The sequence below is a fragment of the Pogona vitticeps genome, chromosome 1 (assembly GCF_051106095.1).
Source record: "Pogona vitticeps strain Pit_001003342236 chromosome 1, PviZW2.1, whole genome shotgun sequence".
Classification (NCBI taxonomy): domain Eukaryota; kingdom Metazoa; phylum Chordata; class Lepidosauria; order Squamata; family Agamidae; genus Pogona; species Pogona vitticeps.
In genome coordinates, this window is record NC_135783.1 from 57208294 (window position 1) to 57280382 (window position 72089).

At 41.1% G+C, this 72089-nt stretch overlaps 1 long non-coding RNA gene across 1 annotated transcript; it reads right to left on the reverse strand.

Moving 5' to 3' along the window:
* Positions 1 to 2945: 2945 nt before the first annotated feature.
* Positions 2946 to 51014, reverse strand: LOC144585878 (uncharacterized). Its single transcript, XR_013540475.1, has 2 exons — positions 30353 to 51014; positions 2946 to 22387 (listed from the first exon to the last, which is right to left on the reverse strand). It is a non-coding gene; the product is annotated as an uncharacterized LOC144585878 (long non-coding RNA).
* Positions 51015 to 72089: the final 21075 nt, after the last annotated feature.

A 72089-nucleotide genomic window follows, 5' to 3' on the forward strand; every position in this document is an offset into this window, starting at 1 on the left:
TTCAGAGAAGCTATGGGCTATGCCGTGTAGGGACACCCAAGACGGACAGGTCATAATGGAAAGTTCTGACTAAACACGATCCACTTGGAGCAGGAACTGGCAAGCCACTCCAGTATCTTTGCCAAGAAAACCCCATGAACAGAAACAAAAGGCTAAAAGATACGACACTGGAAGATCAGCCCCTCAGGTTGGAAGGCATCCAACATGCTATTGAGGAAGAGTGGAGGACAAGGACAAGTAGCTCCAGAGCTAATGAAGTGGTTGGGCCAAAGCTCAGTTGTGGACGTACATGGAAGTGAAAGGAAAGTCCAATGCCGCAAAGAAAAATACTGCATAAGAACCCGGAATGCAAGATCTATGAACCTTGTTAAGCTGGATGTGGTCAAACAGGAGAGGGCAAGAATAAACATTGATGGTTGTTGTGGGTTTTTCAGGCTCTTTCGCCTTGTTCTGAAGATTGTTCTTCCTGACATTTCGCCAGTCTCTGTGGCCGGCATCTTCAGAGGAACAGGAGTAGGAACTCTGTCCATGTTCTGTTGCTGTTTGTTGGGTGGTTGAGTATTTTCAGGAGATAGGGTGATTAGGGTGACTGCTTCCCTGTGCAGTCTAGCATAATGATTGCTGGTGTTGTCCAGTACTTCAGTATTTTGAAATAGAATTTCATGCCCAGCTTGTTTTAGGGCATGTTCAGCTACTGCTGATATTTCCAGTTGTTTTAGTCTGCAGCATCTCTCATGTTCTTTGATTCTGATGTGAATGCTGCATTTTGTAGTTCCAATATATATCTGGCCACAATTGCAAGGTATCCAGTATACTCCTGCAGTGGTGAGGCAGTCCCTTTTGTCCTTTGCTGACTGTAACATTTGTTATATTTTTGTGGTGGGTCTGAATACTGTTTGTAGGTTGTGTTTTTTTCAAAAGTTTCCCCATGTGGTCCATGACCCCTTTGATGTATGGCAGAAATACTTTATTTATTTTTCCTCTATATACTTCAACTGCAGCTACAGTGCTATTTCTGTAGAGCAGGGTGGTGGAAGGAGCGGGACCTAACTCCCTCCTGTTGCCACTGCCACTTCCACTGCCTTCCTATATAGAGAGGGTTCACTGTAAATGCTAAACAATCTGCAAGCTGTCATGGATCAGGACTATCTACTTCATCAGGTATGTAACAATGTAAGAACTTAAAATTTAAAAGTTCTTGGCAAGATGGATTTTGCCAAGCACGTTTTTCTTAGATGTAAGTCAGGAAAGATGCAGGCTCCATTAGAGCTGTTGTTTTAAAGTTACACCTGTGGCAGCTGTGGACTGGATATCACACCCCAGTTCTTCAGACAAAGAGGCACAGGCCATGCACCCATACACACACCCATTTGGCTTTTCTTTGAAACGGACATGCTTCTGTGCTTGGCTAAGGAGAGGCAGTGACACAGAAAACCCCAATTATCACCCCAGTTCCTCTGTCTTGGGAATTGGGGTGATAATTTACTAAACTCATTAGGTATAGCCAATTAGGGTCAGATTAAAGTCATTACAAAATCCAAATACAAGAGTAGGTGACACTTTTGTAGACCACTAAAAAAACCCATCATACAATCTATGAGATTTTGTGGATCAGGTCCATCCATTTCGTCAGGTGTGTACTAGTATGAAGAACTTAAAGTCCAAAATTTGACATTGAAGGGGACTGTTTTGGAGGGTGGCAGACTCTTCATCTCTGGAGGTTTTTAAATAGGTTAGATACATTAGATAGCAATTTGCCATAGATGTTTTAACTGTGGATTTCAAGTTTTGACAGGGAGTTAGACATAATGACTCTCAGGGTCGATTCTAGCCCTACAATTTTATGGTCCCTGCCAATCATTTTCTTTCCCATAAATTGCTGTTTGATCTTCAGAGCTCATCTGCTCCTAACAGAACCTATTGGACACCTAGACAGTGTCAAGTGTGGCAACTATGGTTAGTAATATTGCTTCACATTAAGTCATCTAGTACAACACTGGCATTACTGGATAGCTGCTACTCCCTATATTCCTTCATAGGATTAACTGCTGACGCATGGGATTTAGTGGCACCTTCCTATACCGTACAATCACTGCTTGCACACCTGTCTTCTCTCAGCATGGAATTAGCAACAAAAGAGACAGGTGGATCAGCATCCTTGTATCACCAAGCTCATCCTGTAATGCAAAAGCACTCTTCCTGAGGGGAAACTTATGTTATCTTGCTCTTCTTGATACTTTAGACAACACACATATTCATATCTAAAATTCCAACATGAATTTAAAATCTAGCTTTCCAAAAGCAAGCATGAATACCGAAATTAAATTGCAGCTGAATTTAGCCTAAATGAAATCAAAAGAAAACATGATTCTCTGCCCTAGGTATTATTAGTGCTCTCATAATTCAAATACATGTTTACATTATTGGCATGGGGGGGAGTTTAAAAGCAACATTAACCCCCCCACTCAGCTTTCAACACTAAAATAGCAATTGTGTTTTGACTAAATAAAGCTGCCTTTACCTTGAACTGAACTTGAACTGAATCCTTTTCTTTCAACACATGAATCACTGCATCCGTTCAACAAAACTCGAGTCATTTTCTGTGCTATAATTGAATCACAGGGACCCTCAGATCTCATATCAAACATGCAGATCCCTCAGGAACAATAAGGAAACAATCAGAACTGTAGCTTTAGGTTAAAGCCACCATGATAATCTAAGTAGCAAAGATGCCTATTTACTGGCTTAATTAGACCACACATTTCCTCCCTCTACTTTTAAAGCAGCCATGATGTACTATGAAACAACTTGACAACCACAATGCAGATTGTCTGCTAGATTTGATCAATGCACCATGATTTTCTTGACTATGAAGTATCATAGTCCTATCAAGGATTTTTGCACAACTCATTGGCTGAAATCGTGTTGCTTGTGTAGTATGTTGCTCTATAAATATTGTGTGTATATATACTACCCATCTGGTCAAAGGCCACTCTGGATGGTTCACAGCATAAAATAGCAATAAACCAACAAAACATAAAATCGTAACAATAACTCAACTATAAAAATAAACCCACTATTTAAAAAACATTACAACAATAATCAAACAATCTAGAGTGGTCTTAATTGACTAGATAGGCGGGATGTAAATAAAATAAAATAAAATAAAATAAAATAAAATAAATAAATAAATAAATAAAAATCATCATCATCATCATCATCAAACAATCTAAAACAACTAGAGTTCGCCCACTGAATCACTGAGTGTTGGTGAGTCAGTTCCTCCCAATGGTCCTACTTTAGTTGTGATTTACTACACTTAAGCCAGTCAGAAACCAGAGAAGGCCCGTTTGAATCAATAGAATTTACAGAGAAGCTGACTCATCAACTCCCCGCTGATTCAGTGGGTCTGAATGTCACTTAGTACACTAGACAACAATAGCTCTGCCACTGGTTAAATTTAATGGAATACATATGTCACAGGGTGGGGGATGGTTACATATAGACCCTTGAAAATAAAGCATAATCCTGTAAATAAATAAATCTTGAAATCTTGTAAATAAATAAATACATTTAAATAAATAAATCTGAAACCTTCAAATTTTTTGAACTCCCAGTCCCAGAATTTGTCCAGAATCTCACAGCCATAATTCTAGGAGGAAAAATCCAAAACAGCTGACTTCACAGCGGTTCTCCTGTTCACATGCTTTGGGGTTCCTTTGAAAAAGAAGGAAAGTGCCTTGGAGAACCTAAGAGATGCAATGTGGATGGAAACACCATGGAAAGTCCCATCCTTACATGCATTTCACTTATGTGGAAATAAGAGCTAATTCAAATAATCAGTAAAGCGGCTGCTATAATCCATATCATCTCAGATGGGATTACTTCAGGGTTGATAAAAAGCAATGATTTTTTAAAAAATCAAATTGATTTAAATCACAATATAAATAAATATGATTCTTAAAATTTAACTCATAAAATTCAATTTTTAAAATTTAAATTGTGATTTTATTCCATTTGATTTACATTAAATCCACCCTAGGCTACTTATTTAAAAGGTCTTCACCATCTGACTCTCTATGTATATACAAAATTATCATGGGAAGGAGCAGCCAAACCTGTCTGCCAGTGATGAGTCATAGTTGGTATTGAAAGCTGCAGGGTCACTGAAAAGCAAAGTAATATAGAGGTCTTTCACATGAGTCATACCACACAAATCCCATTTCAGTGTGTTATGTGTGATCTTTGTCATCCTCACCTGCTGGTCAAGCAAACAGATGAAAAGAGAGTTTCTTGTCCTCAGCAAGGTAATTGAGATGGTGGTGGCCGATCCGCTGCAGGCTCTTCTGGATTAAACCAATGCCCTGGATCCATTCCAGTCAGGCTTCAGGCCGTGCCACAGCATGGAAATAGCATTGGTTGCTCTGTTTGATGACCTACTGAGGGGGGCTGACAGGGGCAAAATGTCTCTGCTGGTCCTCCTCGATATCTCAGCTGCCTTTGATACCATCAACCATGGTATTCTCCTGGGGAGGCTCTCCGAGCTGGGAATTGGTGGCCTGGCTCTGGCCTGGCTCCATTCCTTCTTGGAGGACCGTCCCCAGAGAGTGCAGATTGGAGAGAGTTTCTTGGACCCATGGAGCCTCAATTTTGGGGTTCTGCAGGGCTCGATTATCTCTCCAATGCTATTTAACATCTATATGAGGCCACTGGGAGGGGTCATCAGGGGATGTGGGACTTTGTGTCATCAGTACACTGATGATACTCAGCTCTACATCTCCCTTTTTCCAACAACAGTGGGTGCTGTTACATCCCTTGAGCGCTGCCTGGGGGCTGTTCAGCAATGGTTGCAGGTGAATGGACTGAGACTCAATCCGGGCAAGACGGAGGTCCTTCAGGTGGGTGTCCCAGACATCAGTGGTCTGGGAAACTCCCTCTCCTTTGGGTGGTGACTATTACCAAGAGTGAGGTTCGCAGTTTAGGTATACATCTGGACCCAGTGGCTTTCCCTCCTGCCATATCTTAATTTCTTATACTTTCGCACCTTGGATCTCTATATTTTTGGTTTTATTGTTTTTAAATCATAAACTGCCCAGAGTAGACCTTTGGTCTAGAAGGGCGGGATAGAAATCCAATAAATAAATAAATAAATAAATAAATAAATAAATAAATAAATAAATAAATAAATAAATAAATAAATAAATTGTCTATTGGTCTAGTAGAACCAGAGTTGCAGTGTTCTAGTAACAGGACTTTTTCATTTGCAGTGACAGCAACTTCATAACATTAGGCTGTCCTAGAGCTATAATAATGCGCTAGCATTATAACTTGTTATAGATTATAACTTGTGAATGTCATCCCCCAAGAGTCCTCCTTCTGGTGCTTCGAGCTTATTGGAAGAGCTGCCTATGTGCCATACTGTTTGTATCTGAGTTTAAGATGCAATTCTGCTGTTAGCTATCCTTGATATTCTGCAAATTATATGGTGGTTGTTCTTAAACTGAAGACTTATCAGTTTTTCACTTTTTGTGGAAATGAAAATTGTATCAAGTAATAAATACAGTTGCCTGCATTATTTTGATTTGGGTACATAGCTGTGGAGGCTATCATGATGAGCAGCTATGGCTAAAATCTATCATTAAACCATTGTTTTGACTTCTCCACCAAAAAATCTTTTTGGATGCTCGGAGAGAAAACAGGACAGACTGACTGCAGATATCAACAATTTTTGAAATATTCTTAGAATTCGCGAAGGCTTTCACGGCCGGGATCTAATGGTTGTTGTGGGTTTTTTGGACTCTTTGGCCATGTTCTGAAGGTTCTTCCTAACATTTCGCCAGCCATAAGTACTCATCTATACAAAAAAACTGCACCAGAGCACAGAGTGCTACTCCTGTCCTCTGAAGATGCTGGCCACAGAGACTGGCGAAACGTTAGGAAGAACCTTCAGAACACGGCCGAAGAGCCCGAAAAACCCACAACAACCATTCTTAGAATTATTCATCCACATAGAATAGAAAATACTATTCTACATCAGGCAATTAAAATTCCTCTTCTTTTCTTCTGACAGGATTCATTGTCAGATGGGCCCATTTTACAAGACTTGATGAGAGCTGAAGTGTGAAAAGGGCATCAGTTATCAGTATTAAAGATTCTCAGTCAAGGCCATGAGAATTAATTTCAAACGTCAGAACAACAGACAGTGAAACACTATGAAGAATGAAAGAAAAGAATTGATTAATCTATGGCTGGCATTCTAAAGTGAACATAAAAGATTTTTAGGTAGATTTGCCATCTGCTAGGACTATGTCCTGAACCTTCATGCTGTTTTTGTTTGCATTTTTCCCCAAATCAATGCATGGGGGATAAATATTAATTCCTTTCCAGTACAACTTGCTTCAAACTGATTGACAGTTAGTACGTGGAATGGTTGTCTCAAGTGATTCAGAGTGGTAGCTCGAAATCACTTGTCCAATGTGTTTACATGGAAGAAGAAATCATTGGTCTTCCACATCTGTTTGGTACGTAAATAAAAGAAATGATGTTAATTAAAAGTGATCACTCCTATGATACTTAACAGGGATCATAAGTGAGACTGCTTTGAGATGCAGTGAAAGCACATGCCAGTGACTGAAAAGTTGAGCGACATGGTCAAATAAGGGTAGGCATGCCTTCTAACAGAAAGGAGTGAATTTTAATATGTTTCTTTCCAAAATAGGCAGCAGTTTTATCTCTTGAAGAGACAGAGAATACAAGAGGGAGACAGAAACTTCTGAGCCCGTAGCCATTTTGCTTCCAGACCCAGAAGCCAATTTCTTGAGCCCAAATATCAGAGGGCTTTTGTAAGGACTTCACAGTGAAGGACAGGCATTCAGTTCAGGAGTCAATTTTCCTCCTGGAATGATTAATTGAAATTCAAGCTAAAACACTATGCAGCAATACAAGTTTCTAAATCAGATTCTGGTGACAGCTGCTGACAAGCCCATATTCAAAGTAGAGCCTGCTTTATTGTCTGAGAATAGTTACCAAGCAACATGGATTTACATCAATATGGAGAGTAAAAATAAAACACTTGGAATTAGTTAATTTATCCATTCACTCAGGGTTGAAGGACAGATATTATAATGGAAAGGCATTCCATTTTTCTTCTACTGAAGCCCAGAGGTCCAATAGCCCAGGCCAAGTGAGATGACAATTAATAATAATTGTGTGCTGTCAAGGCGATTCCAATTTACGGTGACCATTTCAAGGGTTTTCTAGGTATACAATACTCAGAAATGGTTGACCATTCCCTTCTTCTGGGGGTGCCCTTGGACTGTGCAGCTTGCCCATGGCTACACAGGCTGAGTCTTCTTCTAGAAGGCACAGTGGGGAATCAGATTTCCTACCTCTGGTTCTGCAGCCAGGTGGATAGGGTGGATAGATGCTAAGAATTAAGCAACAAGGTACATTTGACCATGTGTTCAGCCAATTAGTTTATAATCAGAATTAGAACAAAGCTCACTTACAAATCTACTCCTGATATCTCCCAATAAGCATTTTGTTTTCAGCATCCCAAGAGAAGCAGCTTAGTTGCACTGTTACACAGCGTGGAGTCAGAAAAACTTGCTCATGCAAATGGTAGAGAAATCTACCAGTAAATCTTTACCTGCTGCCTGTCTATTTCTTTGCTAAGCTGTGAAGTAGGGATGTAAAACATTGGTTACTGGTAAGAAGAAAATTTCAACATTTCTTTTCACTGGGCAAGATTATAAAAACTTTTGTGCATGGCCTTTGTTGTTATTAGTGCTGGCATTTTGGTACATGGGAGGGGGGAATTAGTACACATATTTTTGCACTAAAAGAAAAAAGATATTTTGTGGAGAAAACACTGTAGTCGCTCCCCGCCCTCCAGAAAAGCTATGGTGAAAGGCCTTTAGCATAGCAACATGGAAGTGTGCCACTTACACAAGCATTGGAATTGTATCACACAAGCACAGCAAGTGGAGGACAGGTTTTCTTTGTAGAGATTATGGCAGCAACAACAACAACGCTGCCTTACTATGCTGTTAGGAACCTCTACTCATTAGAAAGTCAGTGTATATTGGTCACTTTTCCCCCACATCAACCATTGTAAATTGCAAAATAAAGTTTTGATGCAAAACGTCTCTTTTAAAAATGCAAATTGTGAGGGTTTTTGCTACACCTGCTGCTTGCAGAAAAAGAATTCAGCTTTTCATTTATGCAGCAACAAAAAATTTTTTTGCATTGGCTGACAGTTTTTGTTATGTTATTGTTTAGTCATTAAGTCATGTCCGACTCATCATGACCCCATGGACCAGAGTGTGCCAGGCCCTCCTGTCCTCCATTGCCTCCTGGAGTTTGGTCAAATTCATGTTGGTAGCTTCGATGACACTGTCCAACCATCTCGTCCTCTATCATTCCCTTCTTCTCTTGCCTTCACACTTTTCCAACATCAGGATCTTATCCAGGGAGTCTTCTCTTCTCATCAGATAGCCAAAGTATTGGAGCCTCAGCTTCAGGATCTGTCCTTCCAGTGAGCACTCAGGGTTGCTTTCCTTTAGAATGGATAGGTTTGTTCTCCTTGCAGTCCAGGGGACTCTCAAGAGTCTCCTCCAGCACCACAATTCAAAAGCATCAATTCTTTGGTGGTCAGCCTTCTTTATAGTCCAGCTCTCACTTCCATACATCGCTACTGGGGAAAAACATAGCTTTGACTATGCAGACCTTGGTCGGCAAGGTGATGTCTCTGCTTATTAAGATTCTGTCTAGGTTTGTCATCGCTTTCCTCCCAGGAAGCAGGCATCTTTTGTTATGTTTCTATTCTGTTCTACTTAGACAAGGTATCTCAATGTGTCTAGACACTCTTTCCCATCAAGAATGAGAAAAATTGTCAATATTCCTTACAAGTATCTTACATATGAATGATTACTTTGTCACACTCTAATAATTTATTGCTTACTTGTTTGTTTGTTGTTGTTTTTTGAGAAAGAAAGGAAGGGGCTGGCTCTTGGCAGTTTGTCACCAAACGCCATAAAAATTACCCCATTGGGGACATCATCTATTTCTTTAAAGACAAAGTGTTTCCTTCTTCCACAAAATTATAGTGTTTCCTGTGATCAAAATAATGTTTTCCTCTTCCCCCAACATCACCAAGATGTTGCTGTCCTCTGAAGATGCCGGCCACAGAGACTGGCGAAACGTTAGGAAGAACAACCTTCAGAACACGGCCAAAGAGCCTGAAAAACCCAGAACAACCATCACCAAGAATATTTATATAGACTGTTTTCAGGGTTAAAATTTCACAAGAGCCGAATGCTTTTTTCTTAACCCCATCTTGCAAAGTGTTAACACTTTGTAAGTCATTTTTAAGTTGTTTCAATTTTATGCTTCAGTTCTCATAATGATAGCAGGAATGTAATTCAGCTTTGGATCTTTTTTAAAAAATATACCACATATTCAGAAAACAAATGGGTGCTATATTAGAGGGTTCAAACTCTTCACATCAACAAGGGTTAGTCTGGAACAAAAGCTGGTTTTACAATTTGCACCAGCTTTGAAAATGTGCCATGTGGCGCCATGTACCATCTTCACTAGTTCCATTTTCGATCTTTTTTTGGAAAAATGTCAGAGGAAATGAAAGTAACTCAAGAAATGCACAAAGTTATCAGACTGAATACAGCCTGGTTTGACCTGCTAAGTTTTTAATTAACCTGTGTCGCAAACGGCTGAATGGATTATCTCTGCTACTGTGCCTTATGAATAAAACCGACAGTCACAGTCCTTCCTATTGGCTTGCCTAGCAAAAATTCAGTAATGCAAGGGAAGAGTGGCAAACCTGGAAAACGCCAAATGTTTTCCCAGTGTCTTGGGGAAATGATCTGTGTAATAAATGTGTAGGTGACATAGATAAATTAATCAGCCCCGAGTTTTGTTTAGTAGAATTTAATATGTAGCTGGCAGATTAATCTTAGGCCAAAGCAGAACTGAAATATAATGGTGCACTAATATTGCACTTAAAATTACAGTGATTTACACCATCTAGTGTTGTAATTAGAATAAATGGTTTTGCCTTTCTTGCAATACTCCAAATATTATCTGAGCAATGTGACATGTAAAAGAAGGGCTTAGGGACAGAACTGCAGCTCCTTGGGCCAGTATTGACCTAGAATCAATCAAAGGAGTTAATGAAGGGATCCTATCTGAAAGCAAACTGTACACACATAAACAAGCACCATATGAACCAATATGCTCCATCTACACATTTCCACTCTATGAGGTATAGCTGGCACTATCCCTTACTGTAGAGTACAAAAAGTGAATAAAACCTGTTCTGATTATCTACAGCCATCTAAGGTCCACATTAACAATCCACTATAAGAAAAGAAAAATTTTCTTTATAGTAATTCATCTGGCTGATTGGCTTCTACTTCATGAATTTGGTTTCATTTGACAGTTTATATGGTTTTAAGTTTGTTCATCTGGTGGCACAATGTGAAAGGGGAGGACACGGGGCTAAGTTCACCCCTTAAGGCTTCACAGATATGAGATCTGCTCAGCAAAATCCATGCTTCTTCACCAAGCAGCAAACAGGTGAGGGCTTTGACTGAGCATTCCCATAGGGACTAACCCAATATGGTCATCAGCCACCTTCCTTTTGCAAGGTGGCTTACGGATACTCACCTTATGCTGATTTAGATCTGGGGTTTCAATGTCCTTTCATGAAATTTAGACCCCCTGCACTGTGTCAGCTTGGTTAACTTCCTCAGTGGAGTTTATTGCACTCAGTGAAGTTGTGTCCATTTCCAATCCCATCTCTGTCTCTGGCATTTTATGTTCCTTGTGCTGTTACATAGGCAATAGCTGTTGGATGAGAAACACAATATAGGTGGCCCAGAGAACGTCATTCCCACCCAACAGATGTCATCCTGGTGTTTGTTTTTAAACTGAAACATTATGGAATCAAAATGAGAAAAAGACTCTTTTAATATAATGTGCAGACTGGGTTATACCAACATTAGCTTTCATCAAAGAAAAGTGTACCCATGGAGTGGAGGGGGAATGAGCTGTACAAAAATGATGATTGGTACAAAGATTAAACCTCCTTCCAGATCTTGTGCTAAGGCCCTGATTCAGACTATATTTGTTATTGTTTCTGTTTAGTAAAGAAAAGACAAGCTTGCAAGGACTCATCATAGAACAAGTCACACCAAGTTTGCCTACGAAGCTGAGCAAAAATCAATATGTTCTCAGACTTGTAAGAAGCATAGTTTTAATTAGAAAAGGGTACAAATTTAATTTCACTATCGTAAAATTTCCCAAGGTCTCTAGAGACCACCTGTACTCGATAAATATAAGTAAACAACTCTACTTGTTTTGCATATAGTTCTTGCAATAAGATGTTTCATGTTTTATTTCATAGACTTAACCATCAGGTTCCCTTTACTTGCAGATCTAATTCAATTATCAAATTGCAGATTTCTTCATTAAAGCTAAAATCACTATAGCCTCTTACTTACTTATCTGTTTATTTGTAGTAAAAGCACCCACAATAATAACATCAAAATTATCTCCACATACCACTGTGGATCATCTGGTAATAATCACAGCAGCAAAGAAAAAAAAAAAACAATGCTGTCTTTGAATAAACCATTAGCAATCCCCTCCACACACTTCATTAGAAGACTGCTGTTTCATTCCAGTAATGGTGCAATTGCATCCATCCAATGAAAACAGCAAAACTATCAAAAAGGGAATTAGATGAAATGTTTTCATCATTTCTAAAAGAGGTTTGCAGTAGATATCCAAAGATAATAGCTATATGCAACTTGCTGCTTTCCCTTAGATTGTTCTCTTGATAGTTCTTTCCTAGTTGATCTTTTTCCCTTCCATTTTAGATAAAGAGGTGGGCTTGCACATATGAAAGTCAGTCGTAGTGGTGCCTGTAACAAAGTTTGAAAAATGTCTTTCCTTCTGCATTTTCCTCTTTCCTCCTAATGAGATCTCCCAGGTTAAACAGTAAAGGCTTGAAAGCAAGGGAGGCCCTTGGACTGGAATACAGGAGCAACTTCACCCCAGAATATCAGGGGGACACTTTCCTGCCCCAGCCATGAGCTGCATTGTCCTGAACCTAGTTTGTAGTCCCAACTTCTGAAGACCCATTGAACCAACACATTTGCATGTTGACTTATCATTCAACTATTAATTCAACCGGTCTGCTCTTTCTGGGACTGCCATTCATGTTCAGTCCTTACAGTTTGACTTAGGAGATCCATTTAGCCTGGGCCCATGCTTTGGATTTAGGCCTAGGTTTCTCTATTTACCTTGCTATCAAGCTAGTCATTTCTACTCATAAAATGCCACCAAATATTTCTAAAAGGGTAGGGAGAGAGAGAAACCAGGCTCAAGGAATACTGAAATAATAGGCAAACAGTAGAACATCATTGTTTCCTGTCCTCAGAACATTTAAAGTCTTTCTGCTCCTGGCAGGGTCAGCAGGTAACCCTTTCCCCAGGCTTGTTTCCATAAACTCCACAGGGTCCAGATTAAGTCCAACAGGGTTTCATTGCAACTGTGGAAGGTGAAACAATAACTGCAGGAGTGCACTCTACTCCTGCCTCTTGTCTCAGGGTAAAGTTAACAGCACTTGCCCCTGCAAGAGTGAGGTTTGTAGTTTGGGTGTACATCTGGACCCGGTGGTCGCCATGGAGACCCAGGTGTTGTCAGTGGTCTGTTCCACACATTTCCACCTTTGGTGGATGCCCAGCTGTGTCCCTATCTTGATGTGGGGGCACTCACCACTTTGGGCCATGCGCTTGTAGTCTCACGATTAGACTACTGTAATGCACTCTACCTGGGGCTGCCTTTGAAACTGACACGGAAACTCCAAATGGTTCAGAATACACCGGTAAGACTTCTTACAGGGGTGAAAAGATACCACCATATTTTCCCCCACTCTGGCCGCCTTGTATTGGCTGCCCATTCGCTTCCACGTTGATTTCAAAGTCCTAACGATGACATAGAAAGCCCTAAAACAGTTTAGGACCTCGATATCTGGCAGAGCACCTCCTTCCACCCAGTTCTGCCAGAGTCACTCATTCCAGCTAGGCCGGGCAGCTGAGGGCCTAACGCCAAGGGAAGTCTGGAAGGAAATAATGAGTAACTGGGCCTTCTCAGCAGTGGATCCTCACCTCTGGAATAACTTGCCCATGGAGATCCGCCTGGCTCCCTCTCTGGGTGTCTGCAGGGGTAAACTTAAGACCTGGTTATTTGGCAGGCTTTCCCTCCTGCCGTGTCCTTAAATTCTATATTTTTGCCATCTTGGATTTATGTATATGTTTATTGGTCTTAGTGTTTTTAAATTTGTAATGCCGCCCAGAGTAGACCTTTGGTCTAGATGGGTGGGGTAAAAATCTAATAAAATAAATAGTTTCAGTCCAATCCAGGCCCCTAGTTAGCTCCACTAGGGCCCATGAGTCCTTGGAATCCTTTAATGGCAGCCTGCACCAGGGACCAGAGATGGGTGCCCTCAAGAGAGTTGCCATGTATGCTGGGTGTGAGGGCAGGGCTCAGGATTCTCCACTGTTGGGTGCTGAGGCAGGGGAAGCAACAGTTGTTGCTGGAGGCACTGCTGGCATTCCCATTGCCTTTTTTCACCTCCAGTATTTCTTCTGGGTAGGCATCTGGCCTGCAGGATCTGCTGCTGGTTGGCAACAGTGGCACTGGTGTTGAGGCCATGCATGCCTCCTTCAAACACGCATCCCTCATTCTCTCTTCCTTTGTCCTCCCCCAGTGCCTCACTTATGGCCCAAACTTCAGAACAGTTTCCTTTCCCCCTTCTTCTTCAGATGCTCAACCTTAGTTGATACCCACCCACCCCTCTCCTGGGTTGGGAGGTCCCTTCCCAAGCAATCTCACATCCAGTTGTTGGTGGATCCATGGATCTTGCTCCAGTGCCTGGGTTGGGGCTGGTGGCCAGCACTAGCCACGGCCCCCTTTGCATTGAGATAAAAGCATTGTTTGTGCATTCATGAATGTGAGGGCTTTTACCATGCAATTGTCTTGTCTCACTCACAGATTTTTATGTGGGGAACAGACATCCTCAGCTTTTGTAAATCTTCCTGTTTCCTCTTCCATCTTATCTTTGTATAGAAATTACATTAAGGAGGAAACATTGGAAAAGCTGCAATATTGTTATGTAGCCTACTGTAGGATAGAATAGCTGCAAGAATGACAGAATAGCTACAATATTGTTATATTGCCTTTCATCTGGAAATACTCTGAAACAGTATGCAATTTTTCCACACACTGTCCAAGTCTCACGTGCAGCTCTAGTTCCGTTTCAGAGCACTACTAGTTATGATACAGCTGAAGCCTCCATTTCTAGAAATTCAGCTGGGGTGGGGGGTGGGAGAGCAATGTGTTAAAAAAATACTTGACGAAGATTGTCACGCAACTGAGAAGAAACAGCTACTCTTAACTGGCTATCCTATCAGAGTCTGCCTTTAATTTATATTTATTTGTTTTAATTTGCTTTAATTATCTGAAGCTCATGCAACATACTAGCTAGCAGGAACCAATTAAAGTAGGTTTCTGACTCTGATTTACAGTAAATACTTGTGAATTTCTTTAGCAGTCAGATAGGCAGTAAGCAACTGATCAATCAGGTATAGATGGATCCATTTGCTGATTCAATCATCTGTCAAGGCTTGTGCTTTCAGTTTACAAAAAGAAAATGAGAGTTCCCTCTGTTTAGACAACCAGCTAAATTGCTGTTGCTGGAAACTCTATGTAACCTCAATTAAGGGTTATCTCCAAGTAATTAAAGACTCATCTCCCACTGTGAATCACAGACGTAATGAAGTGCAAAGGTAACAATCTTAATCACCCTGAGAAATGAAGCTCTTAATGAGGCCAAATACTGTATATGTATGGGAGAATCTATTGCTCTTTTCAGGAATGAACATTTTCAATTTATGACATTCAATTAGATAAAATATTGTGCATGCTACACATGTAACTATGTTGCTAATTATCCTTCTCTCTCTCTTTATCCAAGAAATTTAGGGAGTTAGTCCATCTCGTATTTGGTCTTCCTCTTTTCCTGCTGTCTTCAATCCTTCCCAGCATTATTGTATTTTCTAGAGAATTTTGCCTTTTTTACAATGTGCTCAAAGTAGGATGGACTCAGTTTCCTCATTTTTTCCTCCAGAGATAGTTCAGACTTGATTTGCTCTAGGACCTACTTGTTTTATTTCCTGGCAGTTCAGGATATCTGCAAAGCCCTCCTTCAGCACCATATTTCAAACAAATTGATTTTCTTCCTGTCACTTTTCTTCACTGTCCTGTTTTCACTCCCATACATAGTAATCAGTAATAAAATAATACCTTGCTCTCATGTTACACACCCTTACACTTGATGATCTTTTCTAATTCCTCTATTGCTACCCTTCCAAGCCTCAGCCTCTGTTTAGAAGCTTGCAGGTTAAAAAAAAAATAGAATTCAAAAATTGACACCAGAAGAGAAGGTGCACAAGGGAAGTTGAATTTCATAATTTACTTCCTTCTAAGAAATGAGGAACTGCAAAATAGCACCACGGAACTCTTTGCAGCTACCACATTACAGGAACATACAACTCATTGATTGATCCTCATCTAAAAACTTAATTATTTTGTTTCTCCCAAGCACTGGGTAAGTAGATAATCTGCAAAGAGGAACAGCTGAGATGGTATTTCCCTACACAGCCCATGGTTTCCCTTTAAAAAAAAAATCTTAATTCTCATTCCCCTGCTGCCTTGAAAATTGGGAAATTAAGACTAGGGCACTTCCTCCAGCCAATAAAAAAGGGAGGAGATGGAAAGAAGGTTGAGAGGACCCATGATCCCGAAGCTAGGTGTATGATTCCCCCACCTCCACCTGGTTTTCCCATCAAATGAGAAGAAACCTTTTTGGATGCAAAATCCACAACGTACAGGTAGGTTCAATGCTCTTCCAGATCAAAAGGGAACAGAGGAGGCCAATACAAATGCCTCCTCTAGATGAGACTGTTATTAAACATATTGTTCTGAGGCAATTGAATCCTTCCCTTATTCTTCCTTTTGAATTTAATTTCTTCAGTTCGTTTTCCTTCTGCAGCAAAAGCAAAGAGTTCTGCTATACAGTATCTTATAAATAACACATCTGTGACAATATGATCTCTCATGGACTGTAGCCTATATACTTAATGAATTATAACTCAGCTCTCCCTTGTTCTAACCTCTCTTTGAAGTTTCTTTGTGGTGCAATGGCTGACATCCAGTTGCTTCTTGTAAGCCAAATCATGACTTTCAGTCCATTCCTCTCTAATAAACAAAGCATCCCCACTCCACAACAATTCCTAGGGTATGTGCACATATGCACCAATACACACACACACACACACACACAACCCAGGGACAGTTTGTTTCGCAGCATGGGACAGACAGACCAAAAGTTACAATTAGCCTTCTGTTGAGCAACTGGATTTTGACCAATGCCTACTTTAAGGCTAGCGACAAAGTATCTGGTCAGGTGAAATGTTCTCCTACTGTGGTTTGTTTGTTTGTTTGTTTGTTTGTTTGTTTGTTTGTTTGTTTAGCATATTTCTACTTCTGGTAAGATCTGTGCGATCTGAGTGCAGATTTTCTTTTTCCATAGAGGTTGGTGTTTGTCATGTGTATGTGCAGAGGGCACTGGTATCAGAAGATAGTAGCTATCACTTCGTAAGATGAGAGCAAACTCATGTGGGTTGGCATGATTAGGTTTTGTAACAGTATTGCCAGAAAAATGTGTTTCTCACGTGGTCCCATCTCTGGACATGTATTCTTCCTGCATTCTCTCTTTTGCAAATAAGTAGATATTTAAGGAAAGAGCATTGTTTACAGGCAAACGCAGCCTACAGCTGCATCTGTTAGAAGCAATGGTCATTGTCCAGGATGGCTGTTAACTCATTAATGATACATTCAAATGGTTTCAGCTGGAAGCTTTTGTGAGCATTCTAACATTGGAGGCACTCAAGAGAAAATTGGAGAACCATCTGTCATCTGCTTTTATTTGGATTCCTGCACGGACAAGGGAGTTGGACTTGATGGCCTTATAGGCCCCTTCCAACTCAATGATTCTATGATTAACACAAAAAAATTGTATTCTACCATTTTCTCTACTAGTCTGGCCTGTAGTAAATAATTTTTCATCTACCACTACCCATGACTGACCTTGTTTGACAGGTGGCTTCAGCACAGTGTGAGGACACACAACAACACAAAACGTATGGATTGGGGGAAAAGTCCACGTGACTTTAGCCCGAATCCAAAGCATTCTATCCCTTTGTTGGTTTATTCCAGCAGTTGAAATAGGCTCTTTGTCTCTGAGGCAGGATAAGAACCAAATCATTTGTTCAACATGCATCTTTGATGACTGACTTTTATACCCTTCCACCCCATCTCTCATTTTGCTCCTCCTGATCCATAACAGTAAGCTTCGGTGTTCATCTGTTGAGCTATCCACAATTCCCCTGTTGTTGTTGTTGTTTTGAAAAACCCAGTGCCCTTAAGTTTGTAAAAAACAAAATGGAGCTTTTAATGACAGGATCTTCCAGAGGTAATTAATCTGATACAGTTTGAATCAACTTGATGACACATAACAACCAGATTTAAAGGTGTATCTTTTCCCCTGCTGATCATTAAAGCTCTCAGGAAATGTACACACTCCCTCTTTTAATTCCTGAGAAACTCCTTTTGAAATCCCAGTTCTACTGTGAAACCTTTACTTCTTATCCCAGCCAAATAACTTTCAAGTCAAAACAAACAAAAGACATAGCCAAATGCAGAGGGACTTCTTTAGAAGCTCGTAACAAGAAATCGGTGTACAGTAAAAATGACCGATATATTTGGTACCTCAAATATATTCTTTAGGGCAGTGGTTCTCAAACTGGGATCCCCAAATGTTCCTAGACTGCTGTTCACCACTTGCTGTCCTGGCCAGGATTTCTGGAAGCTGCAGTCCAAGAACATCTGGGGACCCAAGTTTGAGAACCACTGCTTTAGGGTGCAAAATGATCCATTTCAAATAGTCTCACTTAATTATGAGTTGCAGAAAAGGGTCATATCTTAAAACTATAACGAAAGTATTCAATTAAATAGGAAGTAGTGAATTACCTTTGCTTTCTCGTTTTGTCTTCTAAAAGAATCTCTTTGCTATGAAGAGTAGATGTGGCCATGGCAACTGCTACATGACAGCCATATTCTGTAAACGTCAAGACACACTTCCTTGACAGGCCCAGGCTGTACCAGTGTATATCCAGCCTCCATTGAGTCCTTTGTTTTCTCATTATGTGACCACTTAATTCTGTTTCTGAAATGTCTGCCAGACATTTTAAAAGTATGCCTTTGCAATGAAAGTATTCATTGTTCAATAAGGAAGATGAGGCAGAGAGATCATGGACTGCTCTGGTTATAGCAACATTTCCCACTCCTTGCCTTTCTTCCAGAGAGGGTGGTTGAGGCAGAGATCAGAACAGGCAGTGCACAATGTAGAGAAGAAATGTCACTCCCTCTCACCATCTTGCAATGGTGCCCCTTACTTTCTTCCACTAAATTGACTTGCAACTATTCATTGTAGGAGGGAATCTAATAATGTGGGAACTCAAGAATACCTACTAAGACAAGGGCTAAATCCAAGCGAACATCTGCTTCTTGGGAAAAAATGGGTTTCCCTTCAAACACACCCCTTCTTAGTGCATGCTCAGGAGCATCATCTGCTAAGGAAAGAGTCCAAAGGCTTTTCCTTTCTCAACCAAGTCCTCCTCATAACAGATTTTCAATAATTTAATGTGGCAGGTGGATTCATGATTTGAAGCAGGTGAGTTCATGTTTTGAAGTTCCTTATTACAACCTGCCCCCCTAACTAATCAGTAAATGCAGTGGCATTCACTCTTATACCTAATTTCCTCTGCTTTCTGACATCCACCTTAAATGACTGAATGAGCTCCTCCATAACTTGCAGGTTGACTGTCATCAATACACAACTAACACTGAACTCTATAACCCTGTTAGGTAATTTTGAAAATCTGTTGAAAGCAGAAAAAGTGAACCAAGTGTACAAGCTTCACCACTTCCCTCTTCACTTCAGTCAAGGAAAAGTGAGAGTCTGTAGGGGAAAAGTTATTCGACCTGCATAGGTTCTCTGCGAGGAACAGAAAATGAACAGACAAGGTTCTAGTCATGCAGAGAGCCGATAAGGATACCACAGGCTTCCATATTCCAGCTTTTGTGTGATGAAAGCAGCGATTAAGGTAGTAGGGTTAACACACTCCTTTCAGTCTATACCCTCTCTGCATGTTGCAGAAGAACAGAAGCAGAGCTTATCTCTCAGTTATCATAGATCAGATTCAGGTTAGGCAGTGGATGTGCTTGAGCTGGTAGGGGACATCTTCAGAAATCTGTGTTTGGTTCATTTATTTGAATCAGCTGAAAATATTTACACTTCAGTTCACCTTCCTGCAATACATTTGTTCTGTTCTAGAAACATACTGTGGTCAAATTGCATTCATTAGTCCATAGCAGAGGAATGATGTCTTTGATTCATTCAGTCCATTTGATCATTAAGCACACTTGGATGTTCTTTTTAAAAATCATGTTCTCACTTTATTCTATTTCAGATAGTGATTTTTCACTGGCTTTGTCAAAGTAATAATGGTAAGAAGTTGAGCAATCATGGATAACCCTGCCAGTTCCCAACCTCACATTTCATTGGGCAAATATACAAAAATGATATCACCCAATCAAGCCTTAGCAGGGGCTCATTCTATATGTAAGTGATTGTTCTGTCATAGGACAACACAGCTAAGCTGATCCAAAACAGAATCCCTGCTACACTCAATACACATAAATGGTTGAAAGTGCTAGGAAGTGAGATATGAAGTTTTTCCATATAGGTGTGAGACAGGAAAGGAAACAGCTGCTGCGAAATCTGCAAATGAAAATCAAAAGAAATTCCAGAGCAAATGAAAAGCCTTTTAAAATTATTTCTCCCTTTTCCTGACAAAATAAATCAATCCTCAATGGCTATTGAAAAAGGGTTTATCAGTACAGACTCGTTTCAAACCAAACTTGAAAACAAACTCAGATTAGCTTTTTAATAATATGTTGTTAAAAGGGGGGAAAGCATCAATGTCAGACAATATTTGTTGGCCCATTGAAGTGTACTGGTGTGTGCCACAATCTAGAACTACATTTCCAACAGACACCAGAAGGCCTTCAAATCAACTCTTACCACATATTTTGACAGTGCTCAAGTTCAAAAACCTTTCATATATATTGTATTGACAGCATGAATAAGAGACTCCAGAGTTGCTCTGAGCTGTTTAGTGAAGGTTATTTGGCAGTGAATGTATCCAGAATATCAGAGGTAGAGAGTGAGTCTGCACTACTGCACAGTTAGAATATTTAACTCCTATTGACTAGTGGATTTGAGCAAGCTGTGCTCAGGGTGGCAGCTTTGAACTGCAGCGCTGGAAGGGACCCTATGGATCATCGAGTCCAGACCCTCTCACGAAGGCACAATGGGGAATCGAACTTCCAACCTTTGGCTTCACAGCCAGATGCCTAAACCACTTAGCGTGTGCTCAGATCTCTCTGTGTATGTTTTCTTAGACACGAAACATCCATGGGACTTTTAAGTAAATGGAAATAAAATTGCAGCAGAATTAAGAAAATGTGTTCCATTCAATTGCCTGCCCAAAGTAGACCACACATTTAATGCTAGCTATCATTAGCCATTATTTAGTGAAGCTAGCTTATACCCAAAACCTGATACTATTTTCACAAGGAGGGTACATTCAATGTCTAAGTGCACGAGTATATGCCTGATTATTTGGAAAGAGGTCCTATTAACTTCAATGTGATCTGCTCCTCTCGAAGCATCCCCAATGCGTAACATTGATGGAGAAACCTCCTGAGCTTCTTTTCCTACCAGGTAGGTTAGGCAGCAGTGAAGTAGATTGGGAAAACAGTTCCCCACATTTCCACGACCAAGGTACCTGTCAGCAGGTAAAGCATGCTGATGGAAAGCCATCCCTCTATCCTAAAGTTGAAAACTACAACAGTAGACGCTGTCTAGGGGGAGGGGATGGGGTAGAAATTTAAATAAATAAATAGATAGATAGATAGATAGATAGATAGATAGATAGATAGATAGATAGATAGATAGATAGATAGATAGATAGATAAATGAATAAATGAATAAATGAATAAATGAATAAATGAATAAATGAATAAATGAATAAATGAATAGAGAAAGGCATGGAAAGATTTTGGTGATGATGAGGAAGATACTGCTGGAGTACACCCAGGCAGAAAACCTGCATATTCACTGCAAGCAGGGCAGAGTATTGTGTGTTCAGATGAGACCTTTTAGACTAGGACATCTCTTAGCTTCATTGTTTATTGGCAAGTGGAATTTGTAATTTAACTTTGTGATATCTAAACATGAATTGGATCCCGCATCATATGTGTTTATGTACAATATTTTATTCTGCCTTTCTCCTAAAAAAGGACCAAAGGGGGCTTATAAAAAATGAAAAGTATAAAAACAATAAACAATAAATTATTAAAAGTGTTTTAAAATAGTTAAATATCATATTAAAAGTTAAAAGTAGTATTAAAAACACATTAAAAACAAAAGCAAACAGTCCCATCTTTTAAAAAATCCTTAAACAGTCAGTCACTAAAGACACTGGAAACAATGGAACATTTTAAAAAAATATGACTGAGGTCTTGGCTGAGTTCAATGTATTTACTCCAAACACATATCCAAACCAAGTCTAGCAGCAGTTCTAGAAACAGAGTTCTCCCCTCTGTTGTTTTCACAAACCAACAGAGATATAGTCAACTGAAAATCAAACTGCTCCAAAAACAAATCTAAATAGACATACAAATATAATAAAATGTTAAATACTTCACAGCGAACTCATACCAAAATAGTCTAAGGGTGTCAATGGAAGTTTATAATTTCAAATCAGATTCTAATAATATGACAGCAGGAGCAGAACAGGAAATTAATTTAAATCTTGAAACCAACTCGTCGGCCCTGATTGAATCTTTCACAGACTGCCAGCAATACTGGCAACAAAGAGGGCCAAAGGTCCATCTGGATTTCTCAACAAAGAAATGTAGGACGTCTTCAAAAGGACCAGAGATTACTCCTGCTCTATGAAGTGAACTGGTGGCATTAAAATCTACTCAGAGTTCTGGCAACCATGAAAGTCAGGGTTAGCTTTGGGAAGAAAAAGAAAAACTCACCATTCCGTTGATGAAATATAGATAATGGCTTATGACAGGAGGTAGTGCATGGCCCAGCTGTCCTTCTTTCCTGTCAATTTACACACACATAAATATTCATTAATGTATATTATAGCCATACAAAACTAATTCCAGGACAAAGCAAATGAGCTGGGAAGAAATCCAGCCCGTAATGAAATTCTAATTTTACCGTTGTAGACCTCGGATGAATGTATCTCACTGTGCCCTGCAGGCAGTATCTTATTCTACCATGATATTTTCTGCTTCATTCAGCAACAACTTTCTTCCACAGTACCTTTTTTCCCTGCAACTGAAGTCAGCTTTTTCAAAGGCTGAACAGCAGCGTGTGCATTTCTAATGGAAGCAATTTCCAGTTTGGAAGAATCCATTTGCGGATATAGGTGTATTGCACGTGCTACCAGTTCAGCTCTGGCTATTCCCGAAAGGAATAGCATTTCTCTTGGGTTTTCACTAGCTCTGGGAAGAAAGTACAAAGAGAAAGTCTAAGAATAAGGAGTTGTGAAATCCAGGCCATTGGAATGCAGAGTGTGGTCAAGAAATTATTCATAGAAAATTCTCATATATTTTAGCTCTTGGGTAAGCAAGCTACACCATGGCCAGTATCTTGCTGGGGGAAAAGATCCATGCATAACAAACCGTTGCAGAAAAAAGTTGTGTTTTCAGTGGAGTCATAGAGGCCCAAACCCAGGTAAAGAATCTACTCAAACTGTGGCACAAGTAGCTCTGTATTTATGGGGATCCCTGATTTACAATGGCTTATTCTAGAATACCTGCTTTTACAAACATTCAGGTGTTATTTAATACTTCTCCAGCATACAAAATTCACTGTGATGTCTAATGTGACTGGTGCTATAAACTTCATATATTTATGTCACCAAGTACAGCAGCAAGAGAGCAGAGGTGTGAAGCAGAAGCTACAAGACAGGAGAGGTTTCATTTTTAAGGCATGAAATTTTCCCAGAAACAAAACCATATTTTGCTTGGAAAACAGGGCATTGCATGTATCTGTGAAGATTCTCAGTCCAGGTGAGGTCATCTGGAAGTTGAGTCATGACAACTGGACTTCTTTCTTATTAGGTTGAAATGTTTTGCTACTCATCCAAGTAGCTTCTTCAGTCTGAGGAAAGTTGGTAGGAACCCCTGATATATCCTCCACTTCCCCCTGGTCTAAATAGTCTTGTTAGATGGACAAAGGATGGGGGGGGGGTGTGAGTGAAAATCCCACTTCTGCAGTCCTTCTCCACTCTTTGTCATTGGTCATTAACAGTGGTCTTTCTGATGGGTGGTCCTGGTCTTTCTGAGGACAGATGAAAGGACAGCATGATAAATAGGAGACAGGTTGTATCTAAGGCCCCCCACCCCTGTTGAGTGAGGGATTTTCTTTTTCTAAGGAAGAGGTGATATCTCCATTCTTATTTCTGCACTAAAAAGGAAATAACCAAATTCCAAATGCCTCCAACAATATTAACACTGGGGACTGTATCTCACAGTAAGGGCTTCTGCGACACAGCTCTTCAGATGAGGCCTTCTCTCAGTTCCATTGCCATCAGAGGTGTGTTTGATATGGACAAGAGAGAGGACCTTCTCTGTGTCTGCTCCCAAGTTGTGGGATTCTGTTCCTCAGGAAGTTAGATTGCCATTTCCCCTTTTATTCTTTCTGCAACACTTAAAGACCCACCTCTTTATACAGGCTTTTAATAGCTATTATTGAGTCACACTTGGTGGGCATAAGTTCCTTTTAAGAGTGTTTTAATGTTTTTAAATATTTTGATAATTTTTAATTATTATCATTGTATATTTAACTTCGTAATTTATTGTGGCCTTCGTCTAAAGTTTTAGTCATTTTGAGATGCCTTGAGCCCCCTCAATGGGGGAAAGGCAGCCTAGAAATTAAACAAACAAACGTTTAACTTAATGGAAAAATAGTGCTCAACATGTAATGGCTGACTTCATTAAGTGTTATCAGATTGTAAGTGTGCGGATCTACAGTACAGGAGAATGTGAAATGGCATACCGTGAGTTTCACATGCATAGCCAGGACTCTGGAGCAGCTCCACGGTGCAAGAAATGCAGTGTACAGCATGGACACTCACAATGGAGAGCTCACAGGTCCCATGATAGCCATCCTATACCAACTGTCCCATGATCTGGCTGACACGTAATACTAGAACCAGGGGACATCCACTCAAATTGAGTGTTGGGAGAGTGAGAACAGACAAAAGGAAATATTTTTTTACCCCATGTATTGTTAGTCTGTGGAACCCCTTGTCACAGGATGTGGTGATGGCATCTGGCCTAGATACCTTTAAAAGGGGATTGGACAGATTCCTGGAAGAAAAGTCCATCTCATGTTACAAGCCATGATGGGAATGTATAATCTCCAGGCTTAAAAGGAAGGTACCTCCAAATGCCAGATGCAGGGAGGGGTATCAGGAGACAGCTATCGAGTTGTCTTGCGTGCTCCCAGAGTCATCTGGTGGGGCCCACTGTGAGATACAGGAAGCTGGACTAGATGGACCCTTGGCCTGATCCAGCAGGGGTCTCCTTATGTTCTTATAATAATAATTCAGTTACTGGGAGCCATGAATGGGACAAGATTACACACTCAAATTCTGCAGTAATCTGATGTCCCCAGATCCCATTATGTACAAACTCATTGCACAAGTGTTGTCAAGCTTCCCAAATCCTGCAGCTATTCCCGAGAGAGGTGAAATTAGCCCAAAGCCCTTCTATGGCGAAAGGGGTTGTCCAGTTCCTGCATGCGTCCCATTCACTGCTGTACTGTACCCATGATACCCAAGCTAAGTGATCATCAAGCTTCAGATCTCAGTGTTTCACTATACCATGTTAGAGATGCTCTGGTAAAAGGAACAAAAAGTCTTCTAATAGAAGGGCCACGAGAAATACCAAGCCATAGAGGCTAGAAAGCCACTGCCAATAATTGACCATTCTGGGGCAAGTATGGACAGAATTGCTTCTTAAAGTTAGTGCTATATGAGCTGTTTGAGATAAAACCTACAATTTGCTTTCCAAAAATCTTTAAAACCCTGTCTCTATGTATCTAGCAAAAATGATAATGTCTTATAAAATCACCCTTTACAGATGCTTTAGCAATTGCATTTGCCCATAAAAACAGATGAATCCTTTTCACTGCTGATACTGCCCTGGATTTGGATTCTGTGGATATAAAAAGAGAAAAAAGAAACAACGCTATATTGTTTTTCTGATAGTAAAGCAGAGCTGGCAAAAGACTTGTTACTGGTTTTCCTGCTAATGAACCCAGGGGAACTTTGCCTCATGGAAAGAAAGGGCTAGAGACAGCTACGTATCTCTCCAGGTCAGCTTGCCTGGCTTCTCATGCTGAGTTGACTCTAGTGTCATGATTCTAGTTTCAGCCCCTCGGATAGCTGCTCATCTGCTTTAACCCTTCTTTGTCTTGAGCTGGAAGGACTCAAGGGAGAGGCAAGGGAGAGGGTCTATCAGGCTTAATCAGAAATCCCTGTTTCACTCCCAAGCAGCCAACATTCTCTAGGCTGCCCATGCCTCCAGGAACTTTAACTCAAAAAGTAGCACTGCCAGAACCACCCATTTACCAGACATCCAGTAGCACAGTGAGGCTAAAGCACTACCTTCAGTACCCAGATGTCCTGTGTACGCAATACGATCAACAGCTGGAAAGGATTCCATGTATTTTATTAAAAGGACAAGACAAGAACAAAAGAGTTACAAAAAGTAAATAGGTCAAAATCCCACTCAGTTACTCAAAATAGGTTTATCAATAAAACAGAGCCAAAATATAATGAAGACTCAATATGTTTCCCAAAGAAAGTTCACATTTTAGAAGAATCATCATCTATCTAACCTATTTCATACAATACTGCAGATGAGATCTACTCATAAATCATGGGGAGGCAAAGAGTTTCTCCCTGGAAAGAACTCTAAGACACTTGATTAGGCATCCTTCAGTCTCAAGAGATTATGGTAACGTGCTCTGTATGGAAGACTTGGAACAGTGTCTAGTGTGGCTGAGAAGGCTCCAAACTGAAGACAAATATAGTTGTTTCAATGCTGTATGCAAAGCTGGAGTGTCCTCTCCAGATCACGAAGCCTGGGTAAAATAATATGGAGGATAGGCTGTTACCCAAGCAGCAAATCCCCCCTCTCCATGTTGCTGAAATACTCCAATGAAAACGCAGAAGTCAATACAACTGGTTCCAGTGACATCGCAGGAGTTGCCAGAAGGACATGAACTGTGTCCAGGACTCCAGCTCTGGATTTTGCCTCAAATTTAACTCCTAAAGCCCTTTCCATCAGTGGATATAGCCACAAGGCAGTGGAGGTTTGAAATCGGAATTTTTCTTCTCCTTGATGGGCTGCCTTCCAAGGCTGAAGAGCCACACCTACACTGCTCTAAGACACTAGTTAATGGCCATTTCCCGTGCATGATGCCAGTAACCTTAATTACCTTACATCCCTGGTAATTCCTTGCATCCATTATCAAGACCATCCTGAGTAGACTCCTGTCTAGAAGGGCGGGATATAAATCCAATAATAAATAATAAATAAAATATATAAAGAAAATAGGCCCCTTTTTTATCTCTCTCTCCCTCGCAGACCCCAGCATTTACATCCCATGAGGCACTGAAGCAAATTCCTTCACAATACTCAATATACATAAGAGAGGATGCTTGGCAACAAACTAAAATAAATAAAATAAACATAGGAAACATCAAGGCACAAACCCAGTCCACTTTAAAGTATTTCTGATAAAAGAAATATCAGAAAACTAGCTTCTTCTTGTGTCTGTCTTTGCAGTTTGCCTTGTTAGGTCTTTAAGAAGAAGAAATGTAATTAACAATTTGTTAGTGCAGGTGGAGTTATTCAGTCACTGCCTACATGACAAGAAGGACACAGCGGTGTGAAATTAACTACCATGAGGTGAACCACTAATTTGATTGGTTAGAAGTAGTATAAATTAAGAGGCTAGCTACTGTGCCCTTCACAATTCTATTTTGACTATCATGCTTATGTTCTGTCTGTTTGACGGCTGAATGCCTATGCTCCCGTGAGCACTATGTAAATACGTACAGCAAATAAATATTCTCTGCACTTATTCCTGGTGTCTTCCTGTGTGCCTTACTATACTGGAGCTTCTGGTCCAAACTTTTGTAAGGAGAAAATCTTCTGCTGTGACTTAAAATGCTAACATGCCTCTGTTCATAGGGTTAACCACAAGTAAAGACAGTATTTTCCATACTTCATATTTTCCAAATATTTGATTTCCTCACATCTGGTCTATAGTTTGTTAAAGTTATTGTTTAGTGGTTTTGAACTACAGCCCCCAGAGTCCTTCAAACAGTATCATTTTGTTCTCTTTATCCTTCGCTCACTCATCTTCCAAATGGCTTCCCTTGGATACTCAACCAGATCTCATTCTTTTAAAGTTAATTGCTATTGTGGGAAGCAGTGATTGAGCCTACCACACTACAGAAGAGTGTAACCTATATCTTTTCACATCTCTAACATTGCTGTTTTTTCTCTTCCCTTGGGAATCAGAAAGGGAACTATATAGACTTGGTACACTTTCCTCTTCTGAAAAGATATGGGCCTCTTAATATAGGCGTACCTTGGTTTACAAAATTAATGTGTTATACGGGATGTTACATAAAGCGAAAAATTTCAAGGAGAGGCAGCTTTGATTCCAGTTAGATGTACATCGTAAACTGAGGCATTGGTTTCAACAGATTTCAGTTCATAAACCAAAAATTACGTTAACTGAGGCGTTCATAAACCGAGGTACGCCAGTAGTTTTCTCTTGCAGGGGAAAGAGCAATCATAGCTTCAGAATGAATATGATGAGCTGGGATAGTGAGCGTCCCATCTTTAGCATGTTTCTAAGGCCTCACAACTCGCAAGCTCAGGCCATTTACATGGCTTTCCCCTAATTCCACAACCCATATTCATTCCACAGTGTGAAGCAATTCTCAACACACACACCACAAAAGCAAAGCATGCCGATTATATACCACCCCATAGTGCTTGAAGCAATCTCTGAGCAGTTTACAATATTGTCCCCTACCCAACAAGCTGGGTACTCAGTTTTCCAGCCTTGGAAGAATAGAAGGCTGAATGATCCTCAAGCCGGATCGTGAGCAGAGTTTTGGCTGTAGTACAGCAGTTTAACTACTGCACCACTAACTGTTGCTTGGCCTGGCTCAGCAACACTGAAAGAACCCACAGCAGTCATATCACAAGATCCCTTCCTGGGACATCATAGGGCCAGCCTGGGGTCTCAAGTCCTCATCCTAAATCTCAGGTAAAGAGACATTGCACACTTGTCAGCTCTACTTGCTAATACATTTTAAACTTCTGGTGGTTATTCTGGTAGCCAGGGTTAAGAGGTGCTGCATTTATATCAGAAAAATATTAGTAAAGTAATTAGCAGGTCATAAATTCATTCCATGAAGGATCTTCCATATGATTCTAAGAGAACTGGACTGTGCTGTTGCACTTGCCCACAATATACGCCACTGGTTTTGCTTTCCAGCCATCCAGGATATTTGCACTGCTAAAGCCTACAAATACACAACTACTCTTAACACAGGCTTCAGGAATGCAGAAGTTCATGCCTGCACATGGACATCATGGAGATCACAGAGTATATCTAGTGTCAGTGGTGTACCTACAGGGCAGGCTGCTCCCTGATAATTATGTGGAACACCCTTCACATAATCACCGAATGAAGGGGACTTCATTGTCCAAGTCATGAGGGACTGAAACAATCGAAGGGCTGTGATCAAGATATGTTATTTTAATTAGAATCTTGGAGGCTATGAAAGATAGAGAGGGTGCTCAATCCTGACTGCTCTCTTCCTATTCATAATGTATGAATAGAAAGATGGTAGAAAGGCTACTGCCATCGCTAGGAGGGAGAAGGAAATATGGTGACATAATCTGATGCTTTCTCCCTCCTCCCCACAAGGGGAGGGTCTTGTCTGGTTTCAGAAGCTAAGTAGCGTCAAGCCTGGTTATTACTGGAATGGGCAACTCCAAAGAAACACCAAGGATCTGCCTAAACCCTGGAGAACCTCTGCTCAGAGTTTATTGTGCTGAGTAAGAAGCAAAAAAGAGCTGAATCAGTATAAGGGTTACGCTCCAGCGTGAACAGGGCAGAAAGGGCAGACAATGGGCAGACAAAGAAAAGGTTAAACACTTTTTTCACAGAACACTTCTACAATCTTCAGAACACCTAATTAGCAAAAAAAAACAAAAAAACAAAACAAAAAACAAACAAAAAAACCACACCAACCCATGGGAGACTGTAATTTCCTGTGTTTCATCTTGTTTGGCATCAAGTTTGAACAAATAAGGAATCTATGAATAATTATATTCATAAGTGTATATGTAATAAATATTTTGAAGCCTGTACTTCCTCATCAGATTTTAAATTGTACTCATTGAATAAACCAATTTTTTGGTTTGCTTTAATCTGGTAGAGACCAGGTTAAAGAATGTTTCTGATTAATGCATTCTGAAAATAATCAAACCACACACTGCCACTGCAATAAAACAGAAATACATCATGTGTTACTTTCAGTGGGACTGACATTCAATTTGCAATGATTGTCACTTATGAGCCTTTATGAAAATTGACATCAAAACCCAGAAAATAAAGTGTGAACTGCATAATATTTTGTCCACTGTTTTTATAGCAGCATTTTTCTGGGTCCATATTATTAATTCAAAATATTAATTAAAAATAATAAACTGGTGAGAAGTTTATTACTCTTAACTGTATAATATCTGAGGATGCCTTTGTATCACTGTAATTTGTTGGAATCCCTGAATAGATATAACTTGTAGGATCCATTTGTAAGGGAAGGATGTCAAACAAATGCATAAAATATGTTTTTATTCCTGTACAGTCCCACACAATTCTTCCCCACCCCTTTGGGAATGGAGTGAGGAAGAAGAATTAAGTTGAAAATAACCATTTTTCAGATTCTCCGCTTACCTTTAATCTGATGAATATGACTTCCATCCATGATCCATTAGGTTCTTCCCAAATACATAGCATTTGCCTTAGGTATATAGGTAAGATATTTCAGAATAGTTCTGAAATGTTTTTGCCTAGTGATGGCAAATAGGTACCTCTGAGCACCAGTATATTTAAAGAAGCTATTTCTCATTGTTAGATGCATTTCACATTGTCTTATGATTTCCTGTGTGTTTATTATTTTCTGCAATTATTTGATACCAACGGCTGCTTTTCTTCATAAAGCAAGGCCTTCTAATAGGAATAGTGCTTGCAGGTGTTTGTCATTAGAGATCTCATTTACTTGGATTGGATGCTTACGCCGTTGGCTCTCAATTGCATCCCGAAAGCAAATTATTTTTCATACAATGGCCTCCTTCGGTAGCTCCTATTTTAGAGATCCCTACCAAACTTAATCTGAAGAGTTTTGTTACTGCTTTGGAAAGTCTGCCTGCAAGGATCTTGTCCCAAAGGCAGGGGGAACATGGGCCTGTAGTTGACACTGGCAGCTGGGGAGTGAACCAGATTCCTCTCTTTGTAGATCTGTGTGTCTGGCATAGTAGCTCAGTAGGAAGGAGGACACATGCCAGCTGCGCAGTAGAAGAGTCAGCTAACGTCAGCTGGAGCTCATGTACAACTCAAGTAGTTAGGGGCCCGTTCATCAACACAGCCTTGGGTGAGCTGCAGAGTCCTTGCATTTCACCAAAAGAAAGGACTTGCAAAGCCTTTCTGGGTGCTAAATACATTTTAAAAAAAACAATGGGAGGGTCGCCGTAAGTCATAATCAACTTGGCTATAGTTGAAGCTTCACAACTTCAGGCAAACTTTTAATAATTATGGCTGAATCCCTAGAGACCAATTTTCTGTTTTTCTAAATTGGTTTTTAAAGTTTCAAATGATTTTAATGAATGAATGAATTTTTTATTATTATTGTAGTTTAATTGCTTTATAAGCTGCAGTTTATTCTGTTTTTAGTATTACTTGTTTTAGCATTGCGAATTGCCTTGGATCCACTCATTGGGAGAAAGGCAGCCTACAAATAGTACAAAATAAATAGAATAATTAGCTCTATGCATGAATGTATTTTTTCTCTCTAGAGTATTTTTTTCAAAAGAGAATTTCCCTTCTGTTAACATGTTTCTGACCTTCATTTGATGGTATACATTATGTTTATGTATAACTTGTGGCACAGCTTGAACATTTTACTCTTTAGATTACAACTTCTGGAATCCACCAAACACAGTAAGCTGGCCAAGCTGGCTGGGTATCTAGAACTTGTAATACAAAAAAAGTTAAATTTCCAGGGTCCAAAGGTATTTTTGTTTTGTTTTGTTTTGTTGCATTCACTTGAACATATTTCACTTTGTTTATTTGCAATTATTATTTACAACATTATTTCAAAGTTGGTATATAGCTGAGTAGTTTCAAATGAGTGTACAAATTAAATTCTATATTGATGTAAAACTAAATGAGCATTATATCCATGGATTATATTTATGCAGAGTTTTCTTTTCTTACTCTCAATGGAAGAAATGAAATTACTTCAGGGAGGGGGGAAAAAGCCAATTTTCAAATAAAAATAAGTTAGCCAGTTGATCAATTAATTCCTATTTGGTACTCCTGGACCTTTGTCATTATTTTTTCTCTTCTTACATGTGTTGATATATATGCTGAAGACATGGCATAAAGTTAATTAAAAACTGACACACATGCACACCCAGCTCCCATAAATATAAACCCATTCACATCTACTTTATATCCAAATGAACAAAAAACAGAAAATAGAAAGTCTTCTTGCTAATTGCAAAACATGCACTCTTCTCCTTGTTTACTGCTCATTATTCTCTTACTTCAGGACATCTGAATCTTAGGCCTGGTTCACACACTCTGTGCAAGTCTGGAGTATGGAATATTTTAGAATTAGTCCTAGAACGAGCCAGAATTTTCAGCTTGTACACATTACTGAAACAGCGACGTCTACGTTGGCTTGGGCACGTCGTGAGAATGGCTGATGGTCGGATTCCAAAGGATCTCCTGTATGGAGAACTAGTGCAGGGAAATCGCCCCAGAGGGAGACCATGGCTGCGATACAAGGATATCTGCAAGCGAGATCTGAAGGCCTTAGGAATAGACCTCAACAGATGGGAAACCCTGACATCTGAGCGTTCAGCCTGGAGGCAGGCATTGCATCACGGCCTCTCCCAATTTGAAGAGACCCTTATCCAGCAGGCCGAGGCAAAGAGGAAGTCGCAAAAGCAGGGCGCTGGACAGGGGTCAGATTGGATTTGTCTTCAGTGTGGAAGAGATTGTCACTCTCGAATTGGCCACCTCAGCCACACTAGACGCTGTTCCAAGTCCTCCATACAGAGCACGTTACCATAGTCTTTCGAGACTGAAGGATGCCTAACTAACTGAGGACAAAAGAAATACCTGCTTAATACTGCTTTGATAAAGAAACACTTTGCAGGAGAAAGGAATTGCATAAATCCATTATATATTTGTTCTGTGTTTAGATGATAAAGTATTCATAACCTACTCAAAAAGGCTCTTTATACTCTAGTTTTGTTACAGCACAAACCTCAGCTCAGAGCTTTGTGTTGGTTCATATCTCCTTCTCCCGCCTCCTTTGCTAGATGCTCCACTCACCAGCTGGTGCATGCTCCTCTCCTTTTTTTGGCTGTTCAAACAGTCTCTGACAGGAGCACGGGCTTCCCTGCCCCACCTCCTTGGCTGATTGCCCACTCAGACAAGGAGGGAGGACAGGCAACCCCATCTTCCTGCCAGGGACTGGTTGAACAGTCATAGAGGAGAAGGAAAGGAGTGCTCTGCGACTGGTGAATGGGTCATTGGCCGGGGAGGCAGGCAGGGAAAGGGAATGTGCAACACTGGTCGTGCCATGCATATGAACCAGCGTACCGAGGTTCATGTCCATCTCTAGTTTTGATTATTAACTGGTCACTTCCGAAGCTGCCACCTAATTTATTTTTACTGTCTTAGATGACATTTATACCATATGAAAGGAGTAATGGATATTTAAAAAATGTAATTACTTACAGTGTTTGCCATTTCTAAAATGTTAGGTTAATGGAAAAATGCTAAATAACTATATTGAATGTAACTAATGTTCAGTGACTTTCTTGTTCGCTCAATATTCAATTAACATATATAGCGGAAGTAGTGCATGGTTTAGTTATTGTTTCACTGTTATTGTAAGTAAATCATTGTTACAACATAGTCCTGCATAGTTCTATGAACAAGGCTGTAGAAAAGAGCTCTGAAAACTATCAGCTAGCCCTGCCACTCGCTGCACAGACAGGAAGATTCTGGGACAGGGTGCAGTTCCAACACTTCTCAATCCAGAGCCCAGACTGAGGGGGGAAGCCATGAATGGAAAGGGGTCAGTGTTGCCTTGCTGTGTGCTTAGGCAAGCTTCACCTGAATAGGGTTCTGTGGCTCTTGGCAGCAACTGAGGACCAGGAACAGAGGAGGAAGGAAAGGAAAGTGTATACGAAGATATATTTTTTTTTCTCATGGTCCCTGACTTTTCTCTCTCTTTCTCTCTCCTCTCTCTTTCTCTCTCTGCACTCCCCTTCTTTGCTTTTTCACCTTCCTTGGACTCTTTCTGCTTTGGGCTTCAGTCTGGAAATCAAGCCCACTTTCCCCTGAACTTCTGAGGCTTCTGCCTCCTCCAAGTGTGAGAAGGACCTGGCTTGGCTCCCAAACAGCCCAGGAAACAGGCACATGAACTCTAGGGATGCTTAAGTTTGAGGGATCACATCCTGAAAGCATTTTAATGAAAAGAAAGTAAACTTGTATTTATTTTCTCAATACAATGCTTTACGGCTGTGAATCAGCAACTAAGTGATACAACAGTAAAATAGATTTTTTTAAAAAAAAAATGTTCGGAATGCAGAACAACAGTCCGATATGATACAATTGTAATTGGCATCCAAATAGATAGATAAAATCAATTTGGAGGAAATTATGCCCAAAGAGGCATTCACATATGGTGAATAGCTAGAAATTAAATTGATTCAACATTCAAGCTAAAATAAAAGACCCTCTGGCAGGAGATTTTAAAAAAAAAACCTCCTTACTGCTCAAAAAACTCCACAATTCCATTTCAAAATAATCCACTCTTCGATGTGCATTCACCCTTTTTTACATTGATTTAAAACATGCTAAACTCAATTTAAATATGGGTTTGTTTACTAATGTACTTGTGTTCTTGTCACTGACATTTTGATGCAATCCATGCGGTCATAAATTTTGGCGCTGCTGTTTTTGATTTGATCAGCAGCTTTCTGGGATATTGCCTTAGTAAACTCTGATATATGACCTAGCCTTTCCGTTATTGAGCATGCTGAAATACCTGAAGTATTCCAGACCTAGGGCCCATGCATTGAGCTCAAGAGCTTCTTCATTATATCACTTGTATGTAGTTTCCAGACAGGTCTTATAGCACAAATCTTGCTGTTCCTCTAAAATCACTTTCAGAAGCCCTGCCAAAAGAGACTGGACAGCTAGCTAACAAGAAGAAAACTTTTTCAGTAGTGGCATCCCACATGTGGAATGCCTGCTCTGGAAAGGATCCCCTTCGTCTATATTGTCCTCTTTATAACATAGGGGAAAGGCCTTCTTAGTCTTCCAGACTTTGCAGTAGCTCAGTTCTAGAAGAAGAAAGAAAAAGAAGAAGAAATTGGTTGTGGATTTTAAGATCTTGCACCGCTGCTGGGGTTATATGGCTTTTAAAAACATTTCAAGTGTTTGACTTTATGTTTCATTATATTTTTCTACTCCATGGTTTCCGTCTTTATTTTGTAAACCAAGCTTTCAATTATTCAGTTGTATATAAATGTAATTAATTAATATACAAGGAGCTGTGTAGCCTTCATGAAAGAGAATGGATCATTTTTGTCCCCCAGAATCTAATTTTGTTGCAGCATCCACACACAGCTAGACCTACAGTGCAGGCATCCTGCAGCAGTGTTATCAGAAGAGCAGCAAACAATGTTTCAAACGTTAACCAATTTCCCTTTTCTTACAACGAACAAACACTTCATGCTCCACTGTAAAAACTCTCAAAGCTATTAAAGATTTGTAGCATTTGAAGTGTTTGTTAATGTTATTTTAATGCTAACTGACGGTCGAACATTTTACCCAAATATTTTACCCAGGTACAAAAATTTCTTAGAGGCACATTTGTCTCAGTATATCCCCCCACCCCCGAGGAAGGATCAACAGCTTTCTAACAGATTTGTTAGCATGTAAGAACTCAAGACACAACAGAGAGCAAGCAAGAAATGCTGATCAAATATTGCACGTTGAGCCTACTGTCACCTGCAGAAAACTGCAGGAATCCTATCCAAGTACTGCTGAGTTTCTATCATTGGGTCTGATAGTAAAAGCTATCCTCAACAGACAGCCAAGGATAAGACAATACATCTGTTCCCTGAAAATCTTTTCCCCTGAAGGGCTGGAAGGATGGAAGGTAGCTGACAGTTCTTGCTTTCATGATGATTAAACTCCGCATGTTTCTCAAATCATTTATGATGGTGCTTTGCAAATGAAAGATAGCAGTTTTTGTTGCCGTTCAGTGGTGCATGCTGCACTACTTGTTACCAGTGCAATTATGTGTCTAAAATCCTTTAGTGAAGAGAAGCAGCATCTCATAACCTCTAGTCAGGCTGAGAAAATTGGCTGACACAGAGATAGTTGAGATTCTAAAGTCCTGCAAGTTGTAAAAAGATATCCCATGGCCTCTCAATGCTGAAGGTTCCTTCTGAAGCCTTGCTTTGAAATTTGAGACAAAAAGCAAAAGAAATACTCCTCCTCACTTGCTTCTGAAGGCAATGTACCATTTCTTCACTTTATGTTAAATGACTAGTGAGCATAAATTGGATATTTGCACATGTAAAGCTCTCTTGCAGGTCTCCTGGGAACATTTCTCAGTCATTTTGCCCACCACTGCTGATCTTTCCTTTCAAGGTATATTTTAAAGTACCCTTGAAAGTGTGCTGTCAATGAACACATGATGATGGATGAATCCGGGCTGGCATAGTCACCATGCCAGACAAATAGTGCTCCCTAAAGCAGTGAAGGCAGTGACAAATTTTACTTTCTTGGGTTCCATGATCAGTGCAGATGGAGACAGCAGCCACGAAATTAAAAGACGCCTGCTTCTTGGGAGGAAAGCGATGACAAACCTTGACAGCATCCTAAAAAGCAGAGACATCACCTTGCCAACAAAAATCCGCATAGTAAAAGCTATGATTTTCCCTGTAGTGATGTATGGAAGTGAGAGCTGGACCATAAAGAAAGCTGACCGCCAAAGAATTGATGCTTTTGAATTGTGGTGCTGGAGGAGAATCTTGAGAGTCCCCTGGACTGCAAAGAGAACAAACCTATCCATTCTGAAGGAAATCAACCCTGAGTGCTCACTGGAAGGACAGATCCTGAAGCTGAGGCTCCAATACTTTGGTCATCTCATGAGAAGAGAAGACTCCCTGGGAAAGTGTGAAGGCAAGAGAAGGGGACGACAGAGGATGAGATGGTTGGACAGTGTCATTGAAGCTACCAGAATGAATTTGACACAACTCCGGGAGGCAGTGGAAGATAGCAGGGCCTGGCGTGCTCTGGTCCATGGGGTCATGAAGGAGTCGGAAACAACTAAACAACTAAACAACGAAAGCATGTACCCAGTGTGGTATGGTGCCCAATATTTGCATTGTGGACAAAGTGATGGAGTAGACTCTAGAGATCAGGGTTTGAACCTCCACTTGGCCATGGAAACTCACTGGGGAAATGGAACTGTTAAAATAGCTCCTTAAATATCCTCCAAGGCTTGTGCGCCTCACACACCCAGAACTGTTGCATTTGAAGAGGAAGGGAAAATGCTCTGTTGGTCAGCCTCCATTGATACTACAAGAAACACAGGAGGAAAAGCAAGAAGCCAAGCACCTGTTTCTCAGGCTCTAAACTGGGCTTAAGTTCACATAGGTGGGAAGAGGCAGAGGTTCAGTATATGGTTCCTGCCTCCATTCAATTATTTTCCCACTGTTTCACTGCTAATTCCATTTTCTCAGTATTAGGAAAGTTGTAGGCTGAGCTTAGTTCAATGACCTATGTCTTGCCTTACCTTTGGCTCCGAGCGCAAGAGCTTCCTCCGAGTACCCTGCTGGATTTTATCCATGCCGGAGCTTGGAAAAGAAGAGTTTGGAAATGTTCCTGCAAGTCCCAAAATCCCTCCATCAGCATGGTGTGTCTGACCACCGTGGCTGAAGGATTATGAAATTTGTAGGGCCCCAAAGTGACTTTCTTCATCCTCCTTTGGCAGAAGTGGGTGTGGATTTAAAGTAAGAATTTGAAACTCCAGGCAGACTCCTAGTACAAAAATCTCCAGCTTTGGTGGATGTGGATGTGGATGAAGAATAAGAAATTAAAACTCCAGCAGATCTCCAGTACAAAAATCCCTAGCTTTACTTGAATGTTTCATATCTTTTTCTCTTTCTCCCCCTTTCGCATAGGCTTTTTTCTGACAACTAGTTTCCATTCTTGAGCCTCACCGGATTTGCCTGCGGTTGAGAGAGAACTTGGGATTTTGAGTTGTGAAGCAGTCTTTTCCCTTTGGCAGTGTTTAATTTCTTGACAGCTCCACTATCCTTTTCCTATTGAAACCGTGAATATAAACTCCTCAGAGTCACTATGGCTAGCCAAAAGAAAGGCAGCTCAGCTTTTATATCCCTTTCAAGAAAACATGGCGATACAGTTTACAGACATTTATGAAATAGTCCATTTTCATCAGGGTTTTTTGTCAGAATGTAGATGTATACCAGCAGGGATGATAGAAAAGTATGGAGCCTGCAGCGGACCCATACTATGCCATAAACCATCTTGGTGGGAAAACAAAATATGATTCCATTGCTCAACATGATGACAGACTTTCCTGAAACAAAATAATTTTGCTGCAGAAAAGCCAGCTAAATGTATCTCAGTCTTGCAGTCCAATACACTGTTATAAGGGTGAGTCTCCCACTGCACACACTCATCTCCTGCAGCCACAAAGGCTGTCCCTTTCTCAACGAAGCTTCTAAGGAAGCAATGAGCAAACATCCCTTTAGAATCGTGCATTTTCTAGACACCTATTAATTCATCAGGCCTAATGCTTCCCCATTTTCTGTATTTGACATTTACAGACACACAAGAAATGGATCATATGAAAATATATATTCCATTTATCCTTTTCCAAAACAATTTTAAAAATAATTTGTTCCTTATTAGAAATGGTTTTGCACTTACCAAGCCGAGAACCTCATGCACACATTTGAGGAGTGTGACCTTTGACAGATCAGTAAGTTATAATCCACGGATTGGTGCAAACCAGACATAGATCAGGTCATTTAGCATTGGTAGTTACAAATACAAATTCCTGATGCAACCTTACTTTCACAACTTCAGTGAGGAGGTCAACCTATGCATGAAGAACTAGGGTTGATTAGTATCGCATTCCAGTGCGATAGGAATTAATCAATTTGCAAATATCTTCTTATTTATAGAAATAAGAGTGTTAGGTGGACCGTAATGGAATGAGGTGACAGGAATTTATTTCCATCATAATCCCAACGTTACAAACACCTTGGAATTTAAAGGCTGTTGTTTACTTTACAGCATTCCACAAGTGTTTATGATAATCTAATCTATTTCTCTGCCAGTCTCCGTTGTGGGGTTGTAGCCCACAGGTACATGAATCAGGGAGATAAAGATTTGCTCTACCTATATTCCCCTAGGAAGTGGAACAAAACAAAACATTTCAATTTTTCTTACCGGAAACTGAGAGAATAACAGAGAACTGTGATGATTATTTTATCCCCTAGCAGGACCTAAATGACAGAGTCAATTCTACCAAGGGAATTGAAAGCCAAGGGAGCAGCAAAACCTTTTGCAGTACATTTATACTGAGCTGACAGACAGCTGTGTATGATAAGAATAAGCAAGCACACACGTTAAGGAGTATCTTCTCCCTAGGCTCCTAAATCAAGAGCTTTCCTTGGAGGTAGAATTATAGCTCATTTGGAAGGAGAATATAAAAGGTTCCGGAGGTATCTTCAGAGACAACACTGACCGCCATAAGAGCCTGTTAAATGAATTCCTGAAGAATCTGACACATGAAGAATTTGTGTCAGAATAAGCCATTCACAGGGATATTTGCAAAATGATTTTACGAGCAGGAGCCACAAGGAAACATCTATCCTAGATATAAATCCTTCCTAGAAAAGTCAAATGGATGATAAATTTGAACAATGTTTTTCTTCCATGTATATGCTGCCATTTCACTTGTGATGTCTGTAAGTTAAGATCAATTTATGCAATGCACATAGTACATCAGTAGAAGCTGAAAGTCCTTCATGTTCCAAAGACATGATTTTGGCAGGTCTTTATGACTGTGAGGGCAACCTGCTATTTGGTTCACTTTTAGAATGGTTTGGTTCACCCTATTTTCCAGCAACCACGTGTGTTTTCACTAACAGCGATCCATCCCACTCCTTTTGCAAGCTGTCCCACTCCTTTCTGGCACAACGCTGGGGCTGTAGTTTATTTGGTGCGATTGGAAGCACTCCTGATTATTCTGTTCTGCAGTCCCTGCGGCTGATTAATCTGCTCCCAAATAGAGCTGTGGGCAGCATTATCTGCTATGACATACATTGTAGGCTGTCGCATTAAAAGAGACAATAGAGAAACCCCTTCCTCCATTTTTGTTTTTAACTCTTTTTAAAAAATATTTCCAAAGGGCACCTCCAATGTATCTATCCTAATATTGCATTTGTTAAAGAAATAAACACACCACCCCCCAAAGAAATACAGGACCTGGGACCTTGTTCCCTGCCTTTGATTAGCCATTGCTTTGCAACCCTAGCTCAGCTACATCTAGTGGTACTTACTTCCAGGTAAGAGGCACAGCATTGGAACAGCCTTGGTCTTAGTCCTTGCCCAAAGCCTTCCAACAAAGGAACTTGGATATTTGTGCAAAGTGGGGGTTAGGATTTACCATTCATTCCTCCAAAATCGGTATCGTCAAGCAAGCATTCATTTGATTGTTTTTTTCAGGTAAACTGAAGAAGGTCCTTTTTAAGCCGGACAGCCAGGTAGAGGGAAAAGGAGTAGAATGAACTTCACTGTTTAAGAAGAGAGCTTAAAATATGTTGTTTTTCCAAAAGGCAGAGATAGAAAGAGAAGGAAAATACGCATGCTCGATTCATATGCCAAACAATCCCCTTTAACCATAAAAATCTTTGGGACTTGCCTCACTACATCGGGTGGCTCGCTTGCATGGATTTGTGGGTGGGTTGGAGTTAAGAATAGGAGCACTAATCTTTCTCCGAACTCCCAGTCCACCAAACATATATTACAAAGCTGATCTAGCTTTGTCACTTGCTGAGGAGCAGTTGGCACTCATCCATCCAGGCAGGCTTAGTCATGAGTAAGTGCACTTAAAGCTGGCAATCTACAGGGCTTTCCCCAGCACATAACTTCTTCAAGAGGAGGGCTGGCTACTGTTTGGGGGCTTGGATTTTTCCCCACTTTTGAGCAGAGTAGAATTGGGGCAATGATTTTTTTTCCCTATCTCCTTCAGTGAAAGAGGCAGTATTTCCACAGCCTTTTAATATTTTCCTAACTGACACAATGCTATTACACTGGAGGTGCCCTTTGGTACTTGTATCTGATGCAGCATTGACTCATAGGGAGGAAAATTAAGAAAACAAAAAGGGGAAGTTGCCACAGCCTACAGAATGACAACCATGACAAAAGGTGAGGCAGAGCGCCCGGAGGGGTTGTCAGTAATCTAAAGGAGAAGAAATTGGAGCAATCTGAAGTGCATCTCACAGGAGAAGAAACATCTCCCATATGAATGGACAGATCACTCAAGTGTGAGATTAAACAGATCGCACTAAAGAGACATGTAAGTGCAAACCAGGTCACTCCAACTTCCCCTGTATAGTTGCCCCTGAGCTGTCATACTTGCTAGCAAAGCTTGTGTTTAAGTTTTGATCAATTACTGTATGAGACAAATCAACCTAATTTGTAAATTACCAAGGTGTTAAAAGTTGCTGTGAATATTAAAACTTTTCAGCACTTAAAGGAAATCCCCTTTTGAACAATGTGCGATGCACAGTTTGAGCCCCTTAGTACTAGAAGATGTGCCTTGATTGCAGATCACCCCAGGTTCAAACATTGGTGTCTCCAAAAAGTATAGGAAGGACCCTTCCTGAAATCCTGGACATCATAGAGCTAGATTTAACGCAGTACCAACAGCTTCCCTTTCTTCCTTTCAAGAGGGCTAGATTCTTATAAAGGGACACACATTCTGCAATGTATGTGGCATAAGCCAAGCTATCTACAGCCAGCATGTTGTATTAAATCCAGTTAATCCTATTCCTGGTTCAGAGATGGAAGCTGAGCAATTTTTCTTAGCCAGAATAAAGCACCAGATTCCTCAGCAACAGAATTCTCCAGGAACTGTAAAGTACCTTCTTTACACCCCATGGTTCTGGTCAAGTGGAATTACTAGGTACAGGCATGGAATACAGTGTGTGCATGTCATTTCGATGATGGCTGTTCATGTTTATTTTAGCAACCAGTTGCACAAAGTCATAGGAGACTTTCTCACATACCCAGTTTGATTATTCTGCAGAAGGCTTTAAAAATAATATTGTAAGTTTAAAAATCAAATAGTGTGCAAATGTGACAATCAATGTTGTACAGACAGTAATGTAGGAGGCAAGGTAAAAATTAAAATTAGACATGATTTAATATCCAATATGCTTCTGTGGTGGATCAATAGCCCACAGAATTTAAAGACAAATATATATATATGAATAGGAGACAACATAAATTGTAGAATAAGAGAATAATTGAAGGGGTTCGAAGGGGGGGGCTATAAGGCCATGGAGTCCCACCTCTTGCTCAGTGCATTGTCCTTGTGCATAAACACTGGGATTTGTGCAATGAATTTTACACAGGTAATAAAAGTAAATATTAGCAATGGGTGTCGCCATTGCCATCGCACACAGAGCCTGATACACTTGCAGATTAAAATGCTAAAAAAAGCACTGCAGTCTAGGTTAATATTCCCCACTACATGATAGTTTTCACAGGTGCGCCTGATGGGGATATAAGGCAATGGAAGGAAACTGGGAATTGTAATCATGCAAAATTGAAGTCTATTAGGTTCTGTGTAAGATGAGGGACGTGGTGGAGCTGCGGGCTAAACCGCAGAAGCCTTTGTGTGCTGCAGGGTCAGAAGACCAGCAGTCATAAGATTCAATCCGCGCAACGGAGTGACCTCCCATCACTTTGTCCAAGCTTCTCACCAACCTAGCAGTTCGAAAGCATGCAAATGCGAGTAGATAAATAGGGACCACCTCGGTGGGAAGGTAAACAGCATTCCGGATCTAGGTTGCGCTGGCCACGTGACAACGGAAACCATCTTTGGACAAACACTGGCTATACAGCTTGGAAACGGGGATGAGCACTGCCCCCTAGAGTCAGACACGACTGACTAAATGTCAAGGGGAACCTTTACCTTTACTTTAAGATGAGTTTAAAAGATATGTTTTTCAGGAGCTTGTTGTGCAGAGTTGTTTGTCAAAGTCACAAGGTCGGACAGTCCAAGAAAAGAAGACAGAACAAAAGACCAAGATAAGACATCTGGAGCCTGGAGCATGCGAACTTTGGTTAGTGATCAGAGTGATCTGAGTTACACCCACTTGGACTTAATTGAGTGACAGCTAGAAAGTGTAATGAAGAAGGAGGTCCTAAAGATATGTAAAATGAGAGGGTTTGTGTATGTAAAAAAATTGGTTCGATGAATGCTGTGGAATGTGAGACAGATAATTGTTTTTCTTGAGAAAGAAGAGGGGGGGTGGGGATAGCCGAGCTTCTAGATGTCAACATGTAGAGACATAGATCAAAGATGATTATCTAGCTGCTTTTATTTTAATTAGAAATTGTAGGTTTATTTAAACATTGTAATAGTCTGGAGATGCTCAATGCTTATGCTTTAAAGCTACAACTGTACTTTAATGAAACTTTATTTTCTTAATAAAACAAATATAATTCTTCAACAGAGAACTAGTCTTTTGCTACAGCTGGACTGTATCTATTCTTTCATCCAGTGTGGATGAAAGAAAGGTCAATGGTTGCTACTGTAAGTGAAAAGGTCCTACTTTCCTACTTGGTAAGGCTGGTGTACATTCTAAGGAAACACAAAGTCTATGTTTTATTGCTTTGGAAGCAATCAAAGATTACTTTTAAGGTTCAGGTTTGTCTGTGGGGCTTACTATGCACTTCTGAGGCCTATAGGACCTACCTCAGGAAATAAAGGTGGTAGTTTTGCCCCCAGAGGGACTCCCTGACCGTGATCTTTGTCTCTTTAAGGAGACAGGATCGTTACAGGGGACACAGAAGAGGGCCTTCTCTGTGGCTGCTCCCAGAAGTCTTTCTGAGCCCTATCTGAAGACGTAGGGGATTCAGCCTGTGACTTTCCATGTGCAAATCAGGTACTCTACCACTGAGCTAGATAAGGTTCCTCCTGGCCCTGTTGAGAAGCTAGTCCACTACCAGTGTGATCAATCAAACTGAAAAAATACTAGCAATTGCTTGTGAGAACTACTGAACAAGCATAACTCAAATTTTGAACTCACCATAAAATGACAAATCAAAGTACTGTTTCAGAAGACTGTTTAAATGCAGGATAGATAGTGTTCATAAAATACATATCCAATGAATATTGCTTTTCATCTAACACTCATTTTGCTATACAATATATAAAAGCTGCCATCAATTTCTAAAATTGTAGCCTTCCTCGAAGGCTACAATTCATTCCTGGAAAATTGGCCTCTTTTTCCCTTTGTAATCAAAATATGTGTGTATAGACAAAATAGTCAAAGTACAGAACTGTATGTGCAATTCTAGCACAAACTCATATAACATTGTTCATATCAGCCTGAGCAACGCTATTACGACACCAATTAACATTAGCCATAACATCAAGGGCTTTTTTTTTACCTTCACCTCGAAGGATGTCATTGAATGTGAAGGATTCAAATAATATCATTTTGCAGCTTTACCTAGGCCAAGTAAATCAATCACTCAACACAAGAAGATAAATATAAAGACAAACAAGACACTTACTGTGTCAACATCCAAGAAATCAATGGAAGAGCATTTTAACCTCCGAGTTGTTTTGGAATGCATGACAAATAGGTCCCAGCCCATGAACAGAAGAAATATATTTACATTTAAATATATTCATTTTTAAGATATTCACATTTTCTGCGTAGAATTTAAAGCACATTTTATCAGTCATGTACATTTTTTTCAAATGGTGCACATTTCTCAAACAGCATACATTTTCATGCTTACTTTTTCAATTGTCTGTGTTTTTGTACCATAACTTAAACTCTGTCAGGAAAATTCAGATGTATATCTTGGGTGTATTCTTGGATGCAGCCTTGACTCTGGAGGTCCAGACCTTGGCATATGCCAGCTTGTGTTAAAGCTGTGTGCATTTCTGGAGAATTGTGATCTGGCCATGGCGGCATATGCTTTAGTTATATCCCATTTAGAACACTGTAACCCACTCCACATGGGACTACATTTGGAAAAGGTTTGGAATCACCAGCAGGTCCAAAATACTGTGGTCAGAGTGTTGACCAGATCCATTACTAGTGCAAACAGAAATTATTGCTGCAAGAATTTTACTTTTAGTCTGTTTCCCAATTTAAGTGCTGGTGATGAACTATAAAGCCACACACAGCTTGGGTGGAGGCTATGTGGGGGATGGTATCTTCCTCCATGAGCCTGTCCAGGACTTTTGATCTTCACCTTTCTCTGTCCCACTGCTCTCAGAGACACAGTTAGTGAGGTCATGAGAGAAAACCTTTTGGGAGTCCGCTCCTAGACTACAGAACCCTGTTGTGTAGAAGGCTAGGGTTCCACCCACCCACCCCATCCTCTTGTCATCAAACAAAGACTTCTTTATTTAAAAAGGCTTTCGATTACTGATCAGGACCTTTTAATGGTGGCTGTTTTGTTCTTGTCGTGGTGTTTGCCAATAGTTTAAATTAGTTTTAGGTGGTTTTAAACTTTATTGTGTATTTATTGTAGTCTGAGAATTTATTTAGTTCTGTTTAAATAATGAAATTTATTCTGTGTTTAGTTATATTGTTTTAAAATATATGTTGTAATCTGCCTTTGGTCTAGCAAGAGCAAAAGTGGGACATATTGTAAATAAATATATAATATCAAAATAAATAAATCACCAAAAGTACAAGGATGCTCTTTTCTTCTTTTACTGATGTATGCACAATAAACATGTTTCCCCAGTACTTAAACTTGAACACAACACAGAAACTTCAAAGAATGCCCTATGAGTGTTCATTTAAATTAGACTAAGTGTGTAATTGACTTATGCTTGGGAGGCAGCTGCAAGACCACCTGTTAAATGAGTTTACACAGCTCATCTACACTCAATTTACTCTTTGGCAAGGACAGAACTTACATTTGTTTTGCAATTAAATAGATTTGCAATCATTAAATGGTTATTGTAGGTTCCAGGAAAGAAGATCCAACAGGTTGTTATAATTATGAAAATCACATCATTTGGATAGAACCGTGCTGAGAAAGGACTTCCTTTATAACATAAACTGAAATATACTTGTAAGAGAAATAATAACAGAGTAAGATTAGAAAGTCTTCTGAATATCACCACAGAGTCCATCAAAATATTACGGGTGTATTCATCACATCCTTTATAAGGCCTTATAAGGTACCTCATTAAAAACTCACTGGGAAGATTAAAACACAGTCTTCCAAGCTCCCATCTTTAATAACCAGTTATACTGTTCTAGGCATGTTTAAGGACTATTTATGCAATGGTCGAATATTTAATAATTTCACTACAAGCAAAACTGGATTACTTTTGAAAAAACTAGCCAATAATTTATCTTTCAGATCTCTCTCTTCTTACACCAGATGTGGTTAAGTTGGGCAGAAAGAGCTAAACATTCTTACAACTCCACAGATGAATAGAATCACACTGCCCAATTTTTTAAAAAATAAAAGATAAAAAGTAGTTGGAAAAAAGTAACTATGGAAGCTATGTATTGTATTCTGGGAATTATAGTCTGACTGTAAAACAAATGGAACACGCTAGATCTCCAGAAGCAGAATATTTACATAAGATTGATTATCAGCACAGATTTGTAGGTAGCCAGGCATGTACAGGATTGAAACCAATGTCATGTGTACACAAGAATTTAAATTAGGGACCATACAGTGGGTCCAAAAACTAATCTACCTTCAAGTCCCGCTGTGGGCTTCACCCATCCCCCTGATTATGCAAAAAGGCACCGGAGGTTGGTACTAGAAATTATATCTATTTTCCTTAAATTCCTATTTGAGGACTATATTTTATAGGAAAATAATACTTCCCGAAAAACATTCTTTTTAAAAAATGTGGTGGAGTGGGAATGATGACCTCTTGAAGATAGAGAAAATCACATGGGGGCCCCATGGGGGCCATAACAAAGACAAATCTTTGATCTAGATAGCAAACAGGAAAAATAATACTGTAATATGGGGACTAGTCATGGGATCGGTACAGGTGCCTGCCCCCCATGTTTCTCGGTATGGGGAATGTAAGGCCAGTCATGAACCAAAATCCAGCACAAGTTTGCCCAAAGGACACTGAGCAGAGATGCAAGGAGAAAGCAGATAGATTTTTGAAAGCTAGGTAGTCTGACAGGAAATAAGTTAAATATAAATGGAAGGAGAATGGGAAGTCACATGGGCAAAGCCAGAAACTGCACATTGTCCAGAGAAAGCTCAAAAACGGACATGATTGCACTTATAGCCAGGCAAGATCAAAGAAAACTAGTATTTATTTGATGTCAGACCAGATGATGAGTTAAGGTAATGGTATCTTTGTTCTGTTCTGTATGTGGGCACAGTTCCTTGCCCCAAAAGAAAACACTATGCAAGAGTGAGTAGAAAGCCCTTGGGACATATTTTTGTGGAATATGACACAATAGTGGATAATTATCCAGTGATTTCCTTAATTGCTTGATGGTTGGTGTCAATGAAGCTAGCAGCCATTCTCACTACCTTGACACATTAAACCGAGAAACATGGGGGAGGGGCACCTGTATCGATCCCATGACTAGTCCAATGGCTTACACTATTCTTTCCACACAATGTTTAAGCAGTGCTGCTGAAACACACAAGGTGATTTAATACCCCTGAAGCATTCTATGGCCACTATTGTTGAGCATAGTTGGTCTCTATCTCTCAACAAGAATACTGAATTGACAATATTTAAAAGAAAAGTGACTGAAATTCTCAGTAAAGAAGCCGTCAAGGTGGTAGAACATGTAAGCTCCATGTGGTTGTCCCTTCACAGGGCTATCTCAACTGTTTGTGGCAAGTAGCTGGCAGCTCTTCCAAACCTCCAGAAGCAAGATCTGTGATGGTCAGGGTAAATCACTACTGCTCTTTTTAACATTTATACTAAATAGCCTCATATTTTCTTAATGCATTTATTATAGCTTTTTCCTGGATACTGAAAAGTTACTTCTCAGGGCTGAAGCCCCCAGAATCCCTTAGCCATCACATCTCTGACTTTTCCATTCTTCATTTTCTCCCTGATTTCCCTATTGTATACCCTGTCTCTAGCCTCCAACAGTTGAACCGGGGTCCTTTTCTAAACATTTATACACAAAGCTTGCATCCCACCATGGCAAAAAGAAATACAATTCAGGCTTCAATATTTCTGTGTTCCTCAGATATTATTTTCCTCCTTTAGATGACACCCTGAGGGGGATTTTATTCCCCTGCCATACAGTTGTCTGAAAAATCTCTCAAACAATTCTTAGAAAGTGGTCTTTACTTTAAAAAGCAACTTTTTAGAATACTCAGCACCAGAATACAGCATGGATGGTGTCAGCAGACAACAGTATAAAGAAATGGTTCTATGTTCAGTATGATGTATTCCTTCGAACTGAACTCTTCTTAAGTTGGTTATTTCTAAATTCCGTGACACTATAAAACTTCCATCAAAAGATGTTTTTGATTTTTTGAAAAATCATGACCTGAGAAGATTAAATCATTTACAATGACAGCTGCACAAGCTATTAAATTGTTTGTGCATTCTTTACCATCCCATCCATATGGGTCTTCCATGATCTTTCATGAGGCACATTGGTAATAAAAGAAAAGTAAAGTAAAGTACAGGGAATGACTGAAGAATGCAATGAGAGGAGTTCTACATAGCAGCTTGCTGTCTCCTAGTAATCTCTCCTCAGATGGCTCCTTTATGCTTGAACACCTAAGGCCAGTTTTACACAGCTACTCCCATGGTGAATTTTATTTTCTTTTGCCAGCCAGTTCTAACCACTTCACTCAGAAAATGTGGCATGACAATCAAGCTTGAGTTGTTGCATTTGACACCTACAGATTTTTTCCCCACTTCTTTTCTTCTTTTTCAGATCCTAGACTCAGAGGAGCTGAATGTTTGAATGCCTAGAGCTCTTCTCAGCTCTAAAGATTGCATATGTAAAAAAGGGCATGGTTGAACAATATTTAGAGGTAAGGGCCTGATTATTTCATGGTAGCTTTTTATAGCATTTTGAAGCAGGCACAGCAGATGCAAACAGAACAACAAAAAAATAGAAAAACCAAGGTCACAAATAAACAATTATGCATGTAGTTGTAAGCCCTTTGGGGCAGGGATTTGTCCTCTCTCGCTTTGATTTTGTATGAAGTAAAATCAGTTCCAAAGCACCACCTGTGAGTGAGAAGGTAAAGAGAACATTGGTGTGGCCACCTCCTTATTACCACAGGTGTCGTTTGAAGAGAGTTGCCTAGCAACACAAAAACAAAAAGTGTCTAGCCAAGAGATAGGATGGGGAAGGTCAATAAAAGGAGACAGGAAGAGAGGAGGCATTCAAGAGATGAGGGAGCTCAACATCCTTGGAGAAGAGGGGAGGCACATGGACGAGAAGAGGGGCTGAGCTGCAACAGGCCAACAAGTGTGTGAGAGAGGGAATAGTGAAAGAAAAGACATGGGGGGGGGGAGAGAGAAGGCAATTGAAAGGACTTTCTGGAAACCCAAGAAGGATGGACAGAAGCTTCCGGGCTGAGAGATGGACAAGGACAAGCAGAAATCCTAGATGGGGTGGTGGGCTTTCCAAGGAGGGGTTCTCCACTAGAACCTGTTTGTCAACTGGCCTTATCTTGTTTTTCACCAACCACTGGGCTACCCATCCCCAGCCATGACAAGCTATCAGCTGGCATCACTGGTAGACATATCTCAGAGAAGGGTCTCCCAGGCACACGATCTTGTGTCCCTCGATCTGCTCCTGTGGTAGCTCACTGACCCCTGGCCCTGCTCTGGATGCTGTGTACCAGACCTCTGGCCTAGCTCCCAGCAGCATTCATCTGACCCCTAGCCTGCTGCCAACAGACCTCTCTACCTTCTGGACCCCAGGTGCCAACTGCAGTCCATTCAGGTCTGCAGAAAATGCTGTTCTGAAACCATTAGAGACAGGCTCCTGTCTTCTTCAGCCTCTCCCTACCACACCCACTGGTGCCTGCTGATGAAACTTCCCTGCGATAAAGTTGGATTGCAGGGACTGCAATGGGTGTCCGAAGGGCATTTATTTGAGCACAGTTCCATGGGGATTCAATGTCTCCAGCTCTATAGAGTGGCCAGAGACATCACTTTGCCCAAAATATATTTTTTAAATTGCTGTGTGCCCTCTCGGCAGAGTGTGTAAAAGTATTGTTTTAATTAAGCTAATTTAACAAGTTAAACATTTTCAGGTTTAAGCATCAACAATTAACAATCATGGCATGCCGGCAAGTTAATTCCCACTTACAGCAATTCTTGCCAGGGTTTCCTAGGTACAAAGTACCATACTGAGAAGTGGTTTACTGTTCCCTTCTTTTGATGGTGCTCTAGGACTGTGAAGCTTGCTCAAGGCAACACATGCTGACTCTTCTCCCAGAAGGCATATAGTTGATTTCCTAAATTCTAATATTTAATATTAACTAATTAAGTCTCATGTACCAAGCTCTGAGCAGAACTCATACCCGCATCCTTCACACATAGGAAAGACACATTAACTTCACAGTCTGAGCCAGAAGCTCTCCAGCCTTGATTCCTTCCAGCAAAGAGGCAGGCAGTGTGCTCTGTACAACTACCATACGAGCCAAAGCCTAGAAAAGTTTAAAGCCTACTCACCATTGGTGCTGGCCTACCTATTCAGGATCTAAATACAAGCTAACCACTCCCTCCAAGCCCAGAAGCAAGAGCAGCGGTGACTGCTGATGAGAAGAAAGCAGGGAAAATGTTTGCTGACCACACAGAAAGCAAGCAGGAATTTAAAGCGTATGCCAAACTGCATGTGATGCTAATCCAGAATAATGCTACAATGGGAACAAAGGTTTAAACCTTTCTAACTCCACTCCAGATTCCTGAATGAGATCCATAGGGGACCAATTGTTGAGGGGGAAACTATATAAGAGCAAAACTTCCTGACTATATCAAGGACATCACTGTACCTCTATTCTCTTTTTCTACTTCCTAGGTCATTTTTAACTTATTTAGCATTAAGATGGCTGGGGAAATATGGCAGATCCTCTCTTTACCATTGCATTAATCATCTGAGTAGCTTTCTTTCTGAGGGAGATAAAACAATAATGTGCACACAAACCTGGATTTTTACCAGTCAACAATGTACTTGGGTTTGTCATCAGCTGGTTGTAACTAGGAATGTGAAGAGCATTCAGGAAATGTTTCATTCTTGTGGAGACTCCTGAAGACTGCGCTCTGCTGGAGTGAGGTCTCCTGGTTTACCTCCCCCCCATTATTATTATTATTATTATTATTATTATTATTATTATTATTATTATTATTATTATTATTATTATTATTATTATTATTATTATTATTATTATTATTATTATTATTATTATTATTATTATTATTATTAGTATTAGTATTAGTATTAGTATTAGTATTAGTATTAGTATTAGTATTAGTATTATTAGTATTAGTAGTATTAGTAGTATTAGTAGTATTATTAGTATTAGTATTAGTATTAGTATTAGTATTAGTATTAGTATTAGTATTAGTATTACTACTACTACTACTACTACTACTACTACTACTACTACTACTACTACTACTACTACTACTACTACTACTACTACTATATTAAAATGTTGACTTTCTCCTTAAAAAGAATCCAAAGCAGTCTACATCATTAAAAAGATCATATTTGCAAGCTAAAAACAGTAAGAATGCAAATGTTAAACAATTAAACAAGTATTATTTTAAAATGGTAAATAAAATCAATAGTAAAACACAGTTAAAAGCAACAGAGCACAACAATCCATTTTAAAAACCCCTCTCAGACAGCCAGTCATTAAGGAAAAGCCTGCATGAAAAGAAAGGTCTTCACCTTTTCAGAATGACAACAAAGATGGGATAATTCAAAAAGTGTGGAGATGAAAAATACTTTCTAAAAAAGAAAGTTTTCTTTAAAAGAAAAAACATAACTTGTTATGCAAGTTTATTGCAAAACAATGTTTAATTTTTTTAAAATCTTAATGTGACAACATCATGGAAGTAAACAGAAAGCTTAATTATGTTCAAGGCAATTAAGACCAGGGCAATGTCAAAATCTCTTGAGCCTAACTTTGAAACTGAACACTTTCATTTAAGGATACTTCTCAAAGAATAAACAACTCACTTGAACTAAAACAATCAATGCATTTGATTAGACTTTATCATTATCATCATGATTATTATTGTTATTTCTTAAGTGGATGTTGTGAAAACTTGGAAGAGAAAAATATTTTTTTAAAACAATCAATACATTTTAGCTTAGAAGATCTTTGTTTTCTTCTTCTGATTTTCTTTATTACTTTTAAAGTTTATATAACAAATCAGGTCAACATGTGGAAAAACATCTATTGAGATTGCTTAATTGGTGTTTTCTTTTATATAATGCAAGTGAATCTGGGCAAGACCCTCAAATTAGTTTGCAGGTTCTGGAACTGACTTTAATGGTCACAACTGCCATGACTTTGTTATGTACCCTAGGTACATAATACAGTACGAGATTTGTTCTCTCCCCAGATACTGATGCATGTTTCAGCCATACCGCTCAACAGGGATGCATAACCTTGTGTGAGAACAGGAAATTCTTTTTTCCTCACTTGCAAGATCATGTAATGACAATTTTTGCATGCACAACAACGATTTTTGCACAATTAAGATTAATTATGAAAAATTATGAGCCTGATTCCACTAACGATAAAAACCACTTTTGTATTGGGTTCTTCTGTTTTAAAAATGACACAAGTTTAGGTGTATACCTGTGTGCACAGAGTAGTGTGCCAGGGGAATGGGCTTTAAAGAGCCTTGGGGCACAGTGGTTAAACTGCTGTTCTGCCACCAAAACTCTGCCTGAGTTCAATCCCAGGAAGCCGTCTCAAGGCTCATTCATCCTTCCATTGTTATCAGGTTTGTAAACTAAGTATCTAGCTTGCTGGGGGGAGGCGGGAGAGCAATATGTAACCTACGTAATTAAATTGTAAATTGCCCAGAGAGTGCTTTAAGTGCTGTGGGGTGGAATATAAACAACACACTTTGGTTTGCTTTTTGCTCCTCCACCAGAGGTACCAGCAAATGTGGAATCAATTTATTGGAATTGATTCCACATATGTGGATGCCCCTGAAAGGAGCAGAAGTAAACACTCTCACTCCCCTGCCCACCCACTCGTCTGAGTGGCAAAGATGAGGACACATTCTCCAACACAGAAATACTGAATTCAGGCTAAACCTTCCAAATGAAGGTTTATTCTGGCAGTGGGATCAGGGTCTCTGACAACTACTTTGTTTCACTTTTTTAAAGCATTAGAAATATTGTATAAATTGCTTGTGTTTGAAAAATCACACTGTCTTGCAGGTTTTCTCTCTGTGCATGAATGTATGCTTTGTTTCTCAAAGGAAAACTAGTTTTCCACACAGAGACATTTTGCCCAGTTTGTCTTTTGGAATCCTGTTCGGGCAGTGACATAGCGCTCTTGGCCTCCCACTCAGGTTCTCCCATTAAACACCCATAAAACTACCCTGTTCACTTCCTCTGTTAACTTGCTCCTGCTCACAAGCTGTTACATACTCAGTTTTTTTAAAAAAAATGTAGACAGCCCATCACAATATCATACCATAGGTCCTCTTGTTTTGCCCCCCCCCTTTTTTTACCTCAGAGATTTCTCACATTATTGTGGAACAAAGAGCTGTGCATTCAGTTTTACACAGTGAAAGTATGCTTGTCACTTGCTACTACTTCTGCATGATTTCAAAATGCAACCTATACCAAGTATTAGGAAGGAAGAACAAGAACTATCATCATCAGTCAAGCCCAAGACTAGCATACACGCTGGAGAAACATGGAGGAATTGAGGGGCAATGAAACACAGAAAAGCCTATGTAACCACACCCCACCAACGATTTGAAAGCTTACAAAAAGTACCAGAGCCTCAGACACCTCAAGACAGTGAGGCAAGCCACGTGCAATAGAATGAAAGCAAGAGCTGGTTTAGAAATACGGCACAATGAATATGGATGAGGCTATTGCTGTGTTTTGAAATGGCTGTAATAAATGGTTGTCCTTCCTTGATGAAATATTTTCTATGCAAATGTTTGGCATCACTAAAGATTTGGTTTCCATCTAGACTGGAACCTTCTTAAAGCTGTTCTTTTCTTGTGAGGCTTCACTTTGCCTTTTGTGGATCCCACAGTAGCCCTGGACTGATTGATTGTAAAGGTGTTTCTTAGAGTCTTCATTTAACTGTTCAGGGATTTTGTTTTTCCTACTTCACTCTGTCTCAACACATTTTTGGATGTAGATAGCTCATTATCCTCCATATTCAGAGATTTATGACTTGAAAGAAGCTTTCTCATTCTGGGGGGAATATCAGTTTTAACTTCTTAATTATCTGTCATCTCTGTCAGTGTATTTCCCCACAATGTCTAAGCTAGTCCCTCTGGCTTTCACTTGCTGATCTTTAAAACAAGCTAATTTGAAACTTTTTCTAAGGAGGAACTGACATGCATGCCCTTTCCGGAGAGGTTGGGGACAAACTGAGGCCAGCACTTCTAGTGCTAAAAACTTGTGCTGGGGTGAAAATTTTCAACAGGAAGAGGGGCCTTTCAGAGGGCTGTAGAGTTCCCAAAAGACCCACAGACACTAAGCAGTGGCTGATTCCGTGATTTTCTTTCTTTCTTTCAAAATTAGCCTTTTTAGTCACAGTACAGGTTTGGCTGAGAGTGTAGACTTGTTCAAGCTTTCATTGTGTAGCCTTGTTCAAGGTTTTGCCCTCAGAATGAGAACTGAAGTCGACTACTGGTATGAGTAGCTGATTCATCGTGTCATTGAGGAATAATTTTAAAATTGCTTCCTCTCTATAGTTGGCACTGCAAAGTATCCTTCCCAAGCACATGCAGCAATGGATGACACTTGCCTACACTGTGATTTCATACTGTCCCATTGTGTGAGTACCAGAAGCACAGAAGCTAAGCCACGCACATAGTTCTGTATGTCTTATCTCAAAGCCATGCAGAAAGGGAAAGTATGGCTGAGTCTCCCCCCCCCCCCCCGCACACAGCCCCACTGTTCATGAACAATGGGGATAGACATATTTGTCACATTCTCCTATATTTTAGTTTTTGAATCTCAGTTTCTTTCTATCTCAATTTGGAAGTTATGAAAAGAGTTTGATGCAATTGTCATCAGAAATGAACCAAATTTTTGATTGATTGATTGATTGATTGATTGATTGATTGATTGATTGATTGATTTGATTTGATTTGATTTGATTTGATTTGATTTGATTTTATACTGCCCATCTGGCAGCCAAGGCCACTCTGGGCAGTTTACAACAAATAACATAAGACAACAAAGTAACAAGATAGCAAATAAAATTCTCAACTATCTGCACTGGTCAAGTCCAACAGGTATAGCTTTGTCCAACATGGAAATAACCTCTCTGCCATGTCACTGTTAAAGATGACAACTTGTCAGAAATCCAGATTCTGTACCACAAATATGCTGGACTGAGACCCAGACACTTAAAACTGTTGAACAATCAAAAGCTCTGTTTCAATAGTTGGACCGCACTGTCTCTTTTGCTTCCACTTTTACTTTCTCCTTAGGCTTTCCCATTATCTTTTAAATAAATATGCACAATTTCAGAAGTTCCTGTTAAATAAAATGCTTCATAAAACGTCTGCCCATTCCTGCATACCACAACAATGTGTATTGCACTATGGCCCATTTTAGTTGGGGAATTTGAGGGAATGCAATTCAAAAAAGTAACTTTTACAAAATCTAATGATGGGGAAACAGCTCTTAGTCGATATTATATTCATTGTATATACTGTATTGTACCCTCACATGCAATACTTCTAGAGAGGTAAGGGTTAAACCAGATTGCTAATGGGGACTGTCTGTCCTAGTTCAAGTACTCTATGGTGTGCAAGGCTCCTCCCCACTCCTTTGTCTTCTCCTCCTCCCAAAGGCTGTTTTTGAATTCTGAAAGGGTCTTAATTTGTGAGCTGCCAACTGTTGTTTCTTCGACCTTACCAGAAGGACATTAACTTCCTGAATTTAAATTTGAACCCATGTGCATTTCTACATATGTAAGCTGCTTGTGACTAGTAAAAAAAATGAGAGTTTGGATTGTTGTTATTTTTTATTCCACTAAAGATTGACTAAGGGATTTTCTTTTTGTTCTAGCTACATAATACTTAACCAGCCGTGTGAGGTATTTGCTGTGTATGATTGCTTACAGATAACTCAGTGATCGTTACCAAAAACCCATACTTTTAATGCTATGTAGATAGAACCTTTAATCTGAAAGTAGATGATTAACACCAAATGCTGAAGCTAAGGCAGCTGGATTCAAGACTAGCTGAAATTCACTGCAGTGAGTTTAATGTTGTTAGCTGTGCTTCCTCAACTAAACTATTTGCAATCATATCTTGCATATAACCAAACCAAATTCTTGTGCTAGGAACAATAACAATTCAAATGTCTTTAGCGGCTTAGATGCAAGGATGTAACTTCAAGTGGGTATTAAATAAGGCTTAGAAATTGCTAGAGAGTGGATAATAAGCCAAGCTCATCCCCTCTGGATACATGACTGCAGTCTCAGTAAGCTGTGCACCTGGCCTCTTCCTTAAGTTTGGCAAAGAAGTATCTAGTGCCCAAAGTACCACCAAACTCCTGTATATAGTTAGTGGGATTGAAGATGCTATTCTCAGTTTACCCTGGGAGCCTCTCCAGTGAAAACACTTAGGCAACAGGTGCCCAGGCTTTAGGCTCCTAAGGATTAGAACAAAATTCAAAGTTCCTAAGAAACTAATCCCAGCACATCAACATACTATAGAGGCAAGTCAGGTCATGTCCATTTTCATCATTACAAAATATTTCTGCTCTGCTAGAGGTTCATAACTAGTTCTTGACAGGGGGGCCTCTCATTTCCTCTGCCATATAAGAATAATTGTGCCAAGGAGGGGGTCACCCAAATTCAGAAGGTGTCCTCTGTTCTGTTCATGAGCTGTGTTGCCCTGTACATTAGTTGCAGGTCAAGTGTCTTCACTTTGGCGTGTATGCATGTCTCTTCTGCAGTAAGGTCCTTTGAGGTCAAGATGGGCTTACTCGTCTTCTGCAACTGTACCTAGGAAGAAACAAACCTCGTTTCTCTGCCTTGCACTCTGTCCAGGAGAGAGAAAGAGGGTAAAGCCATCTCTCTAACCTCCTCATCTTCAGTCTTCAGCAGTTGTGGCTCTCTCAGCAAACTGGCCATTTGTTGTTTACTCTGGTAGTGACAACTTTGAAATTGGCAGCAGATGCAGGAGGAAAAACGAAAAGTTTCAATGGAAATTTTAAAAAACCCAGCAACAACTGTTGAGCTCTGGACAAGAGGATAAGGCTACAGTTATCACTTCCTCTCTCTTTACCTCTGAAGAGTACGAGATGAGCAACCATTGTATTCCTATTCACACAGTTACAAGTGAATAAGTTTCACGGAACTCTTGAGTAACCACATAGTTTAGGGTTATGACCATGACTACACACAGATATACACACATTCTCTCTACTTATTTTTACCACCACCACGCCAAGAGCACGCCAAGTGCAACGGGTCTCCATTTTAGCCTCACAACAATTTTGTAAATTAGGTTCAACCAGTGGACATCATCATATCTACAAAGATTTGATTTAATAATTTGATTGTATGAGCACAATACCGTATTACTCACTGGTAAGTAATTTGAAGCCCATTTCTCTCCCAGTAAGGAAATTATTTCAGAATAGTATACTTTAAACACACAGTGTGACATCACAAGGGCCCCACCTCTCTGCTTGCAGATTAAAAATACACACATCTAATTGAATAGTTAATCATCAATCTCAAATAATGACTAACCATGAAAAACATTGTATGAAAAAGTGGACTTGTCCACAAAAGCTCACATTAATATATGGCACTTAATCTTTAAAGTGACACATATTTGTCGTCTTTATTTTAATTTTTTGTGGGGTTTTATGCCCGATTTGTCACATTTCTTATTTGCCTTTTCCTCCTGTGTTGTTTTATGGTTGAGTCTAATTTCACTCACTGACAGGACCATTCAGACAAATAAATTTTGCTCTTCCCTATAGTTTCTAGCTGACATATTCCAAGTATAGCTTGAATTGGTAAGCATCTGAGACTATGTATCTTGAGGATTAGAACTGAATAAGTATTTAATTAACTGTGTTTAGGGTAACCACATAGCCTACTTTAGAGAGGGCAGTCCTTTATTTGAGAGCATCTTCTGTGTGATGAGCCATCCATCTGAATTCAGTTAAAAGATCAGGAACTATCAGAGAAGAGAGTAGGAGCCTGCAAATTACCCATCATCAGTTAAGTGCCTGGAGAGTAGATTGAGCAAGCTTACAAGTTGCCTGATCTCAGCCTTTTCCACTATGGGGAGATATATTGTTTATTTAAATTGTTTCTTGCCCGGCCTGGCTAATCAAAGCAGCCAGGCCCGTAACAACTGAATGGGCCACTGCAATAATTAATGGGTCTCTTCAGGAGGGCAAGGTACCCCTTGCCCTCAAGGAGACACTCATTAGGCCCATTAGGAAGAAACCAAATTTGGCGACGAACGGCATTAGCAATTATAGGCCCGTTGCCAATATTTCTTTCCTTAGCAAAGTGGTTGAGAGGGTGGTGGCAGATCAGCTCCAGGCACTCTTGGACAAAACCAACACCCTGGACCCATTCCAGTTGGGCTTCAGGCCGCGCTATGGTACAGAGACGGCACTGGTCGCACTGATGGATGACCTGCTGAGGGAGGCCAATGGGGGCAATATGTCCTTGTTGGTCCTCCTCGACATCTCGGCGGCCTTTGATACCGTCACCCATGGTATCCTCCTGGGGAGGCTCTCTGAGTTGGGAATTGGTGGCCTGGCATTTGCCTGGCTCCGTTCCTTTTTGGAGGACCATCCCCAGAGAGTTCAGCTTGGGGAGAGTGTCTCGGCCCCTTGGAGTCTCAACTGTGGGTTTCCACAGGGGTCGATCATCTCTCCAATGCTGTTTAACATCTATGTGAGGCCGCTAGGTGGGGTCATCAGGGGGTGTGGGGCATCGTGTCACCAGTATGCTGATGACATACAGCTCTACATCTCCTTTTCATCTACCTGAGTGGATGCTGTCCTGTCCCTTCAGCGCTGCCTGGAGACTATATTGGAATGGATGCAGTCGAATGGGTTGAGGCTGTACCCGGAAAAGACGGAGGTCCTGAGGGTGGGCGGTCCTTCCATCAGCGATATAGGTAACTCCCTTTCTTTTGGGGGGACGACCCTTGCCGCAAAGAGTGAGGTCCGCAGCTTGGGGGTACATCTGACACAGTCAATGGCTTTTGCATAGTCAATGAAGCAGAAGTAGATGTTTTTCTGGAACTCTCTGGCTTTCTCCATAATCCAGCGCATGTTAGCAATTTGGTCTCAAGCTCCTCTGCCCCTTAGAAATACAGCTTGGACTTCTGGGAGTTCTTGGTCCACATACTGCTGATGCCTACCTTGGAGGATTTTGAGCATAACCTTGCTAGCGTGTGAAATGAGTACAATTGTACGGTAGTTGGAGCATTCTTTGGCACTTGCTGGCATATTGAATGTTGCAGCTTAACAGCATCATCTTTTAAGATTTTAAATAGTTTAAATGGAATGCCATCACCTCCACTGGCCTTGTTGTTAGCCAGGCTTTCTAAGGCCCACTTGACTTCACTCTCCAGGATGTCAGGCTCAAGGTCAGCAACCACATTATCTGGGTTATCCGGGATATCCAAATCTTTCTGGTATAATTCCTCGGTGTGTTCTTGCCACCTCTTCTTGATATCTTCTGCTTCTGTTAGGATCCTCCCATTTTTGTCCTTTAGAGTAGACTTTATCTAGAGGGGCGGGGTATAAGTCTAAATAAAGTAAAAAAAAAGTAAAAGTTATCATGTCCATCTTTGCACAAAATGTTCCTCTAATATCCCCAATTTTCCTGAACAGATCTCTGGTTTTTCCTTTTCTTTTATTTTCCTCTATTTCTTTACATTGTTCATTTAAGAAGGCCCTCTTGTCTCTCCTTGCAATTCTTTGGAAGTCTGCATTCACTTTTCTGTAACTTTCCCTATCTCCCTTGCATTTTGTTTCCCTTCTCTCTATTTCCAAGGCCTCACTGGACAGCCACTTTGCTTTCTTACATTTCCTTTTCTTTGGGATGGTTTTTGTTGCTGCCTCCTGTACAATGTTATGAGCCTCTATCAAAGTTCTTCAGGCACTCTGTCCACCAAATCTAGTTCCTTAAATCTGTTCTTCACTTCCAGGGGTTTGGTTTAGATTATACCTGACTAGCCCAGTGGTTTTTCCTACTCTCTTCAGTTTAAGCTTGAATTTTGCTATGAGAAGCTGATGATCAGAGCCACAATCAGCTCCAGGTCTTGTTTTTGCTGACTGTATAGAGTTTCTCCATCTTTGGCTGCAGAGAATATAATCAATCTGATTTCGGTATTGCCCATCTGGTGATGTCCATGTGTAGAGTCGCCTCTTGTGTTGTTGGAAAAGAGTGTTTGTGATGACCGGCTTGATCTCTTGACAAAACTCTATTAGCCTTTGCCCTGCTTCATTTTGAACTCTGAGGCCAAACTTCCGTTGTTCCTTTTATCTCTTGACTCCCTACTTTAGCATTCCAGTCCCCTATAATGACAAGAACATCTTTCTTTGGTGTCAGTTCTAGAAGGTGTTGTAAATCTTCATAAAATTGGTCAATTTCAGTCTCCTCAGCATTGGTGGTTGGTGCATAAACTTGGATTATTGTGATGTTGAAAGGTCTGCCTTGCATTCGTATTGACATCATTCTATCATTTTTGAGATTATATCCCATTACAGCTTTTCCCACTCTTTTGTTGACTATGAGGGCTACTCCATTCCTTCTATGGGATTCTTGCCCACAATAGTAGATGATAATCATCTGAATTGAATTCGCCCATTCCTGACCATTTTAGTTCACTGACGCCTAGGATGTCAGTGTTTATTCTTGCTATCTCCTGTTTGACCACATCCAGCTTACCAAGGTTCATAGATCTTACATTCCAGGTTCCTATGCAGTATTTTTCTTTGCAGCATCAGACTTTCCTTTCACTTCCAGGCACATCCACAGCTGAGCGTCCTTTTGGCTTTGGCCCAACCACTTCATTAGCTCTAGAGCTATTTGTACTTGTCCTCCGCTCTTCCTCAGTAGTATTTTGGACGCCTTCCGACCTGAGGGTCCCATCTTCCAGCCTCATATCTTTTAGACTTTTCTTTCTGATCATATGGCATTCTTGGCAAAGACACTGTACTGGCATTGCCAATTCCTACTCCAGGTGGACTGTGTTTAGTCGGAACCCTCCACTATGACCTGTTCATCTTGGGTGTCCCTCCACGGCATAGCCCATAGCTCCTCTGAGTTACTCAAGCCCCTTCGCCGTGACAAGGCAGCAATCCATGAAGGGGTCACAAAGACCCACCCGATGCCAGTTTGCCCCAAGGGGAAGATGCTCCCATGACAGCCCTTGACAAGAAAACATTTCAAAACCATTTCTGAAAAATACTTTTATTGGTTTTTGAAAAGAGGCTAAACAGGTACGTATCCTGTCCCTCAGCACAGACAGCCTGGTTTAGCTCCAGCAAGTTGACCGCACTGTGATCCCTTGTATCATCACCCTGGCCATGCAAGACAAAGAGAGAGAGAAACAACTAAGGGGCGAGCTCGTCCACTAGCGTCTGTTCTGGCAACTTCATCCAGAGGTTCCGCCTGCCAACATCCACTAGCTTCTACCAGGAATATCCACTCATTCATCTCTTCCACTCTGCTTCTGAAGCCCGCCTCTGCCAGCTCCTGAATGCTTGGGCCACGCACACACCCCGGCAACATCCCCACGGAACGCCAACCAGGCCCATTCACTCCACCACTCATCCACACACACACACCCGGGTTTCCATCCACTGAAATCCACCAACCTTGCACCAGCTGGTTTCAGGAGGCTAAACTCATCTGCCATCCTATGCCAGCTTCCGTCTTGCAACATCAGCCAACTTCTGCTGGCAGTCTCCACCAGCTTCTGTCTGCCAACATCCATCGGCTTCCCCCTGATACATCGCCGACATCGGCCAGCTTCAAGCCCAGATCTCCACCAGCTTCAAGCTGCTAACTCGCAAGCCCACTTAGCAAGTTCACTAGAGAACTTGCCTGGTTGAGAAGGTCTGTGTCCCCAGCAGACACCCTCTGCTGGACTGCTCTGTGGCCACTGTCCTCTCCTCTGATCTCCTGCCCTGCCTCTCAAGCCCCTTTTATCTTCAAGCAGAGAGGTGGGCCCCCTATGATGTCATAAAGGCCCAGGAGCATGTGGTGAGTTGCCAAGGCAGGAGCAACAGCAGCCCTGTCAGGATTGGCTGAGTTCTGGTAATGATGTCAACAATCCCTCTGATTGTTAGAGTAAATCTACCCTTTTCGGCCTTCGGAATCTCCTGGATGAAATGGATTATCTAGATCCATTTCAATCGGGTTTCAGGCTGGGTTATGGGATGGAAACTGCCTTGGTTGCCCTGTTTGACGACCTTTGCTGGGAGAAAGACAAGGGCAATGTATCCCTGTTGATTCTCCTGGACCTCTCAGCGGCTTTCGACACCATCGCCCATGGTGTCCTTCTGGACAGATTGGCTGGGATGGGAATGGGAGGCACTGTTTTAAAGTGGTTCCACTCCTACCTGGCTGATCGAGTCCAGAAGGTGGTGCTGGGGGACAGTAGCTCTGATCCATAGCGGTTGCGTCATGGGGTTCCTCAGGGCTCTATACTGTCCCCCATGCTATTCAATATCTACATGAAACTGCTGGGGGAGGTCGTTAGAGGGTTTGGACTGAGGAGTCAGCAAAATGCTGACGACACCCAGCTCTACTTCTCATTTTCTACCAATCCAGGTGTGGCATTCACCGTTCTGAACTCATGCCTGGACTCGATAATGGGCTGGATGAGGGTCAATAAACTGAAGCTCAGTCCAGACAAGTCTGAAGTGCTGCTGGTAGGTGTCCCGCCAGATAGGTTAAAGGGCCATTTCCCTGCCTTAGACGGGATTACACTCCCCCTAAAGGACAGGGTCCACAGCTTGGGGGTGCTCCTTGACCCCGGTCTGACCTTGGAAGCCCAGGTGGACTCGGTGTCCAGGGGTGCCTTCTTACAGCTTCGGAGAATATATCAACTTCACCCTTACCTGGATGAGCGGAGCCTGGCAACAGTCACTCATGCACTCATGCAGTCACTCATAGTAATAATAATAATAATAATAATAATAATAATAATAATAATAATAATAATAATAATAATAATAATAATAATAATAATAATAATAATAATAATAATAATAATAATAATAATAATAATAATAATGGCATATTCAGTTACCTATTACTCCAAAAGTGTCCAGATAACAAATGGCATTCTGATAAGTGAGCCCTTCACTGAGAAATGCAGTCCATGAAATGATTTCAAAGGGCAGCAGAATATCACAGTCCTAATTTAAGAACCCCTTTATGTTACCAATGTACATGATGGTGGAATTCATCGAATCATCCAATCAGAGAATAACTGTGTTGGAAAGGGTCTATAAGGCTATCAAGTCCAACCCCCTGCTCAATGTTGTAATCCAAGTTGAAGCATATCTGACAGTTGTCCAATTTTCCCTTGAATGCCTCTAGCATTGGAGCACTCACCCCCTGCCAAAGTAATTGGTTTTATTATCACTCTGGTCTTACAGTTAAGAAGTTTTTCCTGATATTCAGCCTAAATTCGCCTTCCTGTCGTTTCAGCCCATTATTACATGCACCGCAGTCCCTCCATCACATCCCTAATTTGTCTTCCACATGTTTCATTGAAATTGAAACATGCTGGGCGGTCCATGGCGGTCCATGGATCTCCCTTTACTTTTTTACTGTACTTTTACTTTTATTAGATTTTTAACCCCCCCACCACCACCAGACAAAGTCTACTCCGGGCAGCTTACACACATAATAAAAACATCACAATATGACAAATATCATAAAATCAAAACATTATAATTTGACACTTATTTTAAATCATAGCATGTTTCAATTTCAATTGCAAGCAGTAGGGAGACTCCCTACTACAAGTACTCTTCTCTTCCTCTTTTTGTAGGGTGTGGGTTCAGTGATTTTGTTTTGCTGAGCTTCAGTCCTTCCCATGTCCTCCTGTGGGTTCTCCACTGCATGCTGTCTGGCAGACTCCTCTTCAAGAACCTGAAAGCAGTTTTGCAGTTCCACTGGCGAAGAGTACCTTCTCCTTCTTTTGGTCCTGTGACTCTTTCCCATGGTGCTTCCTGCCCTATGTTTGTACTCTCCTCAGCATTCTCCTCCACTGCTTTGTCTTGCTGTTCTTCCACCTCTAGTGCCCCCCGTAAGTGCTGCTGCTGCTGCTGAAAGGTTCTGTCGATGTATTCTTCATCTTCTCTCATAGACTTAAGCCTGGCCACTTCCTCCTCCAATTTCTTTCACTTTTCCTTCCAAAAGTGCCACCGGTTTGCATTTGCTGCACTTGTAGGCTGTGTTGTTCTCTGGCACAAAGACAAATGCTACACACACCTTGCAGGTTACCACCACTGAATAGTCTCTCTTCTCTCCATAACCCCTGTTACCTTCTGGCTTTCTTCTCTTTGTGAGTGCCCTTTGCTATGTCTTGCTGCTAGAAAAGTCCACTAATATATAACTTTCCCCATTCAAGAATACATTTCCCCATTAAACGCCTGTTTGCTTGCTCCCTGAAGTCTCTCTCTGTTTTTACCCTCTGCTGAGCTCTGTTAGGAGTCAGCAAACAGAAAGAACTGCTCACTACTCACAACCGCTACTTCTTGTCCTCAGCAGTTATTAAGCCCCTTTTTTTTCTTTTAAGCTGAGCAAATGGTGTTTCTGAATGGCTGATGCAGTTAAACTCTTGTTCGCTCACTCCCCGGGGTCTGTCTCAGTTGTATCCTTCCAATCTGAATCTCCGATATCATGAAGTGGCTTAATAAGGGAGATTTGGGTGAGGGAAGTTTCTCAGCCAGCCTTTTAGATAACACCATAGGGGAAAAAAACATATTTTATTTTTTATATATACATGGGGCAGTGCATCAGCAACGGTCTATTATAGTCGGGGGGGGGGGAATTCACTGTGCCTGCCCTTCTGCTGAGGAGTAGAAGAGCCTTCAATTTGCTAACATCCTGAAGTGGCTTGCTTATTAAGCTATTTCACACAATGGGAAATTCCACCCATAAGGAACCCGGACAACCAGAAAGCTTGCTTTTGGTCCATCGCCAGCACACACGCTGGAAACATACCAAACCAGAGTAATCCTGCCAGAAAAGCAAAAGATCCTGACAGGGGCTCAGAAAGGAGCAAGTAGGAACCCTCTGGGAACAATTGGGTTCACTCAAGCAATTCTCTTGTGTGATTGCTGGAAAAAAGGAGTGAACCAACCCATCCCTGCAGTGGACCAAGCAGCGGGCTAAATGCCTTGTAAAGGGATTCTTCCCCTGCCGAGGGGCGCGCTGGTCATGAAGAGTCGGAGGCCCTTCTGAATTTTTAACATATTCCCTTTTATTGTTAACAATAGAATTAAGTTCAATTGGATCGAACGGATCTAATAAACTTTCAGCTGGCAAAATGTGATATCTCTTTAACATCATTGTCGGATTCTGGTTCATTCAGAAAGGAGCCAGTCCAAAGCGCTCCCGATCCGTCATAGGTCTTAGCGGGGTGCTCCTTACCGCGCAAACAGTCCCGCAACAAGGATGACGGGCCCAATCCCCCTCCGGAGGCTTCTGCTGGAAAACAGGTCCCGGCCGAATTACTCTCCGCCCCCCACATTGATTCCTCGGGTATACTGTCACGATCCATTCCAAAGGATCAAAGCCAAAATTCCTTGTGCCGGCTATTGGAGGATCAGGCAATAGTCCTCCCCCTCGTTGTAAGTTAGGGAATTCTTTATATATCCCCGAGGCATCGGCCGAGTCGTGCATAGGTTCCGTCTGGACCCCATGACTAATGGTACCTCCCAGTTCTCCTGCTGTCACTAAACTGAACTCCTGCACTTCTTTCTCACTCCCTTTTACCTCCTCCCACAGAATCAAATCAAGCTCCTCCCCTCCCTCCTCAACCAAGCAGACTTCCGTTGCTATCTTGGGCACGAGCGCTTGCTGTTCAATTTCTATCAGTATGCCCTCTGCACAGCCACTTTCCGCGATCGTGTTCTGGCTGCTTGAGGTCGGCTCACTACTCTTCTGCCCTTCACATGCCTGCCTGACAGTACCCAAGTGGCAGATGTTCCCACAGATCAGAGACTAAAGTTCAGTCAGTGTTGGCATACTCATTGCTCCAAAGGGCCTGCCAGCAGCTTTACATGGACCCTATGCATGCCCCTGTGCCTCCTCCTACTTCTAGCCCTCAGGTGAGCAGAGACCATCATGCTGGACATGACAACAGTAGAACCAGCTATGATTTGCATAACTGTATTTTCAGTATATCTGACGTTTCAGGCAGGTGGCCCAACTATTTTACTCTTAGGGCCCTATCTTGGGCAAATTCACAGAGATCCATTTGCAGGAAGAACTTGCTTTGCAGCTTGACATTTGCAAATCTAAATCTGTCTCCTCCGAGTCCAGCTGAGTTTACTGCTGGATAAGCACACAGAATGAGTTTTGTTTTTTTCCCCCCAAGTGCGCTTCTAGATCTGGCTTCTAGTATCACCATAAACAACAGTCATTAAAAGATGTATTCTCTGTATAACAGTTATGAATGATGCACTAGAAAGAGGTTTTGTGAATGATAACAACATATGCAGACCTTGGCACGAGTGATGCCTTTGCTCATGAAAGCAAGAATATAGCAAGCTTCTCTCTGTTTAGGAACTTGGCACCAAATTCAATGGTCTTAGGGCCCAATGAAAATGAAACAACATAACTGTGGCTGTCTCAAATCAAGAGAAATTAAGCCAAGCATTCATAGACAGCTGTACTACTAGGCACTCAAAGGCAGCCACTTCCCTCAGGCAGAAGATTTTTCAGTTTCAGTATATTTTTGCCGTGTTCCCCAGGCATGAATCCACATGATTTTAATGTAAGATCATGCCCAAATCATTGTCAACCTCCACTTTCTCCATTGTGGCACTGGTGTGAGATTGGGGTAAAGACTGTAAGCTTCTTTGAACAGCCATGTTTTACACAAAGAACTATCCATGGTGTGACGGTGAAGAGGAGGAAGAAGAGGAGGAAACTTACCAGGTCTCAGAGCCAGGAATGGCTCTGCTCCCCTGAATCTCGAGACTCAGGCAGAGAAATCTGTAAGGGTTCGGTGTTAAGGGGGTCAGTCACTCACAATAAAGCATGAGACGGTTTTAACTTTTCAACCTTGTCTTTATTTACTAACAATTCAAAATTAACTGGAACGTCTCTTGGAACTGGTTCTAAAGTGTCTTGCGGTCTAAACTTAGACTGCAAGGGAGTCCAAACATTATTAACAAAGGGGTTAGTTTCATCAAATGCCCACGGTCCAGATAATATCTTCTCTGTGACCGGTTCTTCGCCGTCATCTCCTTCTGGTTCTAGTAGTGGAAGGGTCTCCGTCCCCACTCCAACCCCAGAATGGGGAACCCTCTCCTGGACTTGCCAGCCACGGTCCGGGTAGACCCCCATCTTCTGCAGCTCCGCGAGGTGCCATGCCTTCTTCACTTCCAACTCCCTCGCCACCGCTTCTCGCTCCTCTCTTATCCGACACCTCCATTCTTTCGCCTCCGCCTCTCCCCAATAAGATGGATGGGGTTGTTGTCCCTGGCATCTCCTTCTCTCTGCCTCCTCATGGGGAACCTTTACCTGCTCCCATTTTCCTGTCCAGGGATCCTGGACCCATATCATTTCCCAACCGCCCGGGATCTCATACTGCTTCTCTCTTATATACCCTGCCCCTGCCTCTATCTCCCCTCTCTCCTTTCCCGCCAAATTTCCCCCGGTTTTCTCTGATACATTTAACTCTTTCATCACATGTACCAGATCACTAGTATCGACCCCTTGATGTCTCTGCCCGTCTTTTCCTCTCATCTCCTCCAATACTTTAGTGTCCACCTGTTTGTTCTCTTTTCTAGGTGGAGAAGGTGGGGGGGGAGTCTGAGTCACGTTAGAACATGACGGGAGCAACAGCACTCCCACATAAGCCTCCTGGCCCTGGCCTGGGGTTTTACAGAATCTCAGTACCAGTGGAGAAGGGAAGGAACGAGTTTCATTTATTGTTACGGGGTGGCCATAATGCTTCGATACACAACTCCTTCCCTTTTCAAATTGGCACCAGGGCTCCCTGGCTCCCTGTGTCTGTCCAAAGCTACATACAGTATATTTGCTTAGGAGGTAGTACAGGGGACCCGGAGTAGCCTATCTCACTCCCTTGCACATGCATGCACGGAAATTATTTTGCCATTGTTAGACAGGCTCCTGCCTCCTGTAACATCACAAGGCCCCACACTATGATGTCACAAAGACCCACCCCATGCCATTTGGCCCCAAGGGAAAGATGCTCCCATGGCAGCTCTTGGCAGACAAGAAAACATTTCAAAACCATTTCTGAAAAATACTTTTATTGGTTTTTGAAAAGAGGCTAAACAGGTACGTATCCTGTCCCTCAGCAGAGACAGTCTGGTTTAGCTCCAGCAGGATGCCTGCACTGTGGTCCCTAACGTCATCACCCTGGGAAACAGGAAGCTCCTGGCCCTGCAAAACAAAGAGAGAAAACAACACCAACTAAGGGGCGAGGTCATCCACGGCCATCAGCCCACTTCAACCCAGGCACATCCACCGGCCTCTGTTCTGGCAACTTAATCCCAAAGTACCGCCTGCCAACATCCACTGGCTTTCACCAGGAAGACCCACCCATTCATCTCTTCCACTCTGCTTCTGAAGCCAGCCTCCGCCAGCTCCCAAATACTTGGGTCACACACACACCCCGGCAACATCCCACAGAACGCCAGCCAGCCCCATTCACTCCACCACTCATCCACCGATATCCACCAACCTTCCACCAGCTGATTTCGGGAGGCTAACTTCATCTGCTAACCTCTGCCAGCTTCCGTCTTGCGACATCAGCCAGCTTTTTCTGGCAGATTACACCAGCTTCAGTCTGCCAACGTCCACTGACTTTCCCCCGGTCTGTCGCCGACATCGGCCAGCTTCAAGCCCAGATCTCCACCAGCTTCAAGCTGCTAACTCGCAAGGCCACTTAGCAAGTTCAATAGAGAACTTGCCTGGTTGAGAAGGTCTGTGTCCCCAGCAGCCACTCTCTTGCTGGACTGCTCTCTGGCCACTGTCCTCTCCTCTGGTCTCCTGCCTTGCCTCTCAAACCTCTTTTATCTTCAAGCAGAGAGGTGGGGCCTCTGTGATGTCATAAAGGCCCAGGAGCATGTGGTGAGTTGCCAAGGCAGCAGCACCAGCAGCCCTCTCAGGATTGGCTGACTCCTGGTGATGATGTCAACAATCCCTCTGATTGTTAGAGCAAATCTCCCTTGTTTGGCCTTAGGGTTTTGTTCTAGGCTGGTGCTCAGAAGAGTTATTTTTGGAGGACCAACCCCCAGAATCCTCCATCCAGCATGTACACCAATAAGAACATTTTAGAAACTGAGAGCTCAGGGGAAAAAATGAAAATAATAAACAAGTAAGGAAGGACACAATCACACAAATGTAACCCTTGACCCACGGTTGCCTCTTTTTAGACATTTTTTGCCCCTGCCATGAAAGAGATATTATCAGTGTTATAACATGGGTTAGGGAAGCTAGAAACTAATTTTCAGATGGGATTTGTAGTCATGAAATTAGCCAGAAAGAATCCATCTTCTGTATGCATGTACTGGAAATTTCCAGATGCAGTTTTCTTCACAGACGCTAGCATCCTTATCTGGTCTCCAGGGAGACGAGGCCTAGTGGAGAGACTAAACATTCCAACACTAGAATGAAAACCAGCACCTGTATCCCATGGGAAAGAAAGGTGGAGAGAGAGAGACTTTTTCACATCATGGATTCCTACTGGGAATAATAACATCATGGACTATTGCCGTTCGGATTTCCAGAACAGTTGGTATGGTATTCATGAACTATGAATGCTTAGATGGACTATGGACTATGGAGTTCACGAAATTCTTTAAGATGTAGTTTTTAGAATTAGCTGGAGGGGAAGCATGTCTTTCCTATTTTTCACTTAGTAAGTTTGTTATTTTTATTTTTCTAGCAGGAGCTAGTTACATTTCTAATTGGTTAGTTATGGAAATGTTTCTGATTGCATTGCTTTTGCATAAACTGAATTCTTTCAAATCTTTATTTTTCTAATAAAACAAATATCTTATAAATCTGGAGTTTGACCTCTTGAACAGAATAACTGCTACAATTACTCAATTGAATTACTTAATTGGATTTCTTACAGGCCACGGAATAACTACCTTGAGTCCAATATTTTCCTGAGTACTAGGAGTTTATAATATCCCTGGGACTCACTATTATATTTTGGTTTTCTCTGATTAAAAATCGGGTCAGACTTGGTGAAAGGGTGTAGTGGGGCGGCCTTGGGTGAAACAGGGACTCATTTTGCCTAATTTAGGAGCACACTAATCCTGAATACTCTCTGTCCCGTGCAATCCGTTTCTCTTAGGAGAAAGGGCTTTGCTCACAATCAGGAGTTCATAATTTTTAAAGGTGTTTTAAACACATGACAGTTTTATTATAGCACCCATGAAGTGTTCAAAGATGCAGCTGTGTTTCAAAGATGCTCCCAGCCTTTGGAACTCCCTCCCACTAGAGGCCAGGCTTACATACTGGTGTTGAATTTCAATTGCCTTGGCTAATGGAAAGGTCCCAGGGAGTGTCTTGGTCACATGCCTGGTCATGTTCCTGATTGTGCAACTAGGATATACTCTAGCACTTCATCAATTAGCCTCAACTAGCCATGGCAAGTTTTATTATGCCACCCATGAAGTGTGTTCATAAGTCGAGGCACCACTGTAATAATAATAATTTGTTTTCAGAACTGGAATTGCAACAACTAGAAAAGGTAGCAAAAGAAAAATCAACACAGAATAGTGACCATAGTATAGAAGACAAATGGAGGGGAGAGGTAGACACAATAGTGGAAGAAAATGTAGTTTTTCATTTTTACTGCTTCATACTCAATTACTTTAGGGGAAACAGTTTTCTTGGGGCTCTGGAGGGAGGGAGGGAGGGAGGGAAGGAGGGAAGGAGCCAAGGGCGAGGGATGGATCAATATGTGCACCATGGTCCATGATAAATCTAGTACTGGGGGAAAAAAACACACAACTGTGGTGCTCTCTTCCCTTGTTGATGCCCTAAGCACATGCTCACTTTGCTTAATGGTTAATCCAGAGCTGAGTAGGGGCATGAACTGGCACAGGGAAAGCCCTACTGGAAAAGGAAGATCCCTAAAGCAAAAGGACAAACGTACAATGAACTTTCTTCAAAGCCCTCTTCTTCCTCCAGACCAGAGTTGCTGGTGCAGTGCCTTCGCCCTGAGAGGCTCCTGCCCAGTTTGCAAAGGACCAGATAGCTGCTCTCCTTGGGTGAAGCCAAGATTTGGAGTGGATCTCCAGTTCCTTCCAGCTAAGTGAAGGAAGCAGGAGATCTGCCTTTTTTTTTTTTTACAAACTTGGTGGGGACCTCCCTCTTGCCTTGAGGCCCTAAACACATGATTATTTTACTTAATGGCTAATTTGACACTTTTACAGATGATTGCAGGCAAAGTATTGTTTCCCAATATAATCTTTATAATAAAATAAACTATTTTTTAATTTGGTTTTTTTTTGTATGTGTGTGTGTAGAAGGGGCCTCCTTCTGGCAGGGCCCCCTGGGGCAACTGCCCCATTTCCCCCTTAGTCCTGGCCTAGAGGGTAGGGTTAGGCTTAATACCTGCTTTTTCCAGGTCACATCTCCATTTGCGCCCTACAGTGTTCAGAGAGTGGCTGACATATCACTATGA